The sequence below is a fragment of the Lampris incognitus genome, chromosome 18, assembly GCF_029633865.1.
Source record: "Lampris incognitus isolate fLamInc1 chromosome 18, fLamInc1.hap2, whole genome shotgun sequence".
Taxonomy (NCBI): Eukaryota; Metazoa; Chordata; class Actinopteri; order Lampriformes; family Lampridae; genus Lampris; species Lampris incognitus.
Window position 1 is genome coordinate 7,489,398 of NC_079228.1, and position 72,089 is coordinate 7,561,486.

Below are 72,089 nucleotides of genomic sequence, written 5' to 3' on the forward strand. Positions count from 1 at the left end.
ATATATATATATATATATATATATATATATATATATATATATGGTATACCTATATTAGGTTAAGTATATTTCATGATCTTTTATACGCTACGGGTCAGATTTAAATATAAACTTGAAATCATACCATACGCTTGGTTGTTGCACTCCACTTCACAGCTTTTATCTATTTTTGTAAGGCAAATATGGAGGTGGCCTTTCCTCCGCTTTCAATTCGACTAAGAAAAGGTGCTTTGAACCAGGCCAAAGCCTCGTCATTTACTGGTATATATAAACTTTAGCATGTGTAGCTGTTTGATGATTTGATAACTGAAATGTTGAAATTGTGTCCTGAAAAAGCTGACAGGAACATTATTTTACCTCCATTTTGTGCAGGAGAACCCATTTGGGCAAAGCAGGATCATACAAACCCCAGTTCCCGTGAAGTTGGGACGTTGTGTAAAAGGTAAATTGGGACGTTGTGTAAAAGGTAAATAAAAACAGAATACAATGATTTGCAAATCCTTTTCCACCTATATTCAGTTGAATCCACTACAAAGACAAGATATTTAATGTTCAAACTGATCAACTTTATTGTTTTTTATGCAAATATTCACTCATTGTGAATTTGATGCCTGCAACACGCTCCAAAGAAGCTGGGACAGGGGCATGTTCACCACTGTGTTACACCACCTTTCCTTTTAACACCACCCAATAAGCGTTTGGGAACTGAGGACACTACTTGTTGAAGCTTTGTAGGTGGAATTCTTTCCCATCCTTGCTTGATGTACGACTTCAGTTGCTCAACAGTCCGGGGTCTCCGTTGTCATATTGTGCACCACACATGTTCAATGGGAGACAGGTCTGGACTGCAGGCAGGCCAGTCCAGTACTCACACTCTTTTACTACGAAGCCCCGCTGGTGTAACACCTGCAGAATGTGGCTTGGCATTGTCTTGCTGAAATAAGCAGGGACGTCCCTGAAAAAGACGTCGCTTGGATGGTAGCATATGTTGCTCCAAAACCTGTATGTACCTTTCAGCATTAATGGGGCCTTCACAGATGTGCAAGTTACCCATGATGCCATGGGTACTAACACCCCCCCCATACCATCACAGATGCTGGCTTTTGGACTCTGGGCTGAGAACAATCTGGATGGTCCTTTTCCTCTTTAGCCCGGAGGACACCACGTCCATGATTTCTAAAAACAATGTGAAATGTGGACTCGTCAGACCACAGCACACTTGTCCACTTTGCGTCAGTCCATCTCAGAGGAGCTCGGCCCAGAGAAGCGGGCGGTGTTTCTGGGTGGTGTTGATATCTGGCTTTGGCTTTGCATGGTAGAGTTTTAACTTGCACTTGTAGATGTAGCGACGAACTGTGTTAACTGACAATGATTTCCCAAGTGCTCCTGAGCCCACGTGGTAATAATATCCTTTACACAATGATGTCGGTTTTTAATGCAGTGCCGCCTGAGGGGTCGAAGGTCACGGGCATTCAATGCTGGTTTTGGGCCTTGCTGCTTACATGCAGAGATTTCTCCGGATTCTCTGAATCTTGTGATGACATTATGGACTGTAGATGATGAAATCCCTAAATTCCTTTCATTTGTACGTTGAGAAACGTTGTTCTTAAACTGTTGGACTATTTGCTCACGCAGTTGTTCACAAAGTGGTGACCCTCGCCCCATCCTTGCTTGTGAACGACTGAGCCTTTTGGGGATGCTCCTTTTATACCCAATCATGACTGACACCTGTTCCCAGTTAACCTGTTCACCTGTGGAATGTTCCCAACAGGGGTTTTTGAGCATTCCTCAACTTTCCCAGTCTTTTGTTGCCCCTGTCCCAGCTTCTCTGGAACGTGTTGCAGAAATCAAATTCAAAATGAGTGAATATTTGCAAAAAACAAGTAAGTGGATTAATCTAGTGTGAAGAATTAAATATATTTTCTTGTAGGTTGAAAGGGAATTTGCAATCATTGTATCCTGTTTTTATTCACGTTTTACACAACGTCCCAACTTCATTGGAATTGGGGTTTGTATATTTGGGGGACAGATTGTCTAACATGGGTCCAGTTCTTACTCAATATTTGTCTCTATGTAAAGACAAATGAGGGGTTCCCCCAGTTGTCGTGAGCAAACAAAATAATTAAAAGTTTAAACCCGTTTAAGCAAATACATTACATGTATATACCATCTGTTTAACCCAACATAATTAAACCTAAGATGTTGGCCTAAACAAGGTCAGTCATACTGACTCATACCATGCTGAATCATATACTGGCAGGACATACCTGAGATTGTTGATATCGCTGAACCGTCAACGTTTTACCGTGAATAGCTGCTTTCAATTTACAAATTGTAGCATGATGTTCGAAAATACCGAGTCGTTCAGAAATCACACATCACTGCCGGTGTCCAAACTGCCAATCAGGAGCTTCGCCGTAGTCTGCAACGTCTGTTTGGGTTGCATCACCTAATTACCGAAATCAGCGTTTGAATTATGGCGGCTCGGTGACTGGTCGTGCTATGCAAAGTGTAGCATGGTATTGTGAAACGGAGCCGATCACCGTACAGTCCTAAACAGTCACCGAGTACTCTCAAGTCCTCAACACGGGACATGGCGTGTGACAAGAGTTATAATTTTCTAGTCAACGACAGACGTTAGACTTACCATGCGGGCGTTGTGTATGTGGGTCAGCAGGTTTGCATTCAGCGCTGTGGTAGTGAATGGTACGGAACGTACGTGTCATTGTATGCAGCATACGGCGCACTAACAATTACGAGTCCTGTCAAAGCAGGCTTCGTCTTCACATTTGAAATGACAAAGAGTTTATTAAAATGCACTTGTGTATTCGTTTAAAGCTAGATTCCCCCCCACACACACACACACACACACACAGCGGACTACAATTCTGTCTCACAAATCAGGTCACCGCCAAGTGCCGGCTGCGAGGTGGCGCACGGAGATTAAAACGTGGATAGCAAAGTCAAGATAGGCAGAAATAACAATGGCGTTTATGGCCCTTCTGGCGCCCCGGGCGAGAACTCCAGACACTAGAGTTAAAATATAACGACTAGACTTATAGATATACACTAGACACTAAAGTTAAAATATAACTAGATTTATAGATATGCACTAGACACTAGTTAAAATATAACTAGATTTATAGATATGCACTAGACGCTAGAGTTCAAAGATATGGACTAGACTTATAGATATGCACTAGACACTAGAGTTAAAATATAACGACTAGACTTCTAGATATACACTAGAGTTAAACTATAACTAGATTTATAGATATGCACTAGACGCTAGAGTTCAAAGATATGGACTAGACTTATAGATATGCACTAGACACTACAGTTAAAATATAACGACTAGACTTATAGATATGCACTAGACGCTAGAGTTAAAATATAACGACTAGACTTATAGATATACACTAGACACTAGAGTTAAAATATAACTAGATTTATAGATATGCACTAGACGCTGGAGTTAAAATATAACTAGATTTATAGATATGCACTAGACGCTAGAGTTCAAAGATATGGACTAGACTTATAGATATGCACTAGACACTAGAGTTAAAATATAACGACTAGACTTATATACACTAGACACTAGAGTTAAAATATAACGACTAGACTTATAGATATACACTAGACACTAGAGTTAAAATATAACGACTAGACTTATAGATATACACTAGACACTAGAGTTTAAATATAACTAGATTTATAGATATGCACTAGACGCTAGAGTTAAAATATAACGACTAGACTTATAGATATACACTAGACACTAGAGTTCAAAGATATGGACTAGACTTATAGATATGCACTAGACACTAGAGTTAAAATATAACTAGATTTATAGATATGCACTAGACGCTAGAGTTCAAAGATATGGACTAGACTTATAGATATGCACTAGACACTAGAGTTAAAATATAACGACTAGACTTATAGATATACACTAGACACTAGAGTTAAAATATAACTAGATTTATAGATATGCACTAGACGCTAGAGTTCAAAGATATGGACTAGACATAGATATGCACTAGATGCTAGATTTAAAATATATGGATTAGACTTATAGATATGCACTAGACACTAGAGTTAAAATATATGGACTAGACTTACAGATATGCACTAGACGCTAGAGTTAAAAGATTCGCACTAGACTTATAGATATGCACTAGAATTAAAATATATTGTAACGTGCATGGATAAGAAGACACGCTGGCCGCTGGCTCGCGGGTCTGACCCTTTAGTCTAGCGGTTAGCGATGTCTCCTGCGGTGCGGGCGATACGGGTTCGCTTCCCGGCCGCGGCAGTTCCTGTGGTTGCGTTGTCCCCCGAATTCGCTACAATATGGACTAGACTTGTAGATATGCACTAGAGCTAAAATATATGGATTAGACTTATAGATACGCACTAGACACTAGAGTTAAAATACATGCACTAGACTTATAGATACGCACTAGACGCTAGAGTTAAAAGATATGGACTACACTTATAGATATGCACTAGATAATAGAGTTAAAATATATGGACTACACTTATAGATATGCACTAAATCAAATCAACTTTATTTGTATAGCCCAATATCACAAATTTGCCTCACTGCGCTTAACGGCAACACAACATCCTGTCCTTAGACCATCTCATCGGATAAGGAACAACTCCCTAAAGAAAAAAAAAAACCTTTAACAGGGAGAAAAATTAGGAAGAAACCTCAGGGAGAGCAATAGAGGAGGGATCTCTCTCCCAAGACGGACAGCGTGCATTGTGTGTGGACCCCCAGTAAGACTAGCGGTGCTTTAGGGCACACTTAAAAGGGGAGCTCAAGAAATAAACAAACAAATAGATATTGCGTTTACGCAATTTACATAATACAACATTGAAAGTGTCAACGCTGAACCACAGACTTGGACTCAAAACGCAGACTCAGTTTCAGTTCACAAAAATCAGTCCTTCTAATATAAAAGAGGTCGGTACACAGGTGATCGGATAACAAGGCAACAGTGTCCAAATCGGCAGGCGAAAGGCCAGATCAAAAAGGCAAAAAACAGGTCAGGAAACTATAGGGCTTAGGAAACTCACACAAGGAAAAAATGCTGGAACGCTGTCACAAGGATCAAGATGAACTGGCACAGAAGGAAGGGAACACTAAGACTATATACTCTGGAGGAGGGGTGACAATGAGACACAGGTGCAACACATTAGGGCAGGGCAGGTAATCACACAGGAGGGAGACACGTGAGGGCAGGAAGTAAAGGACCTGAAACAAAAAGATAACTTAACTATCCAGACGGGGCGTGACAGTACCTCCCCCCTCTCTACGGCAGGCCCCAGACGGACTAGGGTCGCCAGGGTGGGCCCGATGGAAGTCCCGGATGAGGGAGGGGTCCAGGATGTTGTTGGCCAAGACCCAGGGACGTTCCTCTGGGCCGTATCCCTCCCAGTCGACCAGGTATTGGAAGCTCCGGCGCCGGACCGCCAGGAGCTTGCGGAGAGTGTAAACAGGGCCACCATTGACGAACTGAAGGGGAAGAGGGGGCCTGGAGGCAGGGACAGCTTGCGGGAAAGAAAGGTACAGGGGTGTAGCTTATTGTCCTTAGCCGACCTCTGAGAGAGAACAGCTCCCACCCCCACATCGGAGGCATCCACCTCCACCACAAACTGCAGGTTGGGGTCAGGCAACGTGAGGACAGCAGCTGAGGTGAAGCTGGTCTTCAGTCTCTGGAAAGCGAGCTCAGCCCGGGGGTTCCACTGGAAGCAAGGCTTAGAAGAGGTCAGTGCCTGAAGGGGGGCAGCAACAGAACTAAAATTTCTGATGAACTTTCTGTAAAAATTAGCAAACCCCAGGAATCGTTGAACCTCCTTACGGCTAGTGGGCATGGGCCAATCAACAACAGCACTAACCTTTTCTGGGTCCATCCTGACCTCCCCCTCAGACACGATGAACCCCAGGAAGGACACGGAGGGCACGTGAAACTCACGTGAATATGAGTTTGCTCATCAGGGGAGAAGATTAAGATGTCGTCCAGGTAAACAAAACAAACTCATTGAGCATATTCCGGAGGACGTCGTTCACCCGGGCCTGAAAGACAGCTGGGGCATTGGTAAGTCCAAACGGCATGACCAGGTACTCGTAATGACCACTGGGAGTGTTAAATTATGTCTTCCATTCATCCCCCTCCCTTATTCTAACTAGGTGATAAGCATTCCTTAAGTCCAGTTTAGTGAAAACCTTAGCACCATTTAGTAGTTCAAAAGCAGTGGAAATTAAAGGGAGGGGGTACCTGTTGTGAACGGTGATCTCGTTGAGTCCTCTGTAGTCAATGCAAGGCCGCAGGGTTTTATCCTTCTTGCCCATAAAGAAGAATCCAGCGCCAGCGGGAGAGGAGGAAGGCCGAATAATCCATGCAGCCAGGGATTCCTCAACGTACTTTCTCATGGCCTGGGTTTCAGGAGCTGACAGGGAATACAGGCGACCCATGACATTACCTGCCCTGTTTTCCAGTCTATATGGGGGCTGTGGAGTATGAGCCAGGGGTATCCCAGGATAAGTGGGTGCTGAGGAGCTCGAAAGACATGAAAGCTGAATCTTTCGGTGTGAGAGTCGGAAAAAGACAGGTGCAGTGACTGAGTGTGATGGGTGACTTTACATAATAGCCTGCCGTCCAGGGCACTGGCATCCAGGGGCTGGTTGAGGTGGAAGGTTTTGAGGCCCAGCTTCCTGGCAAGATCAAAGTCCATTAGGTTAGCATCTGAGCCCAAATCAACTAGGACTGGATGCTTAAGAGAAAACACCGGGGGGATGAGAGACACTAGAGGTTGCAAATGAGAGGGATTAGAAACAGTCGGTGAGCCCGACCTTTTAATGGGTAGAAGGCGATGAAGTGGCCCAGTTGGCCACAGTAGATGCAGCGACCCTCTGAAACTCATCGCTGGCATTCCTCTGGAGTCAGGTGGGTTAGGCCAAGCTGCATAGGTTCCTCCGTGCCTGGGGGAGGCGCTGTGATAGAGTCAGCAGGAGGAGTGCATCCCCAGGAAGAAGAAAAAGAAGAGCTGCTGACCTGTTGCCTCCGCTGGAGCGGCGGGGAACTGCAGGGTCTGGTCCTGCCTCTCTCTCTCTCTCTCTCTCTCTCATACAGACGCTTGTCAATTTTTATAGCCAGGGCTATAAGGGAATCCAGCTCTGCAGGTAGGTCCAGGGGGGCTAATTGGTCTTTGAGAGTGTCAAAAAGTCCATCAAGAAATGCATCAAACAAGGCTGGCTGGTTCCAATCACTCTCTGCTGCTAGAGTGCGGAACTCTATGGCGTAATCAGAGACCCTCTTCTTACCCTGTCGCAGTCTCACCAGGGCTCGGGCTGCCTCCCGTCCAGGGGCTGTCTGCTGGAAGATCTGGGTGAAGGTCTTGGAGAACAGCGACAGTGAATTGCAGACAGGTGATTTCCGACTCCACTCTGCCGTCACCCAAGCCTCCGCTCTCCCAGTCAGGTGAGAAACAATGTATGCGATCTTTGAGCGGTCAGAGGGGAAGGCAGCAGCCTGAAGCTCAAAACGCAAATCACACTGGGTTAGAAAAGCTCTGCAGTCACCTGTGTCCCCGGAGAAACGCTCAGGTCTGGAAAGGTGGAGAGTCAGGGACGGAGTGGCGGGCGCAGGAGAAGCAGCATCGGACCCAGAACCCGGAGGTGCTACCAGTGTCGATTCGCCAGAGCCTGGCGGGTTCTGCATCTTCCGCATTTGGTCAAAGAGATGGTTGAGCTGGGTTCCGAAAGCTGCCAAGAGGGACTCCTGACGGTCTGTCAGCTCCTTCACTTCATGGCGAAGAAGACTTATCTGTTCATCTTGACTCTGGATCTTGTGAACCTGTGCCCGCAGCACAGAGCGTACTGTATCTGAGTCCGCTGAGTCCATGTTATGGCCAGTTCGTACTGTCAACACTGAACCACAGGCTTGGACTCAAAACGCAGACTCAGTCTCAGTTCACAAAAATCAGTCCTTCTAATAAAAAAGAGGTCGGTACACAGGTGATCAGATAACAAGGCAACAGTGTCCAAATCGGCAGGCGAAAGGCCAGGTCAAAAAGGCAAAAAACAGGTCAGGAAACTATAGGGCTTAGGAAACTCACACAAGGAAAAAATGCTGGAACGCTGTCACAAGGAACAAGACGAACTGGCACAGAAGAAAGGGAACACTAAGACTATATACTCTGGAGGAGGGGAGACAATGAGACACAGGTGCAACAAATTTGGGCAGGTCAGGTAATCATACAGGAGGGAGACACATGAGGGCAGGAAGTAAAGGACCTGAAACAAGACAAGAGGTGAGTATCAAAATAAAACAGGAAGTACAAGACAAAGAACACTGGGAGAAACAAAAAGATAACTTAACTATCCAGACGGGGCGTGACAGAAAGAGGATAACAGAATTATAATGGACTTATAAAATTTATGAAGAATATGATGCACAGGATGCCAAGCAGTGTCCAGACGCCATCGGAACAGTCCAGGACCCAAGCCACGCGACCAGCATCATCATGTAAAAAAAAAAAATTATGTGAGGAGCAGAATGGCAGGCAGCATCCAAGTGGCAACCACCATCACCACGGAGACCTGGGAGGAGAACTGACTGCAAGTGCACACAAGGGAGACTCACATGACACCATTCAACCACAGAAAAACAGAAAGGAGAAGACATCATTCAGAGAGAGAGAAAAGACATGTGAGAAAAGAGAACAGTTTGCAATAGTCATTAGTCATAATCAATTAAGTCATCAACGAGTCATAATCTATACTCGATAATCTCGTCGGCAGAACAGTGGTCGTTAAATTCATTGAGATAGAAAACCAACCCGCCATCCAGTACAGGTTGTGAAGCACTCAACGTAAAGGCAACTAATTGTAAACTAAGGCAAAAAGATGAGTTTTAAGTTTGGATTTAAAGGACTCAACAGACTCTGATTGTCTGATGGCAGCGGGCAGGTTATTCCACAACAATGGGGCCCGATAGGAAAAGGCTCTGCTGCCACCAGCTGACTTCTTTTTAACTTTGGGTACACACAGGAGCCCTGTATTTTGAAAACGAAGAGCTCAAGATGGCATGTACGGTTTAAGGAGATCAGACAGGTAAGATGGGCAAGCCCATTTAGGATTTTATAGGTCAGCAGAAGCACCTTGTGATCTGATCTAACATGAATAGGAAGCCAATGAAGGGAGGCAAGAATTGGTGTAATATGGTCAAATTTCCTAGTTTTAGTTAGGATTCTAGCAGCAGCAGCATTCTGAACTATCTGAAGACTTTTAGTACTAGAATGTGGCAGACCTGAGAACAGAACATTACAGTAATCAAGTCTGGATGAAACAAATGCGTGTGTTAGAGTCTCTGTGTCAGCCATGGAGAGAAAAGACCGAATTTTAGCTATGTTACGTAAATGAAAAAAGGCAGTCTTGGTGATTTCTTTAATGTGCTTATCAAAGGAAAGGCTGGGATCAAACATAACACGAAGATTTTTGGCTGCCACGCTTTGTGAAACCACAGAGTTGTCGATTGTTATCGTTACTTGATCAAATTGGTGTTTGTATCTAGCAGGGCCAATGACTAGCATCTCGGTTTTATACGAATTTAAAAGCAGAAAGTTAAGTGACATGCAGTTTTTCACAGTAGCCAAGCAGGCCTCTAAGTTAGTCATTTGAGTATGATCATCAGCCCTTATAGGCACATACAACTGAGTATCATCAGCATAGCAATGGAAATTTATTCCATAACTGCATATAATTTGGCCAAGAGGTGTAATGTAAAGAGAGAAAAGTAGAGGGCCAAGAACTGAGGCCTAATGCACACCATATTTAACATCAGAAAATGTTGATATTGTGGTAATACACAATTGAGGGTAAATTCACCAGGGGCTGCTGCTCCTTTAAGGCAGACATTCAGATTGCTGACATAGGCACTGCTTAGAGTTTCCGGGGTGAGTCATGTTTGCAGCAGCCTAACGGTTAGCTGGTTGCCATGAGAGATTGAGCTGTATCTGTGTCGTTTTGTGTGGTGAGTAAACGGAATTGACTCGATCTCTCCATCTCCTCATTCCTGCACTCCCACAATATACACTACCGTTCAAAAGTTTGGGATCACCCAAACAATTTTGTGTTTTCCATGAAAAGTCACACTTATTCACCACCATATGTTGTGAAATGAATAGAAAATAGAGTCAAGACATTGACAAGGTTAGAAATAATGATTTGTATTTGAAATAAGATTTTTTTTACATCAAACTTTGCTTTCGTCAAAGAATCCTCCATTTGCAGCAATTACAGCATTGCAGACCTTTGGCATTCTAGCTGTTAATTTGTTGAGGTAATCTGGAGAAATTGCACCCCACGCTTCCAGAAGCAGCTCCCACAAGTTGGATTGGTTGGATGGGCACTTCTTGCGTACCATACGGTCAAGCTGCTCCATCCACAGCTCAATGGGGTTCAGATCTGGTGACTGCGCTGGCCACTCCATTACCGATAGAATACCAGCTGCCTGCTTCTGCTCTAAATAGTTCTTGCACAATTTGGAGGTGTGTTTAGGGTCATTGTCCTGTTGTAGGATGAAATTGGCTCCAATCAAGCGCTGTCCACTGGGTATGGCATGGCGTTGCAAAATGGAGTGATAGCCTTCCTTATTCAGAATCCCTTTTACCCTGTACAAATCTCCCACCTTACCAGCACCAAAGCAACCCCAGACCATCACATTACCTCCACCATGCTTAACAGATGGCGTCAGGCATTCTTCCAGCATCTTTTCATTTGTTCTGCGTCTCACAAACGTTCTTCTTTGTGATCCAAACACCTCAAACTTGGATTCATCCGTCCACAACACTTTTTTCCAGTCTTCCTCTGTCCAATGTCTGTGTTCTTTTGCCCATCTTAATCTTTTTCTTTTATTGGTCAGTCTCAGATATGGCTTTTTCTTTGCCACTCTGCCCTGAAGCCCAGAATCCCGCAGCCGCCTCTTCACTGTAGATGTTGACACTGGTGTTTTGCGGGTACTATTTAATGAAGATGCCAGTTGGGGACCTGTGAGGCGTCTGTTTCTCAAACTAGAGACTCTAATGCACTTATCTTCTTGCTCAGTTGTGCAACGCGGCCTCCCACTTCTTTTTCTACTCTGGTTAGAGCCTGTTTGTGCTGTCCTCTGAAGGGAGTAGTACACACCGGTGTAGGAAATCTTCAATTTCTTAGCAATTTCTCGCATGGAATAGCCTTCATTTCTAAGAACAAGAATAGACTGTCGAGTTTCAGATGAAAGTTCTCTTTTTCTGGCCATTTTGAGCGTTTAATTGACCCCACAAATGTGATGCTCCAGAAACTCAATCTGCTCAAAGGAAGGTCAGTTTTGTAGCTTCTGTAACGAGCTAAACTGTTTTCAGATGTGTGAACATGATTGCACAAGGGTTTTCTAATCATCAATTAGCCTTCTGAGCCAATGAGCAAACACATTGTACCATTAGAACACTGGAGTGATAGTTGCTTGAAATGGGCCTCTATACACCTATGTAGATATTGCACCAAAAACCAGACATTTGCAGCTAGAATAGTCATTTACCACATTAGCAATGTATAGAGTGTATTTCTTTAAAGTTAAGACTAGTTTAAAGTTATCTTCATTGAAAAGTACAGTGCTTTTCCTTCAAAAATATGGACATTTCAATGTGATCCCAAACTTTTGAACGGTAGTGTAATATTACTATAGCAGACACAATGTGTTCTTCCAGATAAGTAGGACTTAAGCCAAGAGAGAGCTAAGCCAGACACCAAAATTACAATTTAATCTATCTAATAGTATACAGTGATCAATGGTGTCAAAGACTGCACTGAGGTCCAGTAGTAAAAGCACAGAAGTGGAATCAGAGTGGGCCTGAAAGCCAACTGAAAAGGTTCATATAGATGGTTTTCTTTTATATGGGTCGAAAGTTGTTGATACACAACTCTCTCTAGTATTTTAGAGAAGAATGGAAGATTAGAGACTGGTCGATAGTTATTAAGAGACCCTGGATCGAGGTGCGGTTTTTTTAAGTAGAGGTTTAACCATAGCTGTCTTAAAACTGCTGGGAACAATGCCAGTAGTAAGTGATAAATTGACAATGTCTAGCATTGTAGGTCCAAGAAAAGGCCAGAGGTCTTTAAAAAGTTTTGCTGGTAAGGGATCACGTAGGGCAAGCAGTTAGTTTAGAAGCTGACACGAACTTAGTCAAAGTATCAAGAGAGATAGTCTCAAAAGCTGTAATAACTGGAACTGACAGTGACTCATTGTGTAGATATGAATTTAGTAAGACAGGATCTGCAGGAGTAGATGGAGTTGAAGAACTAATTTTGTTTAAGATCTCCTCAACCTTATCGCAGAAAAAAATCTAGAAATACATGAGCTATGAATGGTGAGCAGCTAATAGACGGCTGCTTTTTAGTAAGTTTAGATACAGTGTCAAAGAGAAATCTGGGGTTATGTTTATTAATATTGATTAAGTGAGAGAGATACGATGTTTTTGCAGCAGATAAAGCACGCTTGTATTTCAAGAAACACTCGTGCCACAATAGGTAAAAAACTTCCCATTTTGATTTTTGCCATTTACGTTCCAGTCTCCTGCAGGTCCGCTTAAGAGCACGTGTCTCATCATTAAACCAGGGTGTAGGCCTCTTTAGTCGCCTAGCTCTGGTAGTGGCAGGTGCAGCTGAATCGAGGAGACAAGAGAGGGCCACATTTAAGTCACTAGTGAGATTTTCAACAGAGTCAGTTACAGAGTCAGTTACCACAGTGAAAGGATGCAAGACTTCAGGCAGCTGCTGGCCAAATGCAGCTACAGTGGAGGGACCAATATGGCGAGTGGCAATTACATCTGTGCTGAAATTGACTGGACAGGCCAATAAAGCTTCAAATTTGATGAGAAATTGATCTGACACAGCAGATGTGGTTGGCAAGACATTCAGATCAGAAACAGCTATCCCTTTAAATAAAATAAAATCAAGGGTGTTACCACTGCAATGAGTCAACTCTTGAACAAACTGAGTGAACCCAAAAGTATCAGCTAGTGCCAGAAAGGATCAGCAGCCAAGGATCAGCAGCCTTATTCAGATGAATATTGAAATCACCAAGAATTAGAATCTCATCAAAGTGAGTAACAAGGCCTGAGACAAATTCTCCAAATTCTTCAAGAAATAACGAGCAACAGCCAGGAGGCCGATAGAATATCACAATTTGAACTGAGCCGAGTCTATTCATGGCTGAGGGAGATGGACCAAGAACAAGAGACTCAAAAGACTGGAATTTAGATTCGAGTCTAGAAGTCAGATTGAAAATAGATTTATATATTAGGGCAACACCCCCACCTTGTTTATTTGCCCGAGCTACATGGGCATAAGTATAGTCAGGTGGGGAAGCTTCATTTAAGGGAAGGAAAACATTTGGTTTCAGCCATGTTTCACATAACCCAATCATGTTGAAACTATGTTCAAGAGTCAAATCATTTATTAGTAAGGCTTTGGTAGACAGTGATCTGATATTTATGAAACCAAATTTAAGCATCTTGTGGAAGTGATCAGTAGTAGGCAGAGCTTTAGAGCTACCAATAGGTGAAAGATTAACTGGAATTAGACACCTTGTTGAGAGTTTTGGCAACCAATGCTTTGGACGATAGGTGGTCACATTCTTGATAACATTAGCTGTTTGGTTCTGTAGATTATTAGGTACTTTGTTGCACATTTCACCACTACCACTGGTAGGAATAATTACTAGATTATTGTGATTCCCACATTTAGGAGAGGAGAGCTTGGGAGCAATACAGCAAGGTAGGGAGACAGTCTCAATGTTATAGACCAAGCTATCAGACTGATAATCTACACTATGAGAAATTCCCTGACTAATCATATTAATTAAACTACCTGACTCCACATCCGCACTAGATTTAAACCTAGCAGGCTCTCTAATCACCTGCAACCTGCTGAATGATAAGTCCCTAGTGTCAAAGTAAATGTAAACAACTATCTATATTGCTAGACAAAATAGCGGCGCCGTCCCCAGTAGGGTGAATGCCATCCACTTTCAGCAGGTAAGGGCGGCCCCAGAAAGAAGGCCAGTTATCAACAAAGCCGAATCCCTGCACATTACAGTAACGAGCAAGCCAGCGGTTCATTGAGGTGAGCCTACTGTACATCTCATTACCCCTCACAAGAAACGGACCAGAGACAATTAATCGATGCCGACACATCTTTCTGGCAAACTCAAGCATTCTGACTAGGCTGGCTTTTGTGATCTCTGACTGCTTCATCCTAGCATTATTGGTGCCGACATGAATAACAATGTGGCTGAAAGTAGTGGTGCTGTGTGCCTGGGTTCCGACTCTCCCTCCGTGATGCCAGCCCCCTAAGATTAGCCTCTATGTCGGAGACTCTGGCCCCGGGTAAACAGTGAACCAAGCCTGGCGAAGCTAATCTAACATTGCGGGTAATGGAGTCTCCTATCACTAGCGTGCGGTGCTTTACTCTGTCGACAGGAGGGGGAGAAGCACGATGGCCGGTAGAATTACCAACAGGGCTGGTGAGTGGAGAAAACCGGTTTGCAGTCGGGAGAGGTGACTGCAGACCAGGCCACACGACCGATGGCTTGCTCTTGCGAGCCTTCCCACGCCGGTAAACAGACACAAACTCCGCCGCATCTGCCGACAAACCTGAGCTAGTGCTAACAATAGCAGGCCTGCTGTCAGGCCCGGGGCTACTGAGCTAGTGCTAACAATAGCAGGCCTGCTGTCAGGCCCGGGGCTACTGAGCTAGTGCTAACAATAGCAGGCCTGCTGTCAGGCCCGGGGCTAAGGCTATCTGGAGTGCCCGTCACATCCAACGTAATCCTAGCCGAAAGCGGCTGCTCTAACTTTGTCAACACAAGCCATCGTTTTAACGAGGCTGCTTTGACTGCGAATGGAATAGAGCTAACTGCTAAGCTAGGCTAAGCTCAAAGCTAGTAACAAACTAGGAACGAGAAGCTACCTACTAAACACAAGATTCGTATAAGGAAAAAACTAGAGAATCTTGCGATAAGTGAACTAAGCACAGAAAATAGCTAAATCAGAACAAAATGAGGAGATTAGGGCAGAATATAGAGAAGAACTAGTAAGAAAAATAAAAGTTGTCGATCTCACGAAGCCACCACTCACGAAGGCGGAAGCTGGAAACAGCTGGCCTAAACGCTAGAGTTAAAATATATGGACTAGACTTACAGATACGCACTAAACGCTAGAGTTAAAATATATGGACTAGACTTACAGATACGCACTAAACGCTAGAGTTAAAAGATATGCACTATGTAATGTCTGTAGAAGTGTCTTCTCGACATAATGAATACTTTCAGAATAGAATGAGCCGACTCCATGAGTTCTTTTTAACAAGTGTAACTTTAACTGCTGCTCGGCATGTTTTTATCCAGCACACGCCACTATATCCGTTTTCTTCAACAACTAACTGACATGCGCACTTCACGTCATGTTAATAGTACAACAGTGACACCTACTGGTCATATCACTTTCACCTATCACATCTCCCCCCTTAAGATGATTTCTCCAAACTAGAATAATAACATTGTGTTTCTTGTACTGACACTTTAACAAAAATAGCAAAGACACCAAATATCTTTGTATTGCTCAGTTCACTGTAAAATTCACTCTGTTTAACAAATTAACCCTCAACTGAACATTCTAAATAAACAATTAAAACATTTTCATATTATTGTTACATTACACCTGTCATACCACCCCCCCTTTCAAAACAGTATAATCCCACAGTCCATAAATCCACACACCTCACAAATCCAGCCTTATAGCTGGTTTACTCACTCTCCCTGAGCGAGTACCATTTGTCGCCTGTGCAAGATAAAATGGTGTCTTTGGAGCTGGGGTGACCTCAGTGTCTCCATCCTCTTCCCGATCGACCCAGTCAGGACCCTTGCTGATAGATGTGGGTGTTTTGGGTGTGGTCAACAGATGACGCCTGTTCCTTCTGTATTTCTCACTTTGAGCTGTCTCCACTATGTAAGACCTGGGAGTGGAGCTGGAACTGTGGACGACAGCCGGCGTTGTTCATTGTTTTTGTCCATCCAGTTTTGTGAGCACAGTGTCCCCTGGGTTCAGTGGGGGCAGAATCCTTGCTCCATTCCTGCGGTTGTAGTACTATGCCTGCTTCTGTTTGGCTGTGGCATCAGCCTTTTCAATTTAATCTTCGTCGGGCCAGTTTGGTTTCAGATTGTCCTGCAGAGTGGGCAAAGTGGTCCTGAGTTTCCTACCCATAAGCAGTTCGGCTGGACTGGCTCCGGTAGGAGCTGAGGGTGTAGCTCTGTACGTTAACAGAGCGAGGAGGGGGTCTTCCTGTCTTAGTATCCCTTTCGCTATCTGGACAGCCCTCTCTGCATGTCCATTGCTCTGAGGGTAGTGTGGGCTTGACGTTACATGGACAAAATCATAGTCCTCACTAAACTTCCTCATCTCTACTGAAGCTAGTTGGGGCCCATTATCGCTCACTAACACTTCAGGGATGCCATATCTTGCAAATGTAGCTTTCAGCTTAGCCACTACCTGACTGCTATTAGTTGTTGGCAGATTTAGGATCGCCAGGTATCTAGAGTAATAGTCAGACACTATCAAGTAGTTTTGCTTTTTAAACTCACATAGGTCTATGGCAATTTTCTGCCATGGCCGGGATGGGAGCTCAATTGACATTAAAGGCTCCTTTCTTTGTGTGTTCTTGTTTTCTCTAATGCACACTGCTGTACTTTTGTTGTGATGTGTGCTGACATTTTGGGCCACCAAACGGATTGGCTAGCTCTTTCTCTGCACTTAACCAGACCCTGGTGCCTGTCATGGATTCTCTCTAAGATCCTCTCTCTCATAACTGCAGGGATGACAATGCGGCTCCCTCTAATGACTAAGCCCTCTAGCTCAGGTAACCCCCCTCTCACCTGGTAAAAATCTCTGACTGTCTCAGGCACCTTCTCTGCATACTCAGGCCATCCATGCCTGATGAAACCCAGTACTGTCTGGAGTTGCAGATCCTCGTCTGTGTTTTCTGTTATCTCCTTCATTCTCTGGGGTGTGGCTGGCATATGGCACATGACAGCATCAATATGTACCGCCACATCATCGTGGAAAGCTCCATCTCCAAAGCGAGAGCGTCAGCCACTGCTAGCGTTTTGCCTGGTGCATATTCAGCTATGCCATTGAAGCACATTAACCTCATTAACAGCTTCTGACATCTGATAGGAACCTTGTCCAAGTCTTTGCTGTTCATAACAGACACCAAAGGTTTATGATCAGTGACCAGCCTGCTGTCTGCTGACACTGATGTAGGCTTGGTGACGTCATAAAAGGCGAGTACGGGGGCGGTGGCTAGTACAGCTTTAAGTTTGTGAAACGCTGTATGCTGTGCAGGCCCCCACACCCACTCTGTCTTCCCTTTCAGCAGCTCATAAAGTGGCTGACCCACAGTAGATGGCTTCGGAACATACTTTGCCAGGTAATTCACCATCCCCAGAAATCTCTTGAGTTGCATTACATTTTGGGGCTGAGGAAAGTTCTCTATTCCTGTGACTTTGTCTGGCTCAGGTCTGGTTCCTGTCTCATCGATGACGTGACCGAGAAAGCGGACTTGTGTCTGTTTGAACTTGCATTTAGCCTTGTTCAGCTTAAGTCCGGCTGCTTCGATGACTTTCAGTACCTTGGCTATGCACTGGTCGTGGATTTCCTCAGTTTCTCCATGTATGAGGATATCGTCCATGCGCTGCAGTTCTTTCCTAACCAGTGGCACTAGAGGCAAAGGTATTCACCTGGCTGTATGCACTGCATATGGCTGCGCGTCCTCCTGTAGGGCTATTTTCACCGGCTCTGTCTTCAGCAGTCCACTTGTTCCGAAAACGCCGCTGACTTCCTCCGCCCGCTTCACTAGGCCCATCGCTACAGCCTCAGGGCGGCCTCTTATGGCGTACACAGGAAAGGAATACTGTTTCCCCTTGTAGCTGGTGGTGGCCTGAAACAGTCCTATGCATCTGAGGTTTCCCCCTGGGCTTATGAAGTGTGTGTCAGGAAGTTGCAATCTTATTTTATTTTCAGCGTTTTGAAAGTCCCTTGGCTGATAACTGTAGCATCGGCTCCCGTGTCAAATTTGAAAGTTACTGGCATGTCACATATAGTCAAACTAACAGTCCAATCATCTTGACTTTTCTTACTGCCCACTTCTCCTAGGAAGCATAGCTGTCTGACTTCTCCTGTAATCTCTCTTACAGCTTTTGAGCGCCATGCCCGCTCCCAATGTCCCTTTTTATGACATTTATTGCACTTACTTTTCAATGCAGGGCACTTTCTCTCATCAGGGTGCTGAGGCTTGCTGCATCTCCTACATTCCTCCACTTTGTGGGTTGTAAGGCAGCTGCTCATATAACACTGCCCGCCCTTTTTCTTTTGATGGCCTTCCCGCCATCGAACAACATTAACGTTAGCCAGTTGGGCCTCTGGTTGGTTGGATTGGAGATTAACCTGATTAGTTATCTCTTCCGCCTGACGCACCTGTTCAATGACTTGTGTCAGTGTTAAATCCGCCGTGAGTTGGAACCTCCGTGAGAGCGTGCATTCGGGCGTATTATATTATTTCACACACGTAGCTATCAACTGCGAGCGCGCAAGTTATATCTGTGCGCGCGCACTCCGAGGAAACTGCTCCTCGAGCGAGGAAAAAAATGCTGCGAGCGAGGAGGAATCTGTGACCAGCGCGCCAAACAACCACTCGAAAATCACTCCGCTCTCTCCAAGTTGATTTCTGCTCGCGCGAAGTGAAATTCTGCTCTCTCACCTGAAACTTTTGGCACAGTGGGGGAGGGAACCAGGGGTCGGTACTGGCTCTGCTGTGATTGGTCGTTTCTGAAAAGCGAGATTTGATTGACAGCCCTCCTTTCAGAAAGCCCGGGAAAGTGAACTCCCAGTCCCTGAAGAAGACGCCATTACCACTTCGTTTTCGAACTCCGCTGCTGAGCAGGCATTTTTTCAGGTAGATAACCTGGATTGAATTCGATTATTTGCAATGAATGAAAATAGTGGCTTTAGTAGAGTTTCATGAAAATATGTTTCTGAGAAATATGTTGTGTAGTGTAGTTAACTTAATTACCAGTATTAGTCTGCGTGCATTCTATCTAGCTAACGCTAACGTTAACTTTCGTTAGGTAACACCAGCGAATAGCTAACTTAAGATTAATGTTAGCTAGCTCCCATGTCTGGCAGGCAACTTAGAAATGCGTAAGAACATGCATCAACTTTTGACCAATGCCACAACCAGCAAGTTTCTAAAATAATATCTATTTAATGTAGTTCAGTTAATAACGTAATATTCATTGTTGCCAGCCAGACATGGAGCTAACTAATGTTAACCTATGTCAGGTTAAAAATCATTTTTGACAAATGAAGGGAAGTGAAGCAAGATAGTAGTGAGAAGTGATTTCTCTTGAAAATGTCAACTTTAAATACAATAGAACAATATTTAGAGTCATTTGTCAAACATTTTTGTTAACCTGACATATACACTGTAAGTTAACGTTAGCTATTCGCTAGCGCTAGCTACGGCTAACGTTATGGACTAACTAATGTAACCGGTTATTTTCTTGCCCGGTGCGGGATTCTATACGGGGTGTACTGCACCACAAGGCGACATCACTTACTGCTCGGCTAAAGGGTCAGACTCGTTAGCTAGGGACTAACGTGTCTTATTAGTAGTTTACACTAATAACGTTATAGACTATACAAAGACTAATGTTGATGTTTAGCTACAATAACATATTTCTCAGAAACAAACTTAGATGAAATTTTACACAAGCCACTGTTTTCGTTCATCACAAATGCCAAGGGTTTCTTACCTGAAGGAACCTCTGCTCAGACGCCGTTGTCTTCTTCGTTTCAGCAGACTTCCATGAGAAAAGGGCTGTCAATCAAATCTCGCTCTAGAAACGACCAATCACAGCAGAGCCAGTACCGACCCTGGTTCCCTCCCCCACTGTGCCAATACCAGAGATACAGATATAACTTGCGCGCTCGCAGTTAATATCTACGTGTGTGAAATAATATAGTACGCCGAATGCATGTGTTATCGCGCGAGTGCTTTTTGGCACTATTCTGTCGCCGTAGTCTTTATTAAAATTATCGAGGGCGGCTACATCAAGTGTGAATTATTTAGAATTTCAGCTTTTGTGAGTTTATCCAAAAATGTAGATTTCTATATCTATTGTATTGTTATAAAGCTGCCTGGTTGCCTGCACAACTATGGGTGTCACCGATATGCTGCGGCGAACCGTCAGGGCCTTCTAGGCCTTTGGTGAAGGCCTAAGACTCCACAGAAAAAGGAAAACACTTTCATAAATATAACACAATCTTCTGTAACCTATTTTTCTGGACTTGCCTGTTAGTGATTTTAAGTTCCTGTTATAAGCTTTTGCCACAGTATATGCCTTGAGCTCTTATTTTGGAGGCTGAAGAGAGAGCGGAAGTGCTGTATGCAGTGTTGTTGCTGTGGAGTTCTGTTGGGGGAAGAATCCAAATAAAGTGGTCCTCGTGTGAAAGTGGAACCTCCATATTTGTTATTTTATAGTTTCATACAGTATAGGCGACATCTACAAACATTGGTGGCAGCGGTGGGATGCTTGTGCCAACGTCCCGCAAAAGCAAGACGTTTAAATGACCGAAAAGAAAGGTTCGGAGAGTCAGTTAGCTTCTCAGTTAGCTTCTCAGTTAGCCTCAGCTAGCAACGGCGGAGCTTCGTCGTGTCGGAACCCCGGCGCGGTGTGTGCACGAAGACTTCACTCATCTTGCTGCTGTCTTCTGAGATAATTGAGGAGCAACATGTGGAAATACGAGGATCCGCTGGACTATAACCACAGAGAGCGACGTGGAGAAAAGCCGCTCGCCAGCCACGTGAGGATTGAACTCCCGCCGCCATTTTCCGGGGAGGAAAAACAAAGTTTCCCCTGCTGGGCCAGACAATACGAAGTGGCGGTGAAGGCGCTGGTTGGAGGCACTGGCGGTGACCTGGACTATGACCTGGTGAGGATTTTACCAAGGCGTCAAACAAAGGCTGCTTTTCTGCTATGGGATAGCTTGCCAGCTGCCGTTCAGGCGGATTACGCTAAGGTAAAGGAGAAATTGCAGGAGGCTTTCAGACAAAGACATTTTCTTGACTGTTTCAGAGCAAACCTCTCTGCCCGCCTCCGTGCTCCCGGAGAGAGTCTGGAGGTATATGCAGCAGAAATAAGCAAGCTAGTTCAAGAGGCATTCCCAGGCTATGGTGATGTAGCTCAGAAAGAGGAGACATTTCGCAGATTTCTGGCTGGACTTGACCCGGTGCTGAGAGCTAAATGTCACGAGCAGGGAGCTACTGATTTGGCTGAGGCCCTGACCATTGCTGGCCGGTGTGAGAGGGCCCGAGAGGCCCTAAAGATGGACTATGTCAACACCCACGTACGCCAGCCTCCCACTGAAAGCAGGGCAGGGGCTATGGCGCACTCCATATCTGATGGGGGGTGGTTTGTACAGAGCTATGGATAGACTTACTGCGGATATGAGGGAAATGAGGATGGAAATGAAACAAATGGCAGAGGAAAACAACCGACTGCGATCCAGCCGCTGCCACCAATGTGACCGAGGGTTTGTAGATGTCGCCTATACTGTATGAAACTATACAATAACAAATACGGAGGCTCCACTTTCACACGAGGGCCACTTTATTTGGATTCTTCCCCCAACAGAACCCCACAGCAACAACACTGCGTACAGCACTTCCGCTCTATCTTCAGCCTTCAAAATAAGAGCTCAAGGCATATACTGTGGCAACAGCTTATACCAGGAACTTAAAATCACTAACAGGCAAGTCCAGAAAAATAGGTTACACTTCTAATCAATTTGTTAATGTCGCATTACATTTCGATTTCGACTACACATACGAATTCAGGAGGCTCTGCTTGCAGTCTCTCAGCCAACAAAAAAATCATCCAATCAGCTTTTTCCCTCTGTTGTAACCGTGTGAGAAGACTCCTCCTGCCAGCGCCTTCGGCACCTCGAGTGAAGTTCTCCGCTATCTAAATAAGTTAGGAGTTGGATTGATAGATTACTCAACCAATCAGATATTGATGTGTAGCGGATGGACGTATTCTTTTATTCTTGCCCAGCGTCATAGGGCCTTCGCTGCATACAGCCTGCGTGACCGACTGTTCAGCCAATCAGCAGCAGCGCCTAGGTCTGCGGTTGAAACCGTTGGGGTTGCGTTCCGCAGCGCACCGCGGTAGTTGGTGGCTAATGTTAGCTAGCGTTTGTGTTTTTGATTTCGTTAGCTAAGCTAGCTAGCTAGCCGTGAATGAGAATAATGTCTCCAGGAGAACTCGTGAGTGATGTGGTGGCAGATTTACTAGTCACACCATTTTCAAGACGCATGTGCGGCTTTTCACACTTTTAGCTGTGGCCTCCATTGCCAAAGGACATTCTGATGGATTTAAAAGCCAAAGGAGTGCTCTATGGCCGCGTGATCGACCGTTTCATCCAGAAAAAGGAGAATGGATTTTGTCTTCAAATAGACAACACTGGTGAGTCAATTTTATTTTTTGTACAGTTAGTTGATTTGCTTAATGTCTGATTGTTTTTATGCCCAGCGGCCCGGCTGGGATGTGTTTGTTCAGTTTCTTGATAGCATATTTATATGCCCAGCGGGATTACTTCTGGTAAGGCTGTACGTTACACCATGTCGCCACACGATGTCGCTGTTGTGAAAGGGGAAAATGTCAAATAACTTGATGGTGGTGATGATAACCACTTTTGCGACTAAAACATTGAAGCATGGCGACGTGACGGCTGTGTTTGGGTAATTATGAGGAGGTGACGTCTCACGGACCCTATAGTAATAGGTCGGCTCACCATAACGCGCGCCTCTAAACACAGATGAAAACATAACGGTGACGGCGCACCAACACATAGGCCTACATAAACATTATGGTGGCAGCGCACCAACACGTATATAAGCACCGCACATTGACAAGTCAAATAAATAATAAATAAGTTCTACTTACATCATAGGCGCACTCTCCTGGCTTTTCGCTGTGCAAAGTCTGAGTTAAACCAGTCTTTCTCAACCGGGGGTCCGCGGACCCCTAGTGGTCCGTGGTGTAATTGCAAGGGGTCCGTGAAAATAAAATATCTTTAAAAAAAAGATCCTATGACATTTATAGAAATAGGATTATTTTACTCAAATGTGACTGAGACCTTTATCTACCTAAACTATAAAGGGTAACAGGACTTTTTTCTCTAATTACATCTGTTTCACAAGTGTAATTTATTGTATTTTAATAAGAGATCTCGCTCCCGTTTGCATTGTTAAAAGTTACTGCATCAAAATTCTGTTGTTACATATATCTGAAAGTTACTGAATACATATTCTGTTTTGTTACATATATCTGAAAGTTACTGCATAAGAATTCTGTTTTGTTACATATATCTGAAAGTTACTGAATACATATTCTGTTTTGTTAACTATATCTAAGTTACAACTGAAAGCTCTTATTTTTGCCCCAAAGAGTGAATAAATGCTATAATGCAATTTAAAATGCAGTTTCTACTGTTTCTATCAAATTGCAACCCCCCTCCCCCGAGATCAGGTGGAGGGGTCCTCAGGGTAGATCAAAAATACACAGGGGGTCCAGGACCCCAAAAAGGTTGAGAACCACTGAGTTAAACCATTAAGATCCAGCTGGCGGGCACGAGTATTCTCAGCTGAGAAGGTGGCGAGTCCAGACAAACGGACCTGTCCCACTGCGCTCCACAGATTCGACTTGATGAGCTTCAGTTTTGATCATTCTGCAGTTGCAACCGTCACTGGAAGTGTTAAGAAAAGTAGTATAACTGTACAGACTTCCCCAAAGCTTGCAGCGATGCAGTTGGCCACGATCAACATATTGGCTAGTTGTTGGATTGTTTCGACGTTTGAGATATTTTCTCTTAAACAAGCACGGAATGACCTTCAGTTGCACTGGAAATGCTGAAGTGATGTCTGTAGTGCTGAAGTGATGTAGCTTCTAAATATCACACAACTTGCTTGCTTGCTCAAAAAGTTCATCATCTGTTGCAGTGCACAGTGTTTTAGGCTGTGCAACTTTGAACGTATCCACTGTTGTCGTCAAACCCGTGAATCGCTGTGTCAGCTGGGAAATCACAATGTCGAGAGAGGCATTGAACACAGCCACGCAAAAATAGAACTCTGCGTCTGCTAAACGTTCGTCTTGACAAAGTTCATCAAAATGCCCTTTCACCGTCCTCCGTCGAGTGTCCTCGAAGGTTTTTGCTCACCCCCCATTTCTCTGCGAGAGCCTGCGCGGTCTGTTTGGCATCCTCAAACCGGTCTCGGAAGGCCTGCAGGTCTCCACGGGCCCATTCACCACCGGGAGCGGGGCCCAGTGCAGCCGCGCTTGGCCATATTCGGCCGTGCAGGGTGGGCCCCAAATCATCGCGGGCCCCTATGCCGCTGCATATATGGTAGTTACGGGCCTGAAGGCAGCTGAATTTTGGGTCGTACTCTTTGATGGATCAGAAGAGTCAAGATCCTTTATTTGTTACGTCTCATTATACAAGTACAAAAGAGTAACATTCTTGTGTTTCGGCTCCTCAACTGTGCTCTCCCTTCTGTTCCTTTTCTCCTCGTCGCTCACCCGGCTGGTCTTTTTGGACCGTGTTGCAGTTTTCACAAAGGTCCAACTGGGGTAGCCGCAGGGTTTTAAAGCTCCCCTCAGGTGTTTGTGTTCTTCTCGTTGGGCCTGAGTGCTGCTGGGCACATTGTCAGTCGAAACCAACACACCCAACGACCGTCGCTGCTAAACAAATGCAAATCAACAGCTCCGATAACGACGGGCGCGGCCATAACATCGGTACACAAAAGAGCCACGCATATCTATGGCTCTGACAACGAGTCCTAGAGGATAAATACTGAGTCTCATCACCAGCCAGTCAGACTAGCTTGGTCTAGTCAGAAAGGCACGAACTGAGGAAGCCTCTTGGATGAGAGGCGAAACGTCTTCACGGCACTGGCGTAAATATAGGTGGTGCAGCCGGTGCAGTGGCACCAGGGCCCGTCGCTGGGGGGGGGGGCGTCAATATTTCTGCATGCATTGTCCTATGTTACATGTCTGTTTTGAGCATGTGATGATAGCTTGCTTAGCGCGCACAATATCATTTACCTATCTAGCCTACCTAAGTAATGTTAGAAAAATAAAAGCAAGCAAGCAAGCAGGAGTTACACACATGAAAGTGGATGTAAAAAGAGGAAGGAGAGCAAGGAAGAAGAGGAAGGCTGCAATGTGTGCTGCGTGCGTGCCAAACCATGCAATCTAGCAGGTTTTGAGTGTGACGTGTGCTCCCCTGTTACTGTCGAATGACGAGGCTATTGGCTATATTACAGCCTAGTTGCCTTGTTGACTTGTTTCATTGCCTTGTCGACTGGTGTGGTTTAGAGACCGTCTGTTTAGGTTTCCCAACTCTGTCCGTGGTGCGTCCGCTCTGCGTGGTACTGAAGTGTAGCCAATCTTTGACGTACTGACCTTTACAATAACTCATCTGTGTCAACTTTGTCTGTTACTTTGACATTTCTATTTTATTTGTTATATGCTATGCTGTGACGCACTTTGTGATTGTATATCTGTGAAAGGTGCTATACAAATAAATTACTCAAATTGCTTACTAAACCCACCTATGGTGGTGGTGGTGGTGTGTTTGTGAGCGAGTGAGAGAGAGACGGGGGGGGGGGTCTATGAGGGTTGCTTGCACCAGGGCCCATAATAAATATGTTACGCCAGTGGCCATACAGGTGCAGTCCGAATACAGTTGTTTCTCTTGTTCACAATAACCCAGGCCTTGTACATCCCCGTATTCTCGCCCTGTCTTTGGCTAGGCAGCGCCTCAGCCCTCAGGACGTTGTCATCATGAAATAGTATGTCCTGGACATGGCCGCTAGTAACAGTTGTATGCACGCTTTCAAGTTCTCCCGGAATAAAGACTTGGTGTGTCGATCAGGCATTCGTGAATGTGTGGCCACTGAAGACTGGGCCATCTTGTCTCGTCATTAGTCCACTGACCTGCGCCTAAAGCATATGGGTCTCCAAGACGTGTCCCATTCACCAAGGTTAATTTCGTAGCATAACTGGTCTTATCCCTGGCTTACAAGCTGTTGTAGTAGGCGGAAAACATCTTAAAACTAAAATCAAACCGCTGTAACATATTAGAAGCTCGCCAGCCGTCTTCACACCAAGCCGAGGCGGTAATCACCAGTCAGGTAACGTTCTTCCTGCAGCCAAGCTGCGCGCGCATCCCCACTGTTGGCTAACAGATAATTCCTCTAATCCCCGTGGGAAATTCTGCTCTGCATGTAAGCCGCCCTAGCTGTGTAGCTAGCAGCAGGGGGCAGCCGCCGTGCAGCGCCCGGAGACCAACTCCAGTTCGTCTTGCCATGCCTCAGTCAGGGGCACAGACACAGGAGTGCTAACTGCTTGTCTTTCTGATGGTGGGGGAAACCGGAGCACCCGGAGAAAACCCACCGCAGTCACAGGGAGAACATGCAAACTCCACACAGAGGACGACCTGGGATGACCCCCAAGGTTGAACAACCGCGGGGTTCGGACCCAGGACCTTCTTGCTGTGAGGCAACAGCGGTAACCACTGGGCCACCGTGCCACCACCATTGCAGATCAGGCGCGGATCTACAGGGTGGAAAGGGGTGGCAGCTGCCACCTCTGGAACACAGTCTTGCCACCCCTGTTGCCACCCCATTTATAAATCAGATGTTTTTAAAGTATATTTTATGTACATGCATGGTGAAGGTCAATGAGACCCGCACCAAACTCATCTCAAACAGAAGTCGCCGATTTAGAATCCCCCCTCCCCCTCACAGGCGCGGATCTACAGGGTGGCAAGGGGTGGCAGCTGCCACCTCTGAGACACAGTCTTGCCACCCCTTTGCCACCCCAGGGAAAAATCTCTAGATCCACCACTGTTGCAGATAATGACTTTTTTAGGACCTGAGTACAAGACTCGGAAAACAATGACTTGGTACCACTTCTGTTAATATGTGGAGAATTTTTTTTTAAAATTCCGCCAATCAGAAAATGTAAATATTGAACACAACCAGCAGGTAGCGATAGTTGACACATTCCTTCTCTACAGCAGAATAAAAGAACAAGACAGAAGTCCCTGACACATCCACTCCGCTCAAGAGGCATTTATTGAGGTGTCTTTGTTCTGCAAATATCCGACAGACTGTTTAATGAATGCTTGGAGTGTTTGTGAGTAACAGATGAAAAACAACATGGTTCGTTCCTACAAAGGTGAAGTAGTGAGCTTGCACGAGCCCGAAACTCCTTCTACACTATGTCCAATCTACACTTGTGCTTATTTTCAATGATGAAAAAGCTTTGCTGTTTACCCAGACAGGCGACAAGGTGTCCTTTAAAAAAAAAAGAACATTTACTCATAGAAATAGGGGAATCCAAATCTACAACTCTTAACCTGCTTGCCAAAACCATTTAAAACACACGACAGTAGTTACATAAAACAGTTTTAAAAAAAAAGTTCATGGCAAATATATAATTGCAAGCTGTGGCGTAATTACTTCTAAAAACCTTTGCATGGCATCTTACATAATAGAAAAAGCGTGGCAGCAATCTTGCCGCAGCCGAGTGCAAAAGCTATGTGAGCACACAAACCTCGAGTATTCCACAAATAGTGTTCAATGGTATATTCAGAATAAAAAAAAAATTAAGCATTTCATTCATATATAAAATTGTGGTGCCTAAATTATCAGGATTGGCTTTGTATTCAACATTTAAATATGGATTTACGCTTACACAAGTCTTAGTATAGCAGATGGTATAATAAAGCACAAACAGGAAGCTCGTATCTCAGATTCACCAAAATAACCCAACATTTGAAAAACAAATTTTAGGTTTTCTGGAACATGTAACAAGTCCTTGACAAAATACTGAAATGTCATGAAAACAATTTTCTCACATCTACAAGTCTCGCATCCACCGCTTTGCCAAACTACCCACCTGTAAAATATTCAACAACCATCGAGTGTATTGCACTTTATAATTACAAGAGTCACTGAAATTGAACGTCTTTAAAAGGGCCAGGCTCTCAGCAGTCCCCCAGTCCGATGGAGAGGCAGAAATCACATAGCTCTATAGCAGGCATCTGGCTGCCACATACGTAGATCCACCAAAATCTGGTTCAGCTTCTGCATCCACAAGTTCCTCTCATCTTTGGTGTCTGCACTCAGCCAATTCCTGCACAGCCAGGGGATCCAGTGTTAGAGAGAGTTAGAATCCATGATTCTGAACGTGGGGACACCATATTTAGCATGTGGAAAACGGTGCGTTATGATGTCAGTGGAGCAAGACGGAATACATATATGTGAATGAGAGGGAGGACAGCAAAATGGTGAGGATGCAAGGAGTAGAGGTGAGGAAGGTGGATGAGTTTAAATACTTGGGGTCAACTGTACAAAGTAATGGGGAGTGCAGGAGAGAGGTGAAGAAGAGAGTGCAGGCAGGGTGGAGTGGGTGGAGAAGAGTGTCAGGAGTGATTTGTGACAGAAGGGTACCAGCAAGAGTTAAAGGGAAGGTTTACAAGATGGTTGTGAGACCAGCTATGTTATATGGTTTGGAGACAGTGGCACTGACGAAAAGACAGAAGGTGGAGCTGGAGGTGGCAGAGATGAAGATGCTAAGATTTTCACTGGGAGTAACGAAGAAGGACAGGATTAGGAACGATTATATTAGAGGGACCGCTCAGGTTGGACGGTTTGGAGACAAAGCAAGAAGGGCAAGATTGAGATGGTTTGGACATGTGTGGAGGAGAGACGCTGGGTATATTGGGAGAAGGATGCTGAATATGGAGCTGCCAGGGAAGAGGAGAAGAGGAAGGCCAAAGAGGAGGTTTATGGATGTGGTGAGGGAAGACATGCAAGTGGCTGGTGTGACAGAGGAAGATGCAGAGGACAGGAAGAGATGGAAACAGATGATCTGCTGTGGCGCCCCCTAACGGGAGCAGCTGAAAGTAGTAGTAGTAAATGATGTCAGTGGATACGTACTTGGTAACACACATGGTGTTGTTGCACTGGCTGACTAGTGTCTCTCTGTCGTCCTCTCTCTGTGGTCTGACAGTGATTAGCTCAAAGGTGTTTGGCCTGGCACAGAACTCGCGGTTGGCTGGCTCGACTTTTTTGCTGGTGCAGTTTGCAAGATTGATACGACCAATTGGATTCTGGTAAGGAGAGAAAATGTCTAGATTAGGCTGTTGCCACCATTTAAAAAAAAATTTTTTTTTTGGTGAAAAAAATGAATCCATAAACAGTAAAACAATTTTCAGCAGGGGGGGGGGGCAAAGCAGGTTTTACCTTGCGTTTCTCATCATCTGGGTAGGTCCAGTAAGAGATGCAGTATCCTGACAGGACACACCACCTCCTGTGCCAGGCGCCAAACCCACTGACATCTTCAAACATCGACTTGGGAAAAACAAAACAAGAGTTTCAGGTGCATATACACTTGGAGATGGTGTCAGCACCACCATGCTCTGGATTTAGACACACCGCTATAGTGATTCAAGACCTGCACTCACCAGGAAACCCCTTTCTTCTACCTTGGACCCCACCTCACACTGCATCTTCAGGTAAATGTGGCCCTCCAGGGGACACAGAAATGGCACCTGCAGAGCATATCAGAGAAGGTCGTGATGAAGAGCTTTTCATGCTACGGCCACCAGGTCAGGAAGGTGAAGAGTTGCCTGGTGTGTTCAGTTAAAACACCGGCTGCGATGCAAGTCTGTTCTCATAAGGAGGGTTTAACTGGCCAGACTACAAGACGAAAAACAAAAACTGGTTTCTCTTACGACCACGATTTCACTCCTACCTAAAACAACCATGACCGCCGTGGTTTTTAAATTCTATATTCTGTCAAGATAAATACCCGGTTGAGATATTAATGCATTACATATGTTAGTATGTCTGTTATGAAACTAACTGACACCAAAATTAACATTTTAACAACTTTAATACTATTTTTCAAACAATTTAAAATGGTTGCTGCTCAACGCCTATAAACACTGCAGCGCCTCGGTGGTAGTCATGGTGCGTCTGTAGCGGCGTCTGTAACCAGACATGTTGGACATCATCACACATCAAGTTCAGACTATTTCTCTGCACTGGAGGGCGCTAGTGTGTTTCTAGGACACAGCAATGAACTTCACCAAGGAAATAATGCGACCAACACGCGTCATAAATAGTCCCACCCTTACCCGAGGGTAGTGGATAGTGGGTGTAGATCGGTGTAGTGTTCAGGGACTCATTCTCCAGCGACCCCGCTGGCCCATCCGGACGCCTGCAGCCAAGCACCTGAAAGCATTCTCCCTATGTCTCCTTCGCGGCCTGAAGGTAATGCATGCTGAAGCTGCGCGGCTTCAGCGTGTAAAATAGCGAGAGCAGCCGACACGAGATTAAAGGAAGCTGGTGTTATGACTATCTCCTTCCTGTGGAAACGTGAGCCAGGGGAGTTATTCGACAAGAGCTCCGGCCATATGCCATTGGGTTAATCGGGTGGGATAAGGGGAAAAACTAGAAATAAATTTATAGAATAAATAAATAAAGTCACATGACGCACACGATCACACGCAAATTACAAGACGGTCATGTTGACCGTCCATGGTCGTTTTAGGTAGATCTTATCATAACTTTCCTTTTTTGTGCAATTGATCTAAAACTCGTTTTAATGCAAATTGCAAATATATGTAATTTTAGGGGAATTCAGGGAGCGGCAGGTCTGTATCTTTTTTTCTCACAAATTTATTAAACTTTGAAAATCCAAAACGGCCATAATGACCGTCTGATCCCACACAAATGAGCTCCTTGTGACAATAACAGACTTGCATCAGACGGAGATTAGGGTGTTAGTACAACACTGGAGGAAGGTTATTTTACTTGGTTGTAGTCTATCACACTTTCCCCACATCAACTGAGAAAACAAAAAAAATAGGCGGCCACGAGGCGAGTTGTAACCTTGTTATGAAACAATTCACTGAGAAGATCCGTTTCTTTTCCTTCAAATTTGATCTAAAAAAGAGAAATGAAGGTGAGTGAACGAGCGGCCCCCAGCGTCCACTGAGAACAAGAAGGCTGAACCCAAGTCTGTACGGCTGATAAAACCTTGTAGAAGATACAGAACTGAAGCAGTCCTAGCGTCAGCTCCGTAACATATAATAATAACAATAAAAATAATAATAATCATCATTACATTTATATAGTGCTTTTCTAGACACCCCAGGTGCTTCACATTGAAGGGGTTAATTCACTTCAACCACCACCAATGTGCAGCAGCACCACCTGGGTGATGCATGGCAGCCATTTTGCACCAGAATGCTCGCCACACATCAGCTTGAGGTGGAGAGGGAGGAATCACTGAGCCAATTACATGAGGGGTGATGAGGTGGCCAGATGGAGAGCCAGGTTGGGAATTTTGCCAGAACACCGGGGGACCCCCTACTCTGTGTGATAAGGGCCACGGGATCTTTAATAACCACAGTGAGTCAGGACCTCGGTTTAACGTCTCATCCGAAGGACGGCATTTCCTACAGCACAGTGTCCCCATCACTGCACTGGGGAACTGGGATTTGATATTTGTTCTTTTAGTTAGGACAAGAGGGAAGACTGCCCCCTAATGGCCCACCAACAACACTTCCGGCAGCAACTCATTTTCCCGGGAGGCTTCCAATCAGAGTATTGCCAAGGCCACACCTGCTTAGCTTCTATCATTTGGCAGAGCCAGGGTACATGTTGATATGGCTGCCGGCATACAGGACACAGAACAGCTGTAGTGGGAATGCGAGATTTAGAAAATAAATGTACCTTTTCCAGGGGAAACTTGTTTTTCCCAACAGAAGAGAGAGTCAGCTTGTGAGATCCCACGAGGGTAAAGTTGCTGGTGCGAACAGCATTCGGACCTCCAGGACTGGCCATTACTACGGACAGATTGTAAACGCAATGTCGTCTGTATTATTTCAACAACTCCTTATTTATCTTTGACATGACCTGTAACCATACACACTTGTCTAAATAGAAAAGTGCCTCAGTCACACTCATCTTCCACCATTAACCACTGGAGGGCTGGAGGATTCTGACTTACCTGGGGTTTGGCTGCTCTTCTGCAAAGGTAAAGAAAAGATGAACGGATTAGAAGAAAAGCAAGCATTACATTATTTTATTTTATTTTTTAATAAAATTTTCCCCCCTTCTTCTCCCCAATTGTACTTGGCCAATTACCCCAGTCTTCCGAGCTGTCCCGGTTGCTGCTCCACCCCCTCTGCTGATCCGGAAAGGGCTGCAGACTACCACATGCCTCCTCCGATACATGTGGAGTCGCCAGCCGTTTCTTTTCACCTGACAGTGAGGAGTTTCACCAGGGGGACGTAGCGCATGGGAGGATCATGCTATTCCCCCCAGTTCCCCCTACCCCCTGAGCGGGCGCCCCCGACCAACCAGAGGAGCCGCTAGTGCAGCAACCAGGAAGCAACCAGGACACATACCCACATCCGACTTCCCACCTGCAGACACGGCCAGCTGTGTCTGTAGGGATGCCCGACCAAGCCGGAGGTAACACGGGGATTTGAACCGCTGATCCCCGTGTTGGTAAACAACGGAATAGACCGCCACATCACCCGGACGGACACCCTACTTTATTTTTATTAAATTGGAAAAAACATTGTGCTTTGATCAGAAAAATTAGCAAACTTTTTCCCCCAATAGAAAGTAGATGTTAAAGACTTACTGTTATGGCGAGAAACCTCTTTGGAGTGATTGCCTAGAGAGATGGAACAACAAAGCAGAGTATAATCCCAGACTGGGTTATGTGTCACAGGCAACCAAACAACCCATTACACTGAATTATACTGACGATCCACATGAAACCAGCCACGTGAGGAAGGGAACCAGTGTTTTACATTGGTGGCCCTCTTTAAAACATTTTCTATTCATCTGTACAGTAGAACAGTGGAAGTTATCATCTACAGCAGGGGTCCCCAACCGCCGGGCCACGGACCGGCACCAGGCCACAAAGCATTTGCTACCGGGCCGCAAGGAAACAATATGATATACAGTAATGTGAAAGGGATACTTGACATGTGTACAATGATGTAATTTTATCACTCATTCACGTGGTATTCGGCAGACCAACGGTAACTAACTTCATAACTCAGAGACCACTCAGTCAACTGCTAGTAGCAGCTAGCTAGCTACCAAGAGTACCGGTAAAAAACAAACGTCGCTTGAGAGTTTCTTCGGAAGAGGTAGGGGAGATAAAAGGTCTAATGACGATGATAATGCAGAGACAGCAGAGGCCAAGACAGCAAAAAAAAAGAACGCTTCCTTCAATAGGAAATATGACGAGTTGTACCTAAAATACGGCTTTACTGCGACCAGTGACTCACATGCTCTGAGCCTCCTGCATGTGATATGTGGAGACAAGCTGCCTAATGAGGCAATGAAGCCTCAAAACTGCTTCGGCACCTTGAGTCCAAGCACCCTGCACTTAAACATAAACCTGTGGCGTTCTAAACAACGCGAGCAAGCGGGACAGAAGCACGTGCCGAGAGCCACCACCTCTACACATGCTGCTGCTCCGAGAGCGTCGTGCTTAGTGGCTAGTCGTATCGCTAAGGCTACTTAGTGGCTAGTCGTATATTGCTAAGGCTACTCAGTGGCTAGTCGTGTTGCTAAGGCTACTTAGTGGCTAGTCGTATCGCTAAGGCTACTTAGTGGCTAGTCGTATCGCTAAGGCTACTTAGTGGCTAGTCGTATAGCTAAGGCTACCTAGTGGCTAGTCGTATCGCTAAGGCTACTTAGTGGCTAGTCGTGTTGCTAAGGCTACTTAGTGGCTAGTCGTATATTGCTAAGGCTACCTAGTGGCTAGTCGTATCACTAAGGCTACTTAGTGGCTAGTCGTGTTGCTAAGGCTACTTAGTGGCTAGTCATGTTGCTAAGGCTACTTGTGGCTAGCCGTGTTGCTAAGGCTAAGAAGCCTTTCACTATCAGCGAAGAATTGATTCTGCCTGCTGCCAAGGACATGTGCCGTGAACTTTTGGGGAAGTTGCAGCTAACAGGGTGGCAAAGGTTCCTCTTTCAGCTACCAGTTTCCAGAATTGGTGAGTTGCAATGTTGTTATATGTATGTTATGTTAATGGAGGAAAATATACACTGTGTGTTTAATATCCAAACGCTACTTTAAATGTTATGACACTATTATGACACTTATGACCTATAAGCCTAACCTATATTCCAGTTATTAACCCACCCCCGCCCTTCCCCCGGTCCGTCAGAATATTGTCAATATTAAACCGGTCCGTGGTGCAAAAAAGGTTGGGGATGCCTGATCTATAGCCCCTGTACGGTGCCCAAACAGTGGAAGTTATCATCTATTGCCCCTGTACAGTGCCCACACCCACCAGTGAGGGAGAATATGATACAGAAAATGTCCATACCAACATAAACAAAATGTGGGCTTCACGAACATGTCTCCATAAATTCTGAACGCATGCACGCACACAAACACACACACACACGCACACACACACACACTTTTAGCCATATAAAATCTTCTAGAATAATTGAATATTGTGTCTTGTTTAATACTTGGCAACAAGGACAAGGAGGGAGAAATTACCTTCGACTTGCTGGGCTTCTTCCTCTTGTCACTGAGTAGCTCTCGCTTCTGCACCTAAAAAAATACAACAAATATTTATACAGTATAAGACTGTTATGATTCATTAATGAAAAGTAGCAGTTCTGATGGGGTATAATAACATGCAAGACACTCACCAGGTAATAGACCTCAATATCAATTTCAAAGGAACTGGAAACATCAGACCTGAAGACAGACAGGAGAGATATGAGTACAAGCCACAATCCCCGAGAGTTTGGCTTCACGTAAGTGCTGTAGGGTTTAGACTTACATGGTGAACTTTGTGGTGAAGGTGAGGGCATCTCCGCTGAGGGCGCTGCGTGTGCTGGCCAAGGGAGTAGCTACAGTGTTCTCTGCGCCGCTCCGAATCATGAGGAAAAAGTAATGACTGGCCGACTCTGAAACGATAAAGAAAGCAAGTGAGAATGGCCCTTGAGAGAAAAACTAGCCCACTTACTGAAAGACTGTAGTTACAAACAGCAAGAGCCTACCTGGTTTATTGGCAGTGGAGCAAACAAAGTCTGCCTTTAGAGGGAGGCGCAACTCTTGCAGAGATATGGAGCCCCTGGAGGCAGACATTCCCGAGTCCTGTTCCGCTTTACGGGAGCTCACTGGGCCCTTCTTTTGGCCTGCAGGCCCCTCGCCTTTCAGACTGTCCAGTGCTGCTTTTATTGCCGCCCTCCTCTCCGCTGAGGACATCAAAAAGTAGTAATTATTAATGATGTCAAGAGTGTGCACATGTGCACATCCTTGATAGGGAGGAACGCTGGTTTGAATGGGGAGTCAAAGAGGCCATCTAAGTGAAGAGGAAACGACCATCCCTGAACCGAGGGGGGGGGGGCACCTAAGAGTACATTTATCACCATCTTACAACGCTGTGATTGCAACTATTCCCCAATCCTCTGTGAATAGTACACATGACCATTGTAACTCTAGTCAATGGTCAAGCCTGTTTGCATATGAAACTGGTCATTGGTTTGGGTCGTTATGCCGCTGTATTGTTTATAAGGGTGGGATACCTGCAGTCACAGTTCTGTTTATAAGGGTGGGATACCTGCAGTCAGTTGAGACTGAAGAGGTCACTTATGCCCCTTTTCCACTACATGGTACCGGCTCAACTCGACTTGACTCGCCCTTTTTTCATTTTCCATTACTGTAAAGTACCGGCATTTTGGTAACTGTTACCAGTTTTCTGGTACCACCTTTGTCAAGGTTCCAAAAAAACTGGAGCAGGTACCAAAATCAATGCAGACCTCTGATTGGTCAGAGAAACGCGTCACTGCGTCACCAATGCGCGCATGGGATATCACCCTGCATTTTTAAATACCGAAGCGGTCGAAGCAGAGTTATCTTAAAAGTGCATATTGAAATTGAAAAAAATGGAGCTGAAAATCCACGGCGTGGTCTGTTGAGGAGGTACAGACGTTTCTTACCCTCTTAGCCGATGTCCGCCATTGTTCTTACAATGGTCACGTTGAAGATGACGTCACAGCAGTTTAACCAAGCGTCGCTATGACGACCGGCTACACTGAGGGGGTACGGTTACGGTAATGGAAAACGACACAGAAGCGAGTTGAGTTGCGGCGGTACCATGTAGAGGAAAAGGGGCATTAGAGGAGTGATGAAAAGTTTCTCTCAATAAACGTTGTTTCCAGATGAACTGATTCAACTTGCTGTGATGTAAGAGTAGTTCAGAAAGTAACACATGCAATGCTGACTGCTGCTAATTTATCTTACTGGCTGTCCATGTAACCAAGTGTTCTTGGTGGATGACCGTCTTTTTTGGGGGGGATTTTCTCCCCCTTTTCCTCCCCAATTGTACTTGGCCAATCACCCCACTCATCCGAGCTGTTCCAGTCACTGCTCCACCCCTCTGCCGATCCGGGGAGGACTGCAGACTACCACATGCCTCCTCCGATACATGTGGAGTCGCCAGCCACTTCTTTTCACCTGACAGTGAGGAGTTTCACCAGGGGGACGTAGTGCGTGGGAGGATCACGCTATTCCCCCCAGTTCCCCCTCCCCCCCGAACAGGCACGACTGACCAGAGGAGACACTAGTGCAGCGAAGAGGACACATACCTGCATCCGGCTTTCCCCCCACAGACACGGCCAATTGTGTCTGTAGGGACGGCCAACCAAGCCAGTGGTAACACAGGGATTCGAACCGGCGATCCCCGTGTTGCTAAGCAACAAAATAGACCGCCATGCTACCCGGATGCCCATCTTTGATACCATTGTTTGCGTTTTAAGGAGCTGCTTAACTCACTTGCCACCAGCAGCAGCCTCTCAGCCTCTGCCTCCACCTGAGATCCTTTGCCGTGCTCCTCGTCTGTGCAGCAGTTGAGTGCCTGGCTGGCTTGGTGGATCACCGTCTGTTGGAGGTTCATCTCATTGCTCAGCATCTACAGGGACAAAGATCAGATCAACATTTTGTTGCATTAAGAAATAAGAGAGGGAAGTACAAAAAGTGGAATAGTAATGTGATTTTGTATGTAGTCCACAGTCCTTTTGTTAAAAGTAGGTATGGTGTAAGAGGGTTACATTAAATAGATAACTTAGACAGCATCATGGGAAATATATCATGTTTAACCTTCATCTTCTGTTTGATGTTGACGACGCTGGAGTATCCGGACTCTTCCACTTTGTGAGACAAGTCTTCCTTCCTCACAATCACCTGCTTCACACTGGGTCTCTCAGTCTCCTTCACCCTGGTGGACCTGTATGCATCAATACTGAGATGCGGAAGATAAAAAAAGAGATACAGTCAGTCAGGTTTTCCATACTGATTGAAAAAGTAAAGACTAGTAAGAGGACTACAGGAGAGATTTACCTGTAAAGCAGTTTATTGTCATCGTCAGAGGCCTCAACACTGTCTGAGGAGCCAGTTCGAATCATGCAAACCTTCTGGAACTTACTAGACTTGTCAGGAGTTTTACTCTTCACAATGAATGAGTTGGTTGGAGTTGATGTCTGGACAAGAATATGGATATAAATCACATGCTTAAAACAATGAACGAGTAGAAAGCAATAGCAAATACAAAGGTGCCATTTAAAGCAGCTGTAGACAACTTTTTAACTTTCTCCCCTAGAGTTTCCAAGTGGTATTATAGCTTGTTTGCAGTCACGTGATTCTGATGACACGCGAGATTCAGATGGAGGGCAGGAAGTGAAAAGCAGAATGGACAAGACGGAGGAAAGCCCGAACTGTGCTTTAGATGATATTATTTCGGTCAATTTCTTGCATTTTCACCCCTTACGACCAACAGCTTTTGGTACTCAAACACTCCTCATAGTTTCTCGGTTTATTCGATGTAAGCAACCGGCATTTTGAGAGTTTGTGATAGTGCTTCCTATGTAGAAAATCACTTCCTGCCCTCCACCTACAGTTCGCACGTCATATGCAAACAAGCTATTGTTTGTGCCAAACAATAAAAACACAAACAGGCTCCCTCGTCGCCTTCTTTGCCTCCTACGTCAACAGGGTTCTTTTTCTCTTGGCGGGTAGAGTTTCTACTGTTACTTTGGTTGTTCCACCGTCCACCATTTCTGCTACTGGGGATAGCTACTGAGGAAAACAAAAGCGCTATGCTCTTCCAATTTTGGTTGCACAATGGTTGACGCACTCTTTTTTTGTGCCTTAAATCGAGTCTTGATTTTCTCGCGAGATCGTACCCAGTGGCATACAGAATTGAATAGTGAAAGTGAGGCTTATAGAGAACCAATCCAAATGCCAATGGTCATTATTCGATAGCCATTACACTGTGCAATCAACATTTACTTCATAATGATAAGTTAAAGGAAAAAAGTAGTCTTCTGCGGCTTAAAAAAAAAAACAACTGTTCTTTTAAGCTTTTCCAGCAGGTATATACCATCATTCTTTTCTCCGGGCTCTTAACCACAGCAGCCACAGTCTCCACTAATGGAGTCAGGAGGGACATGGAGGAGATATTCAGGGCATCCTCTTCCTCATGCTGATCTTCACTCTGCTCCAACACCCCATCAAACAGCTCATTGATAACTGCAGAGTTGATGGACTGGTCAACATTCATCTCAACCTCCTGGGCCACCTCTTCCTCCACAGGGGTTCTATCTGATGGTTTCTCTGAGCACTCGATTCTCCTTAGAGGACTTGAAGTTGAGATCGGAGGCGAGACTGACAATCCATTTCCCACTGTTAAAACAGTTTACAGACCGTTCAATTTTTTCATTACAATTGATGTTCAACAAGTTAGGCTTACCTTAATAGTTGATTAATATAAAGTAAATATTAAAAGGAAAGAAATTGAGCAAGCTAGCGCCAGCCGATTGTTGCACACCATGCTGCAATGCAATCCTTTGGGGCAACTGTGGTTACCAACAGGCTCAAAATGTTATGAGATGAGTCTAAAGAGCCTTAGTTCTAATAAACCATGGAATTATGATGCTGGAATTACTGATGTGGTAACTTCCTACATTAACTTCTCTGAAAACGTGTGTGTTCCATCTTAGTCTGTGATTGTATAAAGAAATAATAAGCCATGGTTCAGCAGAGATAAAACGATTATGGAAAAATAAGCACAATGCCTTTAAGGGTGAAGACAGGGAACTGTATAAGGTGGCCAAAATGTGATTTTGAGAGAGCTGTCATAATACTCATAGTCAATCCTTGTGTATATATCTGAAGATTGTTGGGTTATCGTGTTGTTATTCTATGTTAAGTACGCGGAGAAAGCCACGAAACCGGAGTCAAATTCCACGTTCCATGTTAAAGCTGACTACAAATCCAAGTTAGAAAATGATCGCAGGAGTGTATGGCCAGGCACAGATCACTAACTATAAAACCACTATTTCAGCAGTCAATGATGACCTGACAGACTCAATGAATTCTGTTGTCGCTTTGACTACAATCAAAGCCCAATAAGACAGCCAACAGTGGCCAATTCCCCAACTTCCCTCTTTTTGATAGAGGGGTATCAAGGTGAGGAACCTGCTCCAAAGACAGAACAACAGGAAAGCAGCGGGCCCTGATCTTGTATCCTCTGTTACCATAAGGGCCTGACATTGGCCGACGGCCGTCAGCCAATGTCAGGCCATCAGTGAGTGTCTGTGACCTTAGTTTTTGTGGTGTGTCCCGCACCGTCGGCACTAGTCAGACCCCTGTCGGCAGCTTTTCGGCCGATCAGCATGTTGAATCAGTAGAGCCCATCAGTGAGAGAGATCACTCTGATTGGCTGTTCAGATTAGCGAATCAGTGCTAAGCTAGCGAATCAAGGCCGTCGGCTGTAGTCTTTGCGGTGTTCAAATGCTACTTTTTGGCCCAGACAGCAGGCGACGTGACGCGACTCAACAGTCAGCCTTCGTCGCCGCTAGTTGGTTTAGTGTGTCTGGGCCTTAAAATGTTGCAAAGATGAACTTGCTACTGTCTTCACTGGTATTTTTAACAGGTCTTGAGGAAAGCAAAGTTCCTGCATGTTTTACGTCCGCTGTGATAATCCCTGTACCTAAGAAATCCACCATCAGTTTCCTGAATGATTACAGACCTGTTGCATTAACATCTGTAATAATGAAAATCTTTGAGCGTCTAGTATGTAAACACCTATCCAATGAGGTCAGCTTACACCCCTACCAGTTTGCATACAGGGCAAATAGGTCAATAGCGGATGCCATGTCCCTGTGTCCATTCCATCATGCAGCACTTAGAAGCTCCTGCCACTTAAGCACGGGTTCTCTTCATGGACTATAACTCTGCTTTTAATATGCTCTTACCTAAAAAACTTTTTGATAAGTTATGGCAACTAGGAGTCAATCACTCTTTGTGTCATTGGATTTTTGACTTTCTACAGCATAGAACACAGGTAGTCAAAATTAACAACAGGCTCTCTGAAACCTGGTACACAAACATTAGTGCCCATCAGTGTTGCATACTATCACCTGTCATATACACAAATGACTGCATTTCACACTGTGACTGTTAAAATGTTTAAATTTGCTGATGACACAACAGTGGTTGGGCTGATCTCATGTGACAATGAATCAGCCTACAGAAACGAGGTCTTGTCTCTGACTGACTGGTGCTCTCTCTACAACTTGGATCTGAACTTCTCCAAAACTCAAGATCTGGTGGTCAACTTTCGGTGAGATGAGAAGGCTCTACTGCCACTGATCATCAATGGTCTACAGGTGAAAACAGTAGACAGCTTTAAGTTTCTCGGAACAACGATCTTTTCCTCTCTGAAATGGAATGACAACTCAATCGGCATCATCAAAAAACCCACCAAAGACTCTTTCCTCCTGCACCAGCTCAAAAGAGTTTAGGGTGTCTAGTCTAGAAAGGGGATGCTGCAGTTCTACAGAGCTGCGACAGAAAGTGTTCTTTTCTATAGCTGTGTGGTATGGCAACTCCACACCTCAGCAGAGGAAGCGGCTGGACAGAAGTGTTTGCCCTGCCTCAAAAATTATCAGCTGCAAACTCACCCCCATCAGACATCTACAAGACTCGCATTAAGCATAAAGGTCTAAAAATATTACAGGACTCCACACACCCTGCCAACCCCCTTTTAATAACCCTCTCCACAGGAAAAAGACTCGGGGCCATCAAAACTAAGACATCTAGTTTCCTCAACAGCACTTACTGCAGATCCATCCAATTACTAAATGGCTCCCCAATTCTGCATCAGCACTTTACGAAAGCAAAGCACTAACCACTATCATATTCTAAATATTCGTATTTTGCACTAGCTCTTGCATCCACGGATATACATAATGTCTTATAGGATGGGGGTTATGTGTTATGCTGTGACTGTAGTTCTGTCAGGAGCACACTGAGGCAAATTCCTAAAAACTAAGCTGAATGGCAATAAAGTACTGAATCTCATGCTTTTTCATAGCAAGGCCAAGCGGTTCTGACCTTGAAGAGAAACAATTCCAACTGCAATTCCAAAAGAACCTGGTTTGGCGTATGTGGGATGGTTACAAATCATGCTCATATTTGGATTTTCATTTTGATAACCACATTAACCTCAGCCAGTTTGTGCCAGAGGGATTAATGGTGTTGGTATTTAATTGGTGGTTTTACATTTACGTCACATCCAGTAAAGCCACATTGCGCTGTGTTGATATCCTACAGTGCCGTTATTACATACTGAACTCATCCTTCGGTGGGTGCTAAAATTGCAGCAAGCAGGCATTTGTATTTTTCAATCAGAAAAACAAAACAAAATCGCCTGAATCCATGTCATGGTCAGTGGAGGAGACACTGATGCCTGCGTTGCATGTGTATTACATAGATGGACATCTTGTGGCATCTTTTTTGTGGTCATTGTAGATTTTCTGTGGACTTTCTAGTCCTGAGTTTGGCTCCAACACTAACAAACAAAAATGATAACCAGGCACATGACTACTTGCAGGCACAGCACAGCACACGGTAGCCTTGGCATGTACCTGCAGAACACAAGTTGGTGGTAGTATTCGAACGCTCAACAGAGAGTGTTGTTGGATCATCATGTAGCTGAGGTTTGGCAATCTCACATTCCACACGCTTTTCCACCAGTTTCTACAAAAAAAGAAGAAATGTGCTATAAAAACAGGTTCTAAAAGTTTTTTTTTAACATGTCCACTTTAATTCACAAGTTGTCAGATATATACTATAGTCATATGCTTGTCATTTTACCTCATTTTCAATGTTTTTCTTGATGTCTACCGCTTCATCCTCATTTTTCCACATGTTCTTCCCCTTCTGTAAGCGATTACGGATAGCAGCAAGCTCGGATTCACGTTCCTAGAATAGCAAGGATTTTGGTTAATGTCATTTAATTACTCTGGTCTGAAAAAAGTAACAATGATGCTCACTCACCATCTTCTGCTTCTGGGTGAGATCTGCAGTGGTTGTATTGGCAGCCTGGGCTGCACCGAGCCTCTCCTGGACAAGTCTGGTGTTCGGAGTGACTGATGGGGTCCCACTGGGGGTTTTGGCCTGGGCGGCACCACCTGCAGGTGAGCTATGGTTTGAGCGTTCCTGGCACCTCTCTCCAAACCGCTCAAGGAAAGACTTAACCCCGGCTGAGGACGAACAACCAAGCAGGTGAAAGGGGCAACATGCAATTATTCAAGATTCAAAAATTAACTAAAACTATCAACAGAATGTGAAGAAATAACAGTTTTGACATTATATCAAAGTTGTCTGTGTATTGTGTTGCAGATGTTAGCATGCTAACAAGCTAGCCCCAGCCCGTCTTGTAATACCACTTCCAGTCTGCCCTCAGTCCAATATGCGAGGATGAGGAAGTAGCACTGTTCAGAGGATACTGGCGCGCACCCTCCTAACAAATGATCATATCTCAAAAACTATACGTTGCACAGTGCAGATTTTTATATTGAGTGTTATAAGAAGTCGGCGAACATTTTGATGTATCATGTGTCCGAATAGAGTGAGAACTGAGGACGCCACTGTGATGTATAAACTGGCGGAAATTTGAAAGATTTAGTTTCTCAGAGTGTGCCATATACACCAATCAGCCAAAACAATAAAACCACCTGTCTAATAGTGTAGGTCCCCCTTGTGCCACCAGAAAAACTCTGACCCGTCAAAGCATGGACTCCATAAAACCTCTGAAGGTGTCCTCTGGTATCTGGCACCAAGACATTAGCAGATCCTTTAAGTCCTGTAAGTTGCGAGGTAGAGCCTCAAAGGATTGGACTTGTTTTGCCAGCACATCCCGCGGATGTTTGATCAGATTGAGATCTGGGAATTTGGAGGCTAGGGCAACACCTTGAACATGTCATGCTCCTCAAACCCTCCCTGAACAATTTTATCTGTATGGCAGGGCACATTATCCTGCTGAAAGAGGCCACTGCCATCCATCCATCCAACCATTATCCAAGCCGCCTATCCCAATTCGGGTTGCGGGATGCTCGAGCCTATGCCAGCAATCATTGGGTGGCAGGCGGGGAGACACCCTGGACAGCCCGCCAGTCCATCGAAGGGCTGACAGAGGGAATACTGTTGCCATGAAGGGGTGTACTTGATCTGCAACAATGCTTAGGTAGATGGCATGTGTCAAAGTAACATCCACATGAATGCCAGGACCCAAGGTTTCCCAGCAGAACATTGTACAGAGCATCACACTGCTTCCACCGGCTTGCTTTCTTCCTATAGTGCATCCTTTTGCCGTCTCTTCCCCAGGTAAATGACACAGGCGTCCGGCCGACCACATGATGTAAAAGAAAACGTAATTCCTCAGACCAGGCCACCTTCTTTCACTGCTCCATGGTCCAATTCTGATGCTCACGTGCCCATTGTAGGCGCTTTCGGTGGTGGACAGGGGGTCAGCATGGGCATGCTGACCGGTCTGCAGCTATGCAGCCCCACAGGCAACAAGCTGTGATGCACTGTTCTGAAACCTGTCTATCATAGCCAGTATTAACTTTTTTCTATGAACTAAGGAAGGTCTTCTGTGGGATCAGACCAGACGGGCTAACCTTCACTCCCCATGCGCATCAATGAGCCTTGGGTGCCCAGTGACCCTGTCACCGGTTATCCTTCCTTTGACCACTTTTGGTAGGTGATTACTGCATACCGAGAAAGCCCCACAAGACCTGCTGTTTAGGAGATGCTCTAACCCAGATGTCTAGCCATCACGATTTGACCCTTGTCAAAGTCGCTCAGATCCTTACGCCTGCCCATTTTTCCTGCTTCCAACACATCAGCTTCTAGAACTGACTGTTCACTTGCTGCCTAATATATTCCACCCATTGACAGGTGCCACTGTAACGAGACGATCAAGGTTATTCTCTTATCCGTCAGTGGTTTTAATGTTTTGGCTGATCGGTGTATGGTCATGCAATGTTGGTCTACAGGACATTGCACTCGCCAAAAAAATGCTCATATCTCAAAAACGATAATCTTTAGGTCTAAATTTATTTATTTTTGCAAATAACTCGACAAGTTTTCATACGATATGGTATTTTTTGTGCGCATGTGTGCAAAATGTTGCATGCAGCAGCGAATTAGAAATCCTTGTGGCAAAAGTGCAGCTCTGCCCTCCACACTATATTCCCTTTCGAAACCTCTAGGGCAAAGTCCCTATGGGAGGCACTCTGCATTTCACCCCAACTTTTTTTTGTTTTTTTAAAGGATTCTTCCTCCTTCTCCGCAATTGTACTTGGCCAATTACCCCACTCTTCCGAGCCATCCCGGTCGCTGCTCCACCCCCTCTGCCAATCCGGGGAGGGCTGCAGACTACTACATGCCTCCTCCGATTCACCAGCCACTTCGTTGCACCTGATAGTGAGGAGTTTCACCAGGGGGACGTAGCGCGTGGGAGGATCAAGCTATTCCTCCCAGTTCCCCCTCCCCCCCGAACAACCAGAGGAAGTGCTAGTGCAGCTACCAAGACACACACCTACATCTGGCTTCCCACTCGCAGACACAGCCAATTGTGTCTGAAGGGGATGCACGACCAAGCCAGAGGTAACACAGGGATTCGAACCAGCAATCCCATGTTGGTAGGTAATGGAATAAACTGCTACGCTACCCGGACACCCTCACACCAACTTTCTGGTAATATGCTTCCCCTATTTGTTTGGAGTATGAATTCGACAATTGGTCAATTCTGACACATAGCCCCTTTAAAGAATGAGATGGACGAGTTGGATTCGGTTTCTCTTTAATCTTAAAAAATATGGTTTCCAAAATGAAATGAAATGTGTCTCACCAGGCGCTCCAGGGGTGGCTTTTGACTGTAGAGGTGTGGAATGGTCCTTTGTGACAAAATTCTCCCTATTTTTTAGGACGGAGGGGCCAGACATGGCAGGCTTAACAGGGAGGTCTGGCTTCTTTGGGCTGGAAACAAGGGCAAGACCCTTAGAAGGGGCCTTATTCCTTAGCGGGCTCTGGGACGTGGGTGGTACTGAAGAAGAGCCAGCCTTGTGGGGACTGGAAGGATAGGCTGTCCCTTCAGAACTCTTCTGGGGACTGGCTGTGGAGGACAGCTCTCTTACTGTCTCAACTTCTGGTTTTGCAACAGGCGTGTCTATCTTCTGAGGGCTTGGCAGAATTACTTTGCTTGACTTGACTGGAGAGTAGATAGATTGCTGAAAATAGACAAGCATGTATATTCCCGATGTGATTCGAAAATTAACTTTCACTAAGACAAGAAGATTGTAAATCAAACAAAAATGTTTGCTCTGAATAATTAATGGTAAATCAGCTATAAACTTACCTGATTGGTGCTGGATATGGACTTGCTACTTGCTGTCTGGCTGCTCAGCACTTGGTCTGCACCACATGGTTGAGGGCCAACAGCAACTTTGCTGGCTGATTTGAGACCACAGGTGGTGACGGGCTGCTTTTGTTGATTATCTTTTTGAATGTTCACGTGGCTTAGGTCATCTTCCCAGGAGCTAATGGTGGCAGCAAGGTTTGCCAGGCGGCCCTTTCTCCCTAATCGAGTTTCGGAAGACAGAGTGGGGACAGCAGCTGGTGGGATATCCACCTGGTGCTTCATGGGGGACAGCAAAGCACAGTTTTGGTCTGCATCTGTAATGTCTGAGAACATAGTAGAATGTGATAAAATTAGTACTCAAAGCTGGATAATTGTGACAGACCCCCGTCCCTACAGAAACTTCAACGGGGCTCTAACAGATGTTCAGCAAAAGCCACAATGAAGCTGTCAAGATACAAACAGTCTTTTTTCTTAAACACAAACACTAAAATACGAAAGATAAAAACAAGGCAATGTGCAGAATTACTGTAAATGGCAGAGAGCAGCCAATGCATGCAAGTCCATGGCCCAGACTCTCTCCTTGTTTTGTCTGTGTGTGGCCACGATTTAACATATTTCAAGCTAATTAGGCTGATTTGGAACAGGTACACACATACACACCCTGCCACAATCATTTTTCACTTTTACATTTACACTAATACCAAAGCGTTATTTCACTGTTCCATCATCTCTTTCCCTAGTTGGTAAATGACACAAAACCATACACAGATACAAGTGCTCTTACCCTGATTATCCCAGTACTGCCTCTGCTGTACTAGTCTCTGCATACGGTTCTTTATGCCAGTGGCAGCTGGAGTAGGGACTTCCTCTGGTTCCTCTCTCTTCTTCTGCAGGGCTGGCCCAGCAGGTACCACTTCCTTATCTCTGTTCCTCAGAGGATCTGGGGCAACAGACCCAGGATCTGGGGCAACAGACCCAGGCATTCTCTCTGGCTTTGACTGTAAAGTCTTGATCTGCTCTGGATGGGACTGGACAACAGACTGCACAGTGGTCTTTTCTAGAGAAGATGCAGAACGGACACTGGCTGGGCCCATGGGGGGTTTCCTGTCTGTTGGGGGATCAAGCAGTGTGGGGACCACCGAGTGAGTTGGAGCTGGCTCTTGATTCTCCTCCCCCGCTGCAGCCTGCGCATTTTCCCCTGAGCATCTGCGCTTGGATGGAGAGGGCTTGGACGAAGGGTGTGGACCTAGGGGGAGGCATTGTAGGGCTTTAAAAACAGATTCAGGTTTCAATGGACAAAGTTTTTGACAGGAACCATTTGATGGGACAACAACTGAATCACCTAAGGCAGGGGTTCCCAAACTTTTCCATGCCAAGGCCCCCCAAATAGCATTAGCTTCTGGCCGGGGCCCCCCTTTTTGCAACCCATTGACAATACTATGGCAAATGTTAAAAAGAAGGAAAAAAAAATTCCTGAATATATTTCCTTACTTTTGTTAATGCAATAATAATGACATTTATACTTCAAATTTTAATCCTTCCATTATATTGAATATTTCTGTTTTCCATTATAAACATTTTTGTTATAAAATATATTAGATCATAATATACATAATTATTCAAATTATTTTTAAAAAAAAATGTTTTTTTAGCAGTTTCCCTCATCTTCCCTCCAATTTGCTGAGGCCCCCTTGGCGGCCTCCTACGGGGCCATGGCCCCCACTTTGAAAACCACTGAACTAAGGTATATGGCAGCTGGGTATTATATCACTGCTATATTTACTAAAGCCAACAGAGACCACTGATCAGAGTGGAAAGTATTTCAAATGAAGAACGAAAAAATAGGTTAATCATACTAACCAAGCGGCAATATAACAGAAGTGTTCATACCTTCACTGATCACTGGTTCACTGGTCCCACTGTTAGTCTCAACCAACGGTTCCCTGGTCCTTTTGACCATCTGTCGATTTGCTGCTGTGGGTCTTTCTGCCATTTTTTTCTGCAGGTTCTCCCTACGGGCCCGGGTGCGTTCCAACAGTTTCTAGCATAAAAAAAAAAAATCCGTGTTCAGTAGTAAACACTTCTTCCAATGGTTACTTTACAGCCATTTAACAACATCTTGTGAATCCAATTTGGGGTGTCCTGACGGACGACCTAGGTGAGGTGAGGAGGTTGTGAATCCAATCTTGAGTATTTTTTTAATAATATAAAAAGCATATAACAAAGACATCAGTGTTTGCTCTGTGTGGAGAGCCAAGCCACAAATGGAATATCGCCATCATAGCGACCAAGAAATGAACTCAAACGCAAATACATAATCGCAGGTTATGTTCAGCCCACATGAACATTAAAGTTGCCTTTAGAGCCCAATTCTCCAAATACCATAATAGAAATATCAAAATATAAGCCATTCTTAAACTACCAAATCTACTGCCAGGCTTGAACCTGCCTGTTAAGTCAAGATAATTAATTAATGCAGCCCGGTATACCAAATATATTGTTGTCTCAAACAATCTTTGTTTTAGGGGTATATTTAAAAAAAAAGTTTTTCCATAGTTTGCTAGTCGTTATTGCTTATCAAGAACTTCGCTCCACTTGACCTGTTTATAGTAAAACTTTCACCATCCTATGATCCTATTATAAATCATGACATTGGTGCAGTTTCTTTGTGACCAACTTGTTAGAAAAGTCAAAGATTGGCTTTGACATTGAGTTCTGTTAAGAAAGGCTCCATAATCAGACTCTTGTTTCTTGTTATCGTGTGAGGAATGCAGTTTTGTGTGGTTAGTCATGCTGCTTATTCCGGCTGACGTCAGGCCCCAATATGGCCATTTCTCCATCTTTACTTATGCATGATGGCCAACAGGGCACTGGATACCTAAAAAGCCAACAGTGTGGAAAACAAACGACCAGAACATGGCATTGAACTTCACAAGCAGTGAACAGCTATATATCATAAACAGAGAAAACAGTCCTCTGCTTTAGATGTAAAAACTTGGATTTATGCCCTCTCCTCCTTAGCTCATCTCATTTGTGTGAAAAGCCTTTCTCTAGGCCTCTCAGGCCAACTGTTGTGGAATCTGATTTACTGCCTTGTAACTCCGCAAGCCCAAACACATTCCTGCTCCTCAACTGCCGCCTCACAACTTTCCAGGCAACTTGGAAAACTCGCGGCTGTGTTTCAGAGTCAGCCCACAGGAATGAGCCACTCCTGTTTTCGGTTCCTTGTCACTGGATCTTCAGTTTTCAAATTCTATTGGCCAGGATGTGGAGTCACAAGGATTCTCAACAGACACAAACCGCCCAGGGAAATATTTCACAGCTCAGTCAACTCCAGCAACATGACTAACAAGAAAAACAGCAACGTCTTTCTATTGTACGTGACCCAGTGCAAAGTTTGACATGACTCAGTTTGCACAACTGGGCTGTCATGAATGTGGGCAAAGTGATGGACAACCTCAGAGGAATGGACACCCAAATTATCTAGAATGCTATAAAAAAAGTTAAAGTATTTCTGTGACAAAACTTTTTGTGTCATTCTCGTTGGTTTATCCGTTTTTGTTTTAATCCTCAGAGCAGAATCTGATGTTAGTGTACAACTGATACTCAATCGTTGGCGTACTTTTATCACTAGCAATTTATTGTCAGTTTTTCCAACATATTAGAAACTGATCTTGCTAAATATAGCAGTTAGGGCATCATTTTGTCGTTGGTAAACGACAAATTGCCAACGTTATGTATAATTATTATGCTTAGAAAAGTGACAAATTTCTATCGTTTTTGTTTAAATCTCTGACTATGTCGTTGTTGTCTATTTATACAGTGACCACTATCAAAACACCTTACATATCCTTCATAATAGCATGGTAGATACTGCTCTGCAAGGGTAACAGGGTAGATACTGCTCTGCAAGGGTAACAGGGTAGATAGACACTGCTCTGCAAAGGTAACAGGGTAGATACTGCTCTGCAAGGGTAACAGGGTAGATAGATACTGCTCTGCAAGGGTAACAGGGTAGATACTGCTCTGCAAGGGTAACAGGGTAGATATTGCTCTGCAAGGGTAACAGGGTAGATATTGCTCTGCAAGGGTAACAGGGTAGATACTGCTCTGCAAGGGTAACAGGGTAGATAGATATTGCTCTGCAAGGGTAACATGGTAGATAGACACTGCTCTGCAAGGGTAACAGGGTAGATATTGCTCTGCAAGGGTAACATGGTAGATAGATATTGCTCTGCAAGGGTAACAGGGTAGATACTGCTCTGCAAGGGTAACGTTCGCCAAACGACGATACCAAACACGTGACGTATTTTGTCAGATGGTACACTTCCCCGATTCAATAAGCAACTGTCAAGAGTTGAGTTGAGTTTTATCTGATGAAGGTAAAAAAGAAAAGAAAAAAGTTATCTTTGCTAATATAATAGCCGGCTAACCATCGTTAGCAAACGCCTGTACACATAGTGGCAGGTTCGGTTCTGTTAATATTAGGAGGTCGCCAGCGTTAGCTAGCTAATGTCAATGCTAGCGGGGCTCGGTCAGCGACTCACCTCGGTGAAGGGATCCATTCCGAAGAGTTTCCCGTTTTTACGCCCTTTTCAGATATATATGTATATATATATGTATATTCTTCTTTTTTTCGCAATTAGCAGTTTAACTACTCTGCTGTGCCGGCGCAGAGAACCAGGACCGTCCTCCGTCTAAACGTGGCGAGCTGTTCTGTTGGCTCTTCCCCTTTCATAAAAACAAGCCCCGTTCAAAATTTGAATTTCAGCGCTGCGTCCACTGCGCAGACGCGGACGGTTGAGGAAACAGCCGCAACCAATCAGAGAACAAGGAGGCGGGCTGATCCGCAAATACCCGCTAATCACGCTCGCCGAAGTGAACGAAACGGATCAACGACATTTTACACACACACACACGTGCACGCACACGCATACAGACAGCTGATCAGCAAAAGGAGTGTCAGTGGCCCCTTTGGAGCACACAAAACACGCAAAAATGAAGTCTGTAAATGCACTAGCGCAAAGAAGAGCTTGTTAACCTCAGCCACGGGCCATCAAGACTATCAGCAAACAAATATGTTATTGGCCATGAGGTATGTCCACCCTGTCACTGTGCCTTACAGATTAAACACACGGGTGTAAAGTATGCAGTAATGGATACATAACAATGGATTTGGGTATTCTGACGACTCAGTATTTTCATGCTCTCTTTTAGAATAGAACCATTACTGGTACCAGTGTTTGGGCTTTTAAGCAAATGATCCGTGGACACCATTTGCGCACACCTTATCCGATGGAGAGGGTCTAAGGACAGCATGTTGTGTTGCTGTAAAGCCCCCAGAGGCAAATGTGTCATTTGTGATATTGGGCTATATAAATAAAATTGATTTGACTTTTCCACCCAGATAGCAAAATTGCTGTGGCCCGGACCTGTCCCACACCCGGCACTTCATCCAGCCCACATAGCACATGGAATGATGACACTTGGGCGGTCCGCTCCTGTTTGCCGGATCTGTGCCAGAACCAAGCCATAGCAATGCCGCATGTGCCACATATTTGCTAAAGGTGGCCCATATTTGTTTGTGATATTTGGGCCACATTCACCATTTACCACACGGGCCACTTCAAGATCACATGTTGCCCAGATCACATGTTGCCCAGAGCACCGCATCTTTGCCAAAAAAGGTCCCCATTTGATTTGGAATATTTGGGCCATATTTGCTGTTATACATGGGGGCCACTTCAGGCTCACATCCATTTTGTCAGGGCCAGAAGAAGGCCATCAGTGCCGCATCATTGCCTGAGGTGGCCCACATCCGGATGCTGTCTGGGACGGGCCATCAAACAACTATCGGCAAACAAATATTTTATTGGTCATGAGATATGTCCACCCGGTCATGCGCAATAATGCAAATACTAATTTTAGCAGTGTACTTATTGCATCAGTAGCGTTCTTCAAAACATTATGTCCCTGTGCCTTACAGATTAAACATACAGGTGTAAAGTATGCAATAATGGTAAATAAAAATAAATTTGGGTATTCTGAAGACTCAGTATTTTCATGCTCTCTTTTAAATAGAATGATTACTGGTGCCAGTGTTTGGGTTTCTAAGCAAATGGACACCTTTTGCACACACCACAGAGGTTTTAAATATCTGTTTGTAACCCAGGTCAACATAACCCAGGTTAAAATAACCTACATATTGTAACGTGCATGGATAAGGAGACACGCTGGCCGCTGCCTCGCGGGTAGGACCCTTTAGTCGAGCGGTTAGCGATGCCTCCTGCGGTGCGGGCAATATGGGTTCGCTTCCTGGCCACTGCAGTTCCTGTGGCTCCCCGAATTCGTTACAATATAATTACAGTTGAATCATAATAAATAAATAGTTATGCATTTTGCAAATAAATAGTAAACCGTAGATAAGTAATTCATGGTATCAAGAAATTTATATTCATATTGTTGGTTCAGGTTGCTATTTCTTAAAACGCAGCGCGTGCAGTGCCGATTAGCCAATCAGCTGCCCTGCTCGAGAGGGAAGAAGTTCCAGAACCAGCTAGGTTTCAGAACGCCAGGCAAACGCTCGAGAGAAGCCACTAGAACGTGAGATGGAAGATTCTACTTTGAAATAGCAGTGGGCTACAATTGGTTCTTTCTTTATCCAAACTGAGTATTTTGTTGGTTTAATCATCCTCCGGACCCTGGGTTTTGTGTTGTGTCCGAGTATCATCCAGGACTTGGTGAGCCAATTGCTAACTAGCCAAACTTTTCCGTTTTCAATGTCTGTGTGCATAGGCTAGTTAAAGCTATAAGTAGCTCAGTTATGTTGTGGATCATAATTTGTGTAAAGATTGTTGAGGAGCTACGTTTTTCTTTTGTAAACCGAATTGATGAGCTAGTTACTTCCAGTGAGGCTGCAGCAGCATGCTGTATTAGCACAGAAAACTGGCCTGCGTCACAGCTAGCTACAGGCAGCCAGGCTGTAGCAGCATGGTGCACTAGCATAGCAGATTAAACTGCGTCACAGCTAGCTACAGGCAGCCAGGCTGCAGCAGCATCGTGCACTAGCATAGCAGATTGAACTGCGTCACAGCTAGCTACAGGCAGCCAGGCTGTAGCAGCATGGTGCACTAGCATAGCAGATTAAACTGCATCACAGCTAGCTACATGCAGCCAGGCTGTAGCAGCATGGTGCACTAGCATAGCAGATTAAACTGCATCACAGCTAGCTACAGGCAGCCATGCTGTCGCAGCATGGTGCACTAGCATAGCAGATTAAACTGCATCACAGCTAGCTACAGGCAGCAAGGCTGTAGCAGAATGGTGCACTAGCCTAGCAGATTAAATTGCATCACAGCTAGCTACATGCAGCCAGGCTGTACTAGCATCGTGCACTAGCATAGCAGATTAAACTGCATCACAGCTAGCTACAGGCAGCCAGGCTGTAGTAGCATCGTGCACTAGCATAGCAGATTAAACTGCATCACAGCTAGCTACAGGCAGCCAGGCTGTAGCAGAATGGTGCACTAACATAGCAGATTAAACTGCATCACAGCTAGCTACATGCAGCCAGGCTGTACTAGCATGGTGCACTAGCATAGCAGATTAAACTGCATCACAGCTAGCTACAGGCAGCCAGACTGTAGCAGAATGGTGCACTAGCATAGCAGATTAAACTGCGTCACAGCTAGCTACAGGCAGCCAGGCTGTAGTAGCATCGTGCACTAGCATAGCAGATTAAACTGCGTCACAGCTAGCTACAGGCAGCCATGCTGTAGCAGCATGGTGCACTAGCATAGCAGATTAAACTGCGTCACAGCTAGCTACAGGCAGCCATGCTGTAGCAGCATGGTGCACTAGCCTAGCAGATTAAACTGCGTTACAGCTAGCTACAGGCAGCCAGGCTGTGGCAGAATGGTGCACTAGCATAGCAGATTAAACTGCGTCACAGTTAGCTACAGGCAGCCAGGCTGTAGTAGCATCGTGCACTAGCATAGCAGATTAAACTGCATCACAGCTAGCTACATGCAACCAGGCTGTAGTAGCATCGTGCACTAGCATAGCAGATTAAACTGCATCACAGCTAGCTACAGGCAGCCAGGCTGTAGTAGCATCGTGCACTAGCATAGCAGATTAAACTGCGTCACGTTTTAGCGGTGGGTAGATTGACCATGTCAGTCGGTGCTTCTGTTGTTTTGTTTTGATTATTTTATTGAGAGATATGTAAACTAGTGTCTTTGCATGTGTGATGTTTCTGTTTTAATGCAGGACAGGGTTTTTTGGAAGGGGAAGATCGCGCTTGGTGTTTCATACCCCAAGCTGGAACAAGATGGCGAGCCACCCATAGGAGACCTGCTGGATCCACGTGGTCTGTCTGCGGCTGCAGACAGCTCATTCTCAGGACAGCAGCCTACAGGTTCGAGCACCTGGATTGTGGTAGGACTGAAATCTCCAGTTTGTTACTGCAAAACACAGTTGGACTCAGTGGAGCAACAACGGACTTTCCAAAAAGGACGGATTATAGCCTACATCGATTATTGATTTTGATTGTTGATCTGATATTGTGTTGTTAATTGCTGTATCGGCTGAGTTTATTACTCATTCATACTGTTCATGGGGGAGTGTGAGGCAACGTTGTCCTCCACTCCACCTGACGGACTTTGTAACTTAGTTAAACAGGTGCTGTGGGACACACTGGGTGGTTAAAGGGGCAGAATAATCCCCTCACTCAGTTGAGGGCTGGGGCAATCTACCCCCCCCCCCTCTTAGAAAAAGATATAAATCTCTGTGGAATTATGTTGTTCAAAAAAAAAGGTGCTCTGTATCTTCTGTAAAAAGATAAATTGCATTATATTCTTGTAAGGAAAAGAAAGGGAAACATTCTCTTGGATGAAAAGAAAAGTGATTTTGTTCGATGCTATTGTCTGAGTTTCAGTCTTACAGATGTTGATATGTTGTCAGTTGTAATAATAGTAAAAACTGAACGTTTTCATCTCAGGAAGGGGGATGTTGTGTTAGGTACGTACGGGCACCTGTAGGGGGAGCTGTGGGATATATAAGCGAGACTGGGCGGGGAAATGAAGCATCTTTCTAGTTCCGGACATCATGCCTGATGCGTCTCCTTCATGCTCCGTGAACCTGATATAACATCGCCAACTTTCTTACCCACACCAGGAGTCTGTTGTCGGTGTTGGAAATAGGTTGATATCTGTATAACTCCATGATTAATTAATGTTGTGGCTAAAGCTTGTTAAACTCCCCTGGATTGACAGTCACGGCTGTGGCTCTGCTGTACAGCACATTTCATACAGAGGCTGTAGCTCAATGTGCTGCACGTGACCAAAAAACAATGTGACAAACACAAAAGCAAACAAAGGGGAGTAAAGGCACAAAAAAGCAAACGACAAATACAAGAATGAAGTAACGGCAGATGAATAAAACAACAAATGACAAGGCACCTTAAGGAAAAGCCGGGCTAAGAAGAGATGTATCACGTTTTCTTTTAAAAATGTCCATAGAGGTGGACTCCCTCAGGTCCTCAGACAGACTGTTGCAGAGACGAAGGCCACCGTGGCTAAAAGCTGTCTCTCCATGCCTTTTGGTTGCGATCCTTGGCATGACTAGTAGGCCAGCTGCAGAGGGTCTGGGGGTACATATCTAAAAAGAAAGTCTGAGAGATGGGCTGGGTCAGTGATTTAAAAACTAGTCATAAAATCTTAAAAACAATTCTAAAACTGATAGACAACCAGTGTAATGACTTTAAAGTAGGTGTTATTTGTGCTCTCTGTCAGGTCTTCGTCAGTACTCGGGCTGCTGCGTTCTGAACAAGTTGTAGAAGGCCAGCAGCTTTTTCGGGTAGACCAAGCAAAGGAGCATCGCAGTAGTCAAGCCTAGAGGTTATGAGAGTATGCAGTAGTTTTCCTGTGTCAGCCTGAGCAATGCAAATTGCTAATTGCCTAACCTTAGCAGTCCCTCCAGGATTTCGCAGGCTTTTTGGGGGGGGGGGGGGTTGTGGCCTAAAATGCCTGATTTCTCGGCAGCTTTTCTAAAAACAATTGCCATGCATGTTGTGATGTTTTTAGCCTTTTTTTGCAATGAAGCTGTGGGAGCAAGTGAAAATTACAAAAACGGTTGGGATTTTTTTCTTCTGTAAAACTCATTAAAAATCGAAGGCAGCTTGTTCCAGTGAGAATAAAACCGTACTGTTCTGAGTGTTGTAACCTTACCAAAAAAAACAAAAAAACAAAAGGCTTAGGGCTACAAAAATTCTAATAAAATATGCTGTATTTGTAAATGAAGACATGCACCTAGGGGGTCTTCCACAAAGCAGCAAGTACAGAACCTCACTGCCAACCATGCATACTGGATCTAACTCACTTAGATTATCTAACTCACATGTAAAACTTAAATAATGAAAAGCTCTCAAAATGTAAAATTTAAATAATGAAACGTGTACAGTTGTGCGATATAAGAGTCGTGCTTAGCACCTATGAAATGATGTGTTGTTATATGCTACAGCACTTTGCTCAATTGCAGTTGATTTTTCTAATCCATCATCCAAACCGCTTATCCTGCTCTCAGGGTGGTGGGGATGCTGGAGCCTATCCCCCAGCAGCCACTGGGCGGCAGGCCCCCGGGGAGACGCCCTGGACAGGCTGCCAGCCATCACAGGACCGCATCTGTATATATTAGAAATATTATATTGTGCAAGACTAAGAACAACACATAAAACATTCATCCCATTTGTATATGTTAGAATGAATGTTTTATGTGTTCTTTGTCTTTCATCAATTATTTCTGCCCAGCTTCATTTTGCTTGATCTGCCTTTGCTTCCTCTTGAATATAAAACCTAAGGATACAGGCGGGCGGTCAGAGTCGCTGGGGAAGGTACCGTGGAACTGTACCGTTTCTGATTTCCAATGTGCTCTGTAAATAAACTTGACTTAATTTTGCATTCATTGTTGCTCCAAAAATAGACTAATTTCTATTTCTGGCATCAAATTTATGAAATGTGTCAGGAGATGTTTGGCCTTTAGTCCTTTCTGTTTGTCTCTTGCTTCTTTTATCTGCAGCCATCGTGAACAGAAGACGTCAGTTACATATTATACCAGCCACGTTTTCCACAAAACAGCGGTGTCTGTTAAAACAGTAGTTTTTGTAGGAGCTGGTAGTATAGTGGTTAAAGTGATAGATTTGTCATTCATCTCTTAAGTGTAAATAAAAAACAGCAATTGTTTCCTCCCACCTTTACGTATGATAATATCATTTTTACTGCTCCAAGCGTTGCTTGTATGAAAGCGTTGATATGTATAACATATTTCATATATACGTATCTTCTCCTCCTCCTCCTGCTGCTGCTGCTGCTGCTGCTTCTTCTCCTCCTCTTTTTTTTATCAAGACTTTAGATATACAAACACATCAAGCAAAGCCAGTATACTCTAAAACAACAGAGTAGCTAAAAACAGAGCATCAAACATGTCAAAGACAATGAGAACGAAACAAGGAAACAGAAATAGAAAATTAAAAAGAGAAAATAAAATAAAACAGGACAATACAATATTCCAGGGGTTAAATTACATTAAATTGTTCAAATGCAAAGAATAATATTTGGGCATTTCTGTTTTTCATATATTTTAGAGATTTGGGAAAAGTTACTGATTCGGTTGTAAAGGCTGCTAAACGGGGTTGCGTTTTGCAATATTTACATTTGTGTATAAAATATTTTGCCAAAATAATGACATTATTCAATAACAATTCTATATTTGTATCCTCCATAAACACTCCCAAATTTGACACTTTCTAGTAGAAATGGCGGTAGAGCACCAATGCTCGACTTCATCCATACATACACATTATACCAGAACTTATAAGTAATGTTACAGTGGAAAAATAAATGATCCGTTGTTTCTATGTCTGTCTTGCAAAACTGACAGAAATTACAGTCTACATTAAATTTTAATCTTGTGAATTCACTGGAGGGGTAACTTCTCCTCCTCCTCCTTCTTCCGGCTTGTTCCCTTTTTCCCCAGGGGTCACCAAAGCGGATATAAAAGTGGAAGTTCAAAGAGGTATAAAGTTAAAGGTACTGTCATGTGATGTCATGCACTGCCATGGCTGGAGTACTGCAACATCTACTGACAACAACAAACATGACATATGTCACCATCACGTCAACATTTTGTATTCATTTGAGTCCGGGTAGCGTAGCGGTCCATTCCATTGCCTCCCAACATGGGAACTGCCGGTTCAAATCCCCATGTTACCTCCGGCTTGGTCGGGCATTCCTACAGACACACTTGGCTGTGTCTGCGGGTGGGAAGCCGGATGTGGGTATGTGTCCTGGTTGCTGCAATAGCGCCTCCTCTGCTGCACTAGCGCCTCCTTCTTCAGCCCGACGGCTTCCCTCACCGCCGGTGTCCACCAGCGGGTTCTTAGGTTGCCACCTCGACAGGCACCGATGACCTTATGACCACAGCTCCTGCCTGCTGCATCTGCAATAGAGGCTTTGAACATGGCCCACTCAGACTCCATGTCGCCAGCCTCCCTTGGGATACACGAGAACTTCTTCTGGAGGTGAGAGTTGAAGACCTCATGGACAGGGGCCTCCGCCAGATGTTCCCAGTTCTTATATAGTATATAGTATGTATAACGTGTGTATTGAGGCTCTTTACAAAAGGTGAAAACAAATATCCTCTCATAGGAAGGTATGTCCATCTATGCACTAACAACAGCATGGATTCTTGCCCAAGATAAAACTACCACTATCTACGCCGATGCTCGAAATGCCTTGGACTTCCACTCATACCTGTCAAACATTCACAGTTAATTTATTCCTTATTAGCAGATGAGCAGAGATTAAATGTGACGCTCACACTGATGACCATGATGGTGACCAGGCTTCCCAGTTTGACCACAACAGTCCCGATTTCAAACTATGCATCCTCGTGTCCTGAGAATTCTCTGAAATACAAGAATACGTCCCAGTTTCAGCAGGTTGTCCCCCGCAAATACACGATTTTCATGAGGGAATGAGAAGGAAAAAACAGCTCAGAGACCAGCCATCACACTGAAGAAAGCTAACACCCTGTGTAGCTTACTGATAGAGATGTCAATCAGAATTTGCTGTCTGGTTGTCATGACAACAATTCCTTCTCCCAACGCTAAAAGGAGACAGATGAGGAGAAGAATGTTCAAGTTGTTTTGCGGTCTGGGATAGACCCTGTTATCTGCCATAACAAAATATGCATTTTCAATAAAGAATCAATAAAGACATATATATTAAACCAAGTTGCCTGCACGTTACAGTGATGAATTATCTTCTATGTACGAGTTGGAAGTAGTTTACTGACGCCATGTATCTATAGGCCGAGCGAACTAATACTCATCTCTGCAAGTGATGTAATCCTGTTTAGAAGGAGCCTGCCCTGTCAACAGTTCTTTGTCAGACAGATATCAGAGCTTCCGCCCAGTGGATCCCAATCACCATCCAGTGTTACTGAAGACTCCCGTGACCAATAAGTAGGCCCTCCTTATTCTATCATGTATTTCTTCTTCACCATATCCCGGCAGATGCATTTTGATATGTATTTTTTAATACTTTATTTTATTGTTTTTCCATTATACAAAGACACACCAAAGAACACAACCCCCCCCCCAAAAAAAAAAAACAGAACAGAAACAAAAAAGGTCTGGGTTGCACCGTCTCCATGAAGTCCACACATTTCTGTGACATATTCAGCTCACCATTCACTTATCTGGTTGTTTACATGTGTACTTCGTCCATTTCTCCCATTTCTCTCGCCGTTGTTCCTCTTGAGTCTCATCCTGTGACTTAACAGTTCCGTATCACATGTTGCTTTCACCATTTTCAGCCATTCAGCCTGTGTTGGTGGTTCTGCCTGCTACCATCATTTCATAGTGGCCTTTTTACAAGCTGCCAACAAGATTTTTAACAAATATCTGTCTTCTCTTAACACAGTATCTGTAATGGAATGGTTTCCTTTCTTTTTAGAGCCTCCCTGCCGCTAGAGGCATAGTTCCATTATCTTGAGTCTTGCCTTCTAGTGGCATAGTTAAGTACTGCAGTTTCAGCTACTTCCTTTTCCTGTGACAACAAAGAAAATGATGGTGTGTCTTCAGTGCAGCAATGTTCATGCTCCATCATTAGCCATCACCTAGTTTCTACCCCTTTGAGTGGCAATATGTTTTCACACTTCTTTGTTATTAAATCCCGTCCATATACAACACTGGTCTGTTCCTTGGAGGATATGATGCAAGGGAGAGTTTAGCTGGCTGTAAAAACCTAATATAGGACAAGAGTCACATTGGGTGTAGCAGTACAGTGAAAAGATAGCACTCTGCGAGGGACATTAACTAGCTGTCGGACTCAGCCAGAGGTCAGTAACTGACAAAGCCTTTTCAAGTCAAGCACTTATCGACATAATGGAAAATTTAGAGGCTCAAGGACAAGACAGTGAGGAGAATAAGTCACTCTCCTCTCGCTCCTTAAAGTCCTCAAAATCTTCAAGAAAGCTGAGTGTTAGATTGTCAGCAGGATCTTCGAAAAGATCGTCTGCATCAACTAGAGCCAGTATGGCAGCAGCACTAGCACTGGCTGAAGCACAGGCTGCTAAAGCCAGAGCAGCCTACGCTGACAAAACAAAAGAACATTAAATTAGAGAAAGCTCGCATAGAAGCTAATGCAAATGTTGAAAAGGTCCGTTTAGATGCAACTCTTGATGCACTTCAAGCCAAGAAAGAAGCTGACGCTTTCTTGGCCACAGCAGAGGTAATGCAGTCTGCTGCTTCTCAGCTTATTGCAGAGCGAAGTGAAGAGTTAGAGTTCTTGACCATCCAAGTAACCCCAGAGCAGAAAGTGAGTGAGTACATAAAAAAACACTCAAGCAACTACACTGAGCTCACGCAAAGACAGAAAGACATGTCCACTCAGCATGATGACATCACCCCTCAGCAAAAACAAGTGAAACCTTCACCAGAGTTCACATCTTACTTCAAACAAGATCCAAATCAATACCACTCATCACCAGAAAGCAGTAAACCGGCGCAGCAAAGAGATACATTTCAACAACGTCTTTCCTACAGCGAGCCACAACAACAGTGGAGGTGTAACCCAAACCTTGCACCTATTGACAACACTACCAGTGACCTCGCCAGGTTCCTAGCAAAGAGCCAGCTGGTAACTGGAGGACTGACTAAGTTTGATGACAAGCCGGAGAATTATCTCAGCTGGCAGGCTACCTTTCAGAGTACCATTGCAGACCTTAGTCTTACTGCCAGTGAAGACATAAACCTGCTCATCAAGTGGCTTGGCCCAGAGTCTTCAGAACATGCTAGAAGGTTCAAAGCAGTCAACATACGTTATCCATCTGTTGGTCTAGGTATGATCTGGACAAGACTCGAAGAATGCTATGGCTCAACAGAGGCAATCGAAAGAGCCTTGTTCTCTAGAATAGAGAACTTCCCAAAGCTCTCCAGCAAAGAACCTCACAAGCTCTGCAAGCTATCAGACTTGCTCTTAGAACTGTCAGCTGCAAAGCTAGATGGATATTTACCTGGTTTAAGTTACCTCGACACAGCCAGGGGAGTAGGTCCAACTGTGGAGAAGCTACCCTTTCACCTCCAAGAAAAGTGGACAACAGTTGGGTCAAGTTTTAAAGAAGAGCATAGGGTGGCCTTCCCACCTTTCTCTGTCTTTTCTGAGTTTGTACAGAAAGAGGCCAGAGCAAGGGATGGCCCAAACTTTACAACAGCTTCTATCTCCTCTGTCAGCTTCAAGAAAGAAAAGCCCCTGGGTAATTACAACAGAAAGCTATCATTTACGGTGCACAAGACAGACGTGTCAGCAGAGGTAACCACAAAAGTAGAAAGGGTAGTTGAAGATCTAAACAGATACTGCCCTATACATCACAAGCCGCACCCACTGAAAAGATGCAGAGGTTTCAAGATGATGCTGCTTGAAGACAAAAAGAAGTTCATCAAAGACAACAAGATCTGCTACCGTTGCCTTGCATCCACCAGTCACCAGGCAAAGGACTGTAATGTCACCATCAGGTGTGTGGAGTGTGAGAGTGAGAGGCACTTGGCAGCTCTTCACGCTGGCCCAGCACCACAGACAACCGAGCCCCTCTCTGCCCCTAAACAGCATGGCGGGGAGGAAGCAAGCTCATCAAAGCTGGATGTTACAGCAATGTGTACAAAGGTATGTGGAAATGGATTCACAGGAAAATCCTGCTCGAAGATTTGCCTTGTGCATGTCTTCCCTGAAGGTCAGCGACACAACAGCAAGAAGATTACCAAAGTAATCTGTCCCTTGCAAAGACTGAGTTTTTTGACATGTTTGACATTCAAAGCACAGTTGAACCATACACCCTGAAGACCTGTGCTGGCATAGTAGAAACGTCAGGCAGAAGAGCTTGCGGCTACACAATAGAGTCAGTAGATGAGAAAATGAGTTTTCCTCTCCCTATGTTCATTGAGTGTAATGCTATCCCTAACAACAGGGAAGAAATACCCACTCCTGAAGCTGCACTACACCACCGCCATATGAGGTCAATACCTGCGAGATACTGCCCCTCGACCTAGATGCAGACATCCTCCTGCTCATTGGACGGAACCTTCTGAGAGCTCACAAGGTGAGAAAGCAGCTCAGTGGCAGAGACAATGACCCATACGCACAGAAGCTCGACCTGGGCTGGGTTAACACAGGCGATGTGTGCCTCGGCAGTGCTCACAAGCCAACTAAAGTAAGTGCTCTAAAAACGCATATATTAGATAATGGACGCCCAAGCCTTCTCGCCCCCTGTGACAGCTGCATCAATGTGAAGGAGAACTTCAGTCTGAGTTACTCGAAAGCCACTCCCCATCAACTTCAAGCTTCAAGCCCATACTCAAGACCCACTGAAGAGAGTTTAGGGGAGACTGTCTTTCGCTGCACTAATACCGACAATCAGCTTGCGCCATCTGTCGAAGACATGCTCTTTCTGAAGAAGATGGAAGAAGTCTTCAAAGATGAAACTAACAGCTGGGTCGCCCCATTACCGTTTCGCAGCCCCACATGTCTACTCCCAGACAACAGACCCATGCCTACAAGCGGCTTATGTCTCTTCGACACCAGCTGGACAAGAAGGAAGACATGAGAGCACACCTTGTCGAGTTCATGCAGAAAATGCTCGATAACAATCATGCAGCGCTGGCACCCCCTTGTGACAAAGATAAAGAGAGATTGTATCTTTCCACTTACAGTGTCTACCACCCACAGACGCCTGGTAAAATTCGTGTGGTGTTTGACTGGTTCTACTGTTTTGTTGTTCAGGAAGATCACAGAGATTTTCTTCGCTTTCTCTGGTATCAGGAAAACGACCTCAGCAAAGATGTGGTAGACTACCGCATGAGAGTCCATGTCTTCGGCAATAGTCCCTCCCCGGCAGTGGCGATCTTCGGGCTGAGAATGGCAGCAAGGGAAGCGGAAGATGCATAGGCGGAAATCCCGGGGAGGGCGGGGGGGACACGAGCCCTCCATTCTAGGAAAAATATGATCTATCCCCCCCCCAATATTTCGCCCCTGGTTACAGCACTACTTTTGCTGTCCCCCTCAGGAATTGCACTTGAGAACATTTCATGTAATTGTCCCCTCCAAAGCTGATATCAGATTTTCGCCCCTGGGAAGATGAATACGGTACGACAGTTCATAGAACGGGACTTCTATGACGACGACACACTGAAGTCCTTTCCTACTGAAGATAAGGCCATCGATGTCCTACAGAGAGCTCAAAACATGCTTGCATTATCCAATCTGTGTCTCCATAAGATCGCCTCCAACAGAATGGAAGTGGTGAAAGCTTTCCCCCCAGAAGACAGGGCCAAGGAAATCAAAGACCTGGATCTCTCTGCAGACGAGCTTCCTGTCCAGCGCAGCTTGGGAGTGAGTTGGAACATGATGTCTGATACGTTCACTTTCCATGTTCCTCAGAGCCAGAAGCCATTCACTCACCATGGGGTGCTATCAACAGTCAACAGTCTGTTCGATACTCTAGGCTTCCTTGCCCCTGTGACTATCAAAGGAAGACTCCTTCTCAGAGAGCTTTCCAACAGTGACCTTGAGTGGGATAGCCCCCTGCCCCAGGACATGTATGATGACTGGAGAAGATGGCAAGATTCGCTACAGGATCTTCAGGCGCTGCATGTTCCTCACACTTATGTATCCTTCTCCATCTCACAAGCCAAGGCTACTGAGCTTTGTGTATTTTCAGATGCTTCAGTCAAGGCTATAGCTGCAGTGGGTTACATGAAAGTCACACATCAAGATGGCCACAGTGAAGTCGGCTTCATTCTGGGTAAGACCAAGCTGGCTCCAGTACCAGAGCTCACCATTCCCGGACTGGAGCTCTGTGCCGCTGTGCTTGCTGTGGAATTGTCCGAGTTCCTCACAGAAGAACTCAACATGAAGGTAGACAGAACTAAATTCTACACTGACAGCAAAGTGGTGTTAGGATACATCAACAATCAGAATAGGAGATTCTATGTATATGTCAATAATCGTGTACAGAGAATTAAGCAATCTTCTCTACCAGACCAGTGGAGGTACGTTTCAACGGAGCACAACCCGCTGATCATGGCTCTCGGTCTGTGGCAGCAGCGAACCTTGTCAGTACCACATGGCTGTATGGTCCAGCATCCCTTCTGCAGCCTGAGAGTAAAACCCCTGAAGAAGGACCATTTGAACCCATTGACCCAGAGTCAGATATTGAAATGCGCTCTAAGGTGACATTGCTTGCCACTACAGTGTCTACAAGTCATTTTGGTTCAGCACACGTTGAGCGCTTCTCACAGTGGACCACCCTCATCAAAGCTGTAGCCCACCTTCATCACATTTCTCGCAGCTTCATCAAGTCCAAAGATGACATCAGTTGTGCAGGCTGGCACCTCTGTAAGACAAGTCTCACAGATGAAGACTTGACCCAAGCAGAACACACAGTAATCAGATGTGTCCAACGTGAAGCATATGCAAAAGAAATCAAATGCATCATGGCAAAACGAGACTTACCATCTAACAGTTCCCTCCGCAAGCTTCACCCAGTCATTGATGACAATGGCCTACTACGGGTAGGAGGACGCCTCACAGAGTCGAGGTTTCTGAGACATGAAGTCAGCCCTTTTCTAATCCCAGGGAAGCATCACATTGCTATACTGCTCATCCGTCACTATCATGCAGCCATAAAGCATCAGGCAAGACACCTAACTGAGGCAGCCGTAAGAGCAAGTGGTTTATGGGTAGTAGGAGCAAAGAGAGCTATCAGCAGCATCATCCACAGATGCATGACTTTCAGGAAGCTACGAGGCAGAACGGAGCAGGCAATCATGGCAGACTTACCTGCTGAGCGCTTACAGATTGATCCTCCATTTTCTTATGTTGGGCTTGATGTATTCGGACCATGCACACCGTACGAAAGGTGGACAAGCCAACAGTAAGAGATGGGCGGTTCTGTTTATGTGCATGTCCACTAGAGCTGTTCATATCGAGGTGATTGAAACTATGAGCTCCTCTAGCTACATCAATGCACTTCGCAGATTCTTCGCGATCAGAGGTCCTGCGAAGCAGCTGCGGTCTGACTGTGGGACCAACTTTGTCGGTGCGTCCAGGGAACTGAAGCTGGATCCTCCGAATCCTGGTGAAACGAGTGTGGAAGACTACCTACTCGATCAGAGATGTTCTTGGGTGTTCAACCCACCCCACTCACCTCACATGGGTGGCATGTGGGAGCGCATGATAGATATTGCGCGGCGCATCCTCGACTCAATGCTCCTACAAGCTGGACAAGCTAGGCCAGTGTTTCTCAACCGGGGGTCCGCGGACCCCTAGTGGTCCGTGGTGTAATTGTAAGGGGTCCGTGAAAATAAAATATCTTTAAAAAAAGATCCTATGACATTTATAGAAACAGGATTATTTTACTCAAATGTGACTGAGACCTTTATCTACGTGAACTATAAAGGGTAACAGGACTTTTTTCTCTAATTACATCTGTTTCACAAGTGTAATTTATTGTATTTTAATAAGAGATCTCGCTCCCGTTTGCATTGTTAAAAGTTACTGCATAAAAATTCTGTTGTTACATACATCTGAAAGTTACTGAATACATATTCTGTTTTGTTACATATATCTGAAAGTTACTGCATAAGAATTCTGTTTTGTTAACTATATCTAAGTTACAACTGAAAGCTCTTATTTTTGCCCCAAAGAGTGAATAAATGCTATAATGCAATTTAAAATGCAGTTTCTACTGTTTCTACAAATTGCAACCCCCCTCCCCCAAGATCAGGTGGAGGGGTCCTCAGGGTAGATCAAAAATACGCAGGGGGTCCAGGACCCCAAAAAGGTTGAGAACCACTGATCTAGGCGGTTCTGACAACGTTAATGGCTGAAGTCACAGCTATTATCAATGCAAGACCTCTAGTGCCTGTCTCCTCTGACCCAGAAGCACCTCTGATCCTGACCCCTGCAGCTCTCCTCACCCAGAAGTTCGGTGTAGCCTTACCTCCCCCTGGAGACTTCACCAAGTGCGACGTGTTTAAGCATCAGTGGAAGAGGGTTCAAGTTTTTGCTGACACCTTCTGGGCTCGATGGCAGAAAGAGTATCTCAACACACTTCAGAGACGTCAAAAGTCGCCGCAAACAGGCCAAACCTGAAGGAAGGGGACATTGCTTTTCTGAAAGATAAGCAAGCAAGAAGTAATGAATGGCCAACGGGTGTCATTGTGAAGGCTTCCCCAAGCAAAGATCGAGTAGTCAGGAAAGTGGAGGTCAAGCAAACAAATGTAAATGTACCCGAGTAAGCTAACAGGCTAGTTTCCGTCGGCAGTGAGGTTGTTAGCATCTAACAATATCTGATAACGTCTGAAGAAGTCTTGGGTGTTTCATGCATAGTTTTGTTTCAGCTCGTGGAAACTCATAACATTGCCATCCTTTATTACTGTGCATGATGCTGTTACACCACCTGGAAGCCATTGTGTGGACCTGTGGTCAAGAGTGCCTGGGATAAAATGTCCGTCATGCTATCTATCCATCGAAGTGGTCTGAGTTCTTTCATGTACGAAGCAAACCATATTGTAGCGAATTCGGGGGACAACGCAACCACAGGAAGTGCCGCGGCCGGGAAGCGAACCTGTATCACCCGCACCGCAGGAGGCATCGCTAACCGCTCGACCAAAGGGGTCAGGCCCGCGAGCCAGCGGCCAGCGTGTCTTCTTATCCATGCACGTTACAATATGAATAAAGTGTGTTTGTTTATTTGTTTGTTGGTTTGTTTGTTTGATTGATTGATTAATTCATCCATCCATCCATCCATCCATTCGTTCATTACTCCTTTTTTAAACAGAACTTTATTTAAATCAATTCAAACATTATAAAGAGAACATAAACATAAAAAACAATTATAAATAATACAGCAGGGTACAATGAAAAAAATAAATAAATGCACATCGTATATTTTCAAAGTCTTAATGACTTTTTTATTTTTAACATTTCGCAGAGATTCAAAATAATGGTTAAGTTCCATCTTAAACTGAACAATATGTGGTCTTTTACTTGACCATCTGCATTTGTGAATATAAAATGTACCATATAAAATAAAGAGATTTAACAAACAAAATTTCTCTATCCTTGTTTTTCTTTTCATGAAAAAAAAACCAAAATATCCTCTGTATTCAAATAAACTTTAATACCACCTATTCTTTCAAACACGTGTTCAACCTGGAGCCAAAAAAGTTTCGCACATATACATTCATAAAATAAGTGTGAAATTGTTTCAACGTCACAATCACAAAAAACACGTTTTACATCAGTGTCACGCTTGTATTTTTCGGCAACACTTTAGTATGGGGAACATAAAAAAACTTAATTGCTAGTGAATTAGTAATGATCAAGATGTCACTTTAGTATGGGGAACATATTCTAAGTAACAAAAACTTAATTGCTAGTGAATTAGTAATGATCAAGATGTCACTTTAGTATGGGGAACATATTCTAAGTAACAAAAACTTAATTTAGAGTAATTTAACACTATGAACACTTGTAGTTTTGTGTTTTGTTATGTAAGAACAGAGCATATTCATTAAGCGTTAGTAAGGGAGAATAACTCTTCTTGTGGTACTACCACCTTATAAAGGCCATACTAAGCAAAGCATATTGAGATGGTACTACTAATAAGCAATACTTCTGAGGTTATAGAGGGACAACACATAGTTAATGGCTTACTGGTTGTATAATAAGGCAATGCAGAATAAGGCATTAATGAGTACTTAATAATGACCAATTAAGAGCCAATATGTTGCTAATTTGCATGCTAATAAGCACCTAATTAATGGTGGCTACGTTCCCCCATACTAAAGTGTTACCTATTTTTGAGTTTCTGATTTGTCGGATAAACGAGATGAATTATTTTGAAACATACATAAAACTTGTCATTAACGCTCCGTGCTACATTCCAGTCAATGTTTTCAGATTGATTCTTTCGTTTATTACGCCTTTACTTTGGCGTACGCCGCCGCCGCCTCGCCTTTCCAGTCCCGGACGCCATCTCCCATGAGCACCAGCGCTTCCGTATTACGTACGCCACGGGGGAGAGGCTTGCGCGCGGTCGGTGACGGCTTGGCTCGCGGCGCGCGCGGCGTTACCCGGGCCGCTGCTGGGCAACGAGGACTTAAACAGCTCGTGCGCTAGCGGCTGACAGCGGCTCCGCCGGTCCCTGCGCCACCCCGCTGAGGCTAGCTGCTAACGCTTAGCTCGTTGGGAGATGCTGGAGTCCATAAAAGTCACAGGTGACCTTATTTGTTATTATTTATTATTGTTCTGTTGTACGTGCTAAAGAAATGACAACATAAGCGGGCGGTTAGCGCTTAACTCTGATAACTGACTTGAAAACAGGGACGCCCCTCCTCCGGGGAGATACGTCTCGTCATCTCGAGGTGAACCCCGTCATCTGCTGTGAAACGGCAGTTTAGCGTTGCGTTGTCGCGCAACACTTCATTAGAAGGGTGGTTATGTGAACACGTGGGTGACGGGCTGGTCACAGTCCGCGCTGCAAGAGCACGGGGGGGGGGGACTTGCAGAGGACGTGGTGCAGCTCTTCCAGCTCATCCTTTTATGATGCATTTCGGTCAACGGAGAACTTTTTGTACAATGATAAAGCTGAGTTGCGAGTATTGCGTGACTGTGATTATTTGTGAGACTAATGTGCTTATGTGATTTGTGATTATTTGTGAGATTATTGTGATTTTAATAACTATATTGTGGTTCTTTTTTTGTGCGCTTGCTTGTTTTGGTTTGTCGAGTCTGCTGTAGAGGATCTGTACCCTGCGCCAGAACATGTCTTCATTGAATTAAATAGGATTTTAATTTGGTAACCGATCACGTTTTTCTCCCATGTATCGAGCCAGTGAAGCTGGAATAAACGTGTTGTCTTTTGCGTTTTCCCGTGGCTGTGGCTGTGTGGTGTGCTTCATTCATTCCACATCAGCGCTCCTGTCTGAACAGTGCTTGCTCCCATTGTGGTGCCCTACAGGGTCATCGGGGCTCTTCGCACACAGTGTCTCCTGCCAGTTGGACTGCAGCTAGTTCTGCACACAGTCCTGCACACAGTGTCTCCTGCCAGTGGGACTGCAGCTAGTTCTGCACACAGTCCTGCACACAGTCCTGCACACAGTGTCTCCTGCCAGTTGGACTGCAGCTAGTTCTGCACACAGTCCTGCACACAGTGTCTCCTGCCAGTGGGACTGCAGCTAGTTCTGCACACAGTCCTGCACACAGTGTCTCCTGCCAGTGGGACTGCAGCTAGTTCTGCACACAGTCCTGCACACAGTGTCTCCTGCCAGTTGGACTGCAGCTAGTTCTGCACACAGTCCTGCACACAGTGTCTCCTGCCAGTGGGACTGCAGCTATTTCTGCACACAGTCCTGCACACAGTCCTGCACACAGTGTCTCCTGCCAGTTGGACTGCAGCTAGTTCTGCACACAGTCCTGCACACAGTGTCTCCTGCCAGTTGGACTGCAGCTAGTTCTGCACACAGTCGTGTCTCCTGCCAGTTGGACTGCAGCTAGTTCTGCACACAGTCCTGCACACAGTGTCTCCTGCCAGTGGGACTGCAGCTATTTCTGCACACAGTCCTGCACACAATCCTGCACACAGTGTCTCCTGCCAGTTGGACTGCAGCTAGTTCTGCACACAGTCCTGCACACAGTGTCTCCTGCCAGTTGGACTGCAGCTAGTTCTGCACACAGTCCTGCACACAGTCCTGCACACAGTGTCTCCTGCCAGTTGGACTGCAGCTAGTTCTGCACACAGTCCTGCACACAGTGTCTCCTGCCAGTGGGACTGCAGCTAGTTCTGCACACAGTCCTGCACACAGTGTCTCCTGCCAGTGGGACTGCAGCTAGTTCTTCACACAGTCCTGCACACAGTGTCTCCTGCCAGTTGGACTGCAGCTAGTTCTGCACACAGTCCTGCACACAGTGTCTCCTGCCAGTGGGACTGCAGCTATTTCTGCACACAGTCCTGCACACAGTCCTGCACACAGTGTCTCCTGCCAGTTGGACTGCAGCTAGTTCTGCACACAGTCGTGTCTCCTGCCAGTTGGACTGCAGCTAGTTCTGCACACAGTCCTGCACACAGTGTCTCCTGCCAGTGGGACTGCAGCTATTTCTGCACACAGTCCTGCACACAATCCTGCACACAGTGTCTCCTGCCAGTTGGACTGCAGCTAGTTCTGCACACAGTCCTGCACACAGTGTCTCCTGCCAGTTGGACTGCAGCTAGTTCTGCACACAGTCCTGCACACAGTCCTGCACACAGTGTCTCCTGCCAGTTGGACTGCAGCTAGTTCTGCACACAGTCCTGCACACAGTGTCTCCTGCCAGTGGGACTGCAGCTAGTTCTGCACACAGTCCTGCACACAGTGTCTCCTGCCAGTTGGACTGCAGCTAGTTCTGCACACAGTCCTGCACACAGTCCTGCACACAGTGTCTCCTGCCAGTTGGACTGCAGCTAGTTCTGCACACAGTCCTGCACACAGTGTCTCCTGCCAGTGGGACTGCAGCTAGTTCTGCACACAGTCCTGCACCCAGTGTTTCCTGCCAGTGGGACTGCAGCTAGTCCCTGCAGACACCATCCATTTAATTTGCCCCCTCATAACGGGTCTCTGAACTGTCTGTGTCATGCCAGGCATTGGATAGCCAGTGGTCCCTGATAACATTACCTCTGATGCAAATTAATTGGAGTCTTGTCAAGTTTCATCATCATGATGAGTGACTGGAGAGAAAAAAAGGAAAATCGGAGATGTGATTATGTCATTGTGGAATCAGTAAGAGCTGTGAATGCACATCATTCTTCACACACAGCGCACATTTCTTAAAGTTGGGGCTCAATAGATCTATCTTTATCCCACCTTCTTAAGAGGATTAGTCTATCTGCGCACCAGCAAGAACTCTGGAAGTGAAGGTGAATCTAAGAAAAGGCAGCAAAATCACAAGAAAAGAAATCACAAATCACTGTCCTCACTGACAACTCTTTCATGGTATGACTTTCTTTTCTTTTTTTCAGAAAGACTGCACTGGCCAGAAGTAGAAATGTCCAAAAAGTACATCTTCAACACCACTGACAAACCGGCGAGTCCGAGCGAAGTGTACATAGAGAAGCTTTCCTCCGGTGTCCTCAAAGACCTCTTCACCTCTGGAACCAGCAGCTACAATGTCCTGTTGCGGGCCAAGGACGGAGAGGAGAGACAGAGCTGCAAGCATTCTCCTTACAGAGAGCCTAAGACGTCTGTGAAGAGTGCTTCCACGTTGTGTAAAAGGAACTACCATCCATGCATGGCTCCACTTGGGGTGCATGTCCAAGAGGGAGGTTGTCAGACCATACAGCCAGATTATATCCTCTCGGGTTGCCTCTCCAATGTCACGAAGCCAACACGGAACAGCAGCATGCTGGGCAGTGCCATACGCTTATCATCTCGCTCAGCTTCCTGTCAAAGGAAGGCGAGCGTTCCCAACCTGCCATGCACCAAGTTTCCC

At 45.0% G+C, this 72,089-nt stretch overlaps 2 protein-coding genes across 2 annotated transcripts in view; one reads left to right on the top strand and one right to left on the bottom strand.

Moving 5' to 3' along the window:
- Positions 1 to 27,865: 27,865 nt before the first annotated feature.
- anln (anillin, actin binding protein) lies at positions 27,866 to 50,573 on the bottom strand. Its single transcript, XM_056297943.1, has 24 exons — positions 50,556 to 50,573; positions 47,899 to 48,049; positions 46,793 to 47,254; positions 46,006 to 46,331; positions 45,499 to 45,877; positions 42,639 to 42,844; positions 42,456 to 42,563; positions 42,227 to 42,338; positions 38,677 to 38,978; positions 37,638 to 37,777; positions 37,398 to 37,539; positions 37,074 to 37,209; positions 35,297 to 35,494; positions 35,077 to 35,203; positions 34,943 to 34,991; positions 34,788 to 34,841; positions 32,898 to 32,930; positions 32,256 to 32,274; positions 31,979 to 32,091; positions 31,133 to 31,186; positions 29,701 to 29,787; positions 29,480 to 29,587; positions 29,174 to 29,346; positions 27,866 to 28,367 (listed from the first exon to the last, which is right to left on the bottom strand). Exons 1-24 carry the CDS (start codon positions 50,571 to 50,573, stop codon positions 28,253 to 28,255), a joined length of 3,612 nt encoding a protein of 1,203 aa, XP_056153918.1. The 3' UTR covers positions 27,866 to 28,252.
- Positions 50,574 to 68,656: 18,083 nt separating this feature from the next.
- Positions 68,657 to 72,089, top strand: part of matcap2 (microtubule associated tyrosine carboxypeptidase 2) — a 16,335-nt gene continuing 12,902 nt past the window's right edge. The window contains exons 1-2 of the mRNA XM_056298672.1: positions 68,657 to 68,842; positions 71,620 to 72,089. The exon at positions 71,620 to 72,089 is cut by the window's right edge and continues 210 nt beyond it. Coding sequence (XP_056154647.1) covers positions 68,818 to 68,842; positions 71,620 to 72,089 — 495 coding nt within the window. The 5' untranslated portion in view covers positions 68,657 to 68,817. The remainder of the gene's footprint in view (positions 68,843 to 71,619) is intronic.

What these genes read in the sequence shown, in the direction of transcription:
- anln (XM_056297943.1), bottom strand. An exon ending in CTCCACTGCCAATAAACCAG is followed by an intron (nt 35,204 to 35,296) that starts GTAGGCTCTTGC and finishes TTATCGTTTCAG; the next exon opens with AGTCGGCCAGTCATTACTTT. An exon ending in AGAAGCCCAGCAAGTCGAAG is followed by an intron (nt 32,931 to 34,787) that starts GTAATTTCTCCC and finishes CCATCTCTCTAG; the next exon opens with GCAATCACTCCAAAGAGGTT.